A 50,483-nucleotide genomic window follows, 5' to 3' on the forward strand; every position below is an offset into this window, starting at 1 on the left:
TCGATTGCATGGAATGCCACGCACTATTATTAGTGATAGAGATGTGAAGTTCTTTAGTTATTTTTTAAAATCTTTATGGAGTACACTAGGGACTAAACTCTTGTTCTCTACTTCTAGTCACCCTCAAACTGATGGTCAAACTGAAATAGTTAATAGGACACTCTCTACTTTGTTGCATGCTATCATAAAAAAGAATCTCAAATCATTGGAAGATTATTTGTCACATATTGAATTTGCCTATAATCGCACAGTCCATAGCACCACACAATACTCATCATTTGAAGTTGTTTATGGTTTTAACCCTTTCACACCTCTAGACTTATCGCCTTTACCTATGTCTAAGAGAGTTAATATGGATGGTTTGAAACGAGCTGAACAAGTGCGTGCTTTGCATCAAAAGGTAAAAGATAACATTGATAAAAGGACATTTCAATTTATTTGCAATGCTAACAAAGGGTGTCGCAATACTAACAATGATGCAATAAACTCTTATTTAGAGGTGATGGACTTTCCAAGTGGTGCAGTGCATCAATGATAATGCTTACAAGTTGGATTTCCCAGGTGAGTATGGTGTACACGCTACTTTCAATGTGGCTGATTTAAGTCATTATCTTATAGACGATGAGATTGATTTAAGGACAAATCGCCTTCAAGAAAAGAGAAATGATGCAAGAGGGACGGCTGACCAAGGTACTTTGAGGGGAGTACAAGTTGAGCTAGGTGGTCCAATGACTGGAGTTCGTGCCAAGAAATTTAAGGAATCAATACAAACGCTAGTTTGTGCTATACATGATAGAGTTGGTCATCGAATATTATTCAAAGGCTTGAGGAGGAAGAAACAACTCATTACACTTTTATTCAAGTCTTTGAATCAAGTGAGGCAAAGTTGGAAGATTCGCTTGCAGTTTAAAACGTTCAATTTCTGGTTTAGTCTATTAGTGTTGAGTCATTTGTCTTAGTGTTGTTTGAACAAGGGTTTTAATGTTAATTACCTTGCTAAATTTAGTTGTTAATTCCTTTAATTAATTCGGCCAGATTATGTCTCAAGATGGGCTGACTTTTTGTCATTAATTTTAGCAAATAAGTGGTTCTAAATCACATTAGGTTTTGAGTCTATATAAGGCTATAATAGCTAAGCACTTCCATCGTTTCATTAGTTTTGGAATATATTAGAATTTTGTGTGTCAAACATCTTTTCTCTTGTCCAAGAGAATTTCTTTTGAATACTTGAGAATTACTTGAGAGTATTTGATGAACTTATTAATCAAATATACACCTTGGTTGTGGCGTTCTTTCTACCTTTAACATTGGTTCACTAAATTATTCAATTGTGGGTTGAGATACAATTCAAGTTTTGTAATCTTAGAGTTTAGAAGGGTCAAGTGTTATTCCGCAATCAACTTAATTTATTCGTCTAGATCTGGGCCGTGTGGGATACGAGTTCATACTTTCAGGTGGGTTCATATCAAAGGTAGATTAAATATGATAACAAAGTCACTAATGTATGTAACTGATCAATGTTTGATGATGAATTCCCTTTTAATATTGTCCATATCTCTTTCTCTATGTTCTTTCCTTCATATCCGATTGTTCATAATTTATTAGGGCTTTCTAAGATGAGAAAAGGAAGTTATGTCATTAATTGAAGAGAAAGAAATTCATGTTGAGTCAGTTAATTAACCTTCAAGGAACGTGATATAGTTAACCAACCCAATATCTATTAGTGGTTGAGTAAAAGTAGTTTGTTGGGATAATTCTCTAAAGAGGTAAGTAAATTTATTAAATTATTGTTATGCTAATTTTGTACTGTTAGTTTATCAAACAGTTTCCAGCCTTAAAAAAAGGTCAAAAATTTTGAGGCTTCACGCTACAAAGTAAATAAATACCAATATGAGGCACAATAATGATGTAAGAAAATCCGAAACTAACTAGTTAATCTTTTTTCAACAAGTATTTAAGAAACTAATTAATAGTGGAAGGCACTTTATTTATACTAATTTGTATAATGAAAGCTATCATGACTCTTTGTAGGTTGTAAAGTATATTGAACATGCTATAATACATTAATAATATTGTGTAAGTACATTCCCACAATTGATATAATTTTGCCACAATGAAATCATGTGATTATTCAAATTAATTTTTTCGTTCAACTAGTATGTGCTACTTTTTACCAATTTATATAATGAAAGTTGTCCTTGACTTGCCATGAAAATGTTGCCATTGGACTAAATAAGAAGTAATAAAGCAAATAAATAAAGCAAATAAATTTCAATAGATGAAACAATACTAGCATAGCAAAAATATTGGATTGTCCAGTCAATCAATGTCAAATATAGAAAGAAAAAAAATTTTACATTGTTTAAGCTAACTTTTCTGCTCAACTAGTATGTACTTCACTAATTAGTTAACTACAAAAAATAAGTTAGTTTCTTTAAATTTGTAAAAATTTAAAACTATCAATTTTCCAAGATATGTTGTAAAATATAATAGATAAATTATATCTTTTTAAAATAATAGAGTGAATCAATCTCAGCATTTAGTATAATGACAATAGAACAAAAATTTTGATTTTCCAAATAATTTTTACTGTCAATCAGAAGTAATGATATTTTAAAAATGGCAGCAATCACGTTAAAAGGGAGCACTAGATTTACGATAATGACTAATTTAATTGTAATATAAATATGAGTACTTGTAACTTATTAACCACAATACGCAGTCTTTTCCAACACTATTATATAATCATATTCGTATCATAATAAATTCTTCAACTGAATCAAAAAGTTTTCATCTTTAGTTCATATAGAGTGTCAATTTTATATAAAATATGGTTGAAATATATTATTGGCATGATGTTAATTTATCTTACTGATAAGAAGTCAGTAAAAAAATTGTAGAATTACTTGATCGAATATCAAATCAACCATTTCTTGAGGTAGAGAGAAACTGGGTTGTTTTGATAAATATTCATCCTAAACTAAGTATATTTTCATCACTTCTATCCTTGCAGTAGAGAAATAAATTGTATTAATTTGATAAATCTTTGCCCCTTCTAATTTTGGTTTGAAAAATCTCCCTTGTTACATGTCTGATTGTAACTTTTTCACCTAAACATATGCCTTGGGACTTTTACACGCTTGAACATATGTCTTGGGACTTGATATATTTAAATATTTTATTAATTTTACTAGGGTACCCATATGGTGGATCAAACAACTCAACAATAGGATAAGGAGAACTGATATTACAAGGATTAGGAGATTTTTATGTTGTTTGGCTAAATTGCGAGGTTCGGTTGGTAGTTTGGCCAAATTTCAAGAGATATTTGTGTGTTGATTTTGGTTTTATGTGCTAATTTTTTTTATGGGAGCTAGTTTCTCTTGTAGCAACTTGCTATGTGTTTCCAGCTATAGATTGTGTTTATGCTGCATTTTGTTTGGAGCATGAAGATTATCTAAAGGAAAAAGGGCATCAACTCACTCATCTAGCATCTCAAGAATTAATCAATTGCATCCATAACTTCTTCCCCCTCTCTAAAGAGAAAAAATTTTAATAGCAGGAGTCATATGATCCACCATACAAGTAACCTAGTACAATTAACAAAGCTTTTAACTATATCAAGCATCAGGGTATATGTACAGAAAAATATTGTCCGTATGAAGAATGGAACCAGCCATGTGTTAGACCACCTCCTAGAGTGGTAAGTATTAATTACACTATCTACTGCATTGATCTTCTTGACCTCTTCGACGGAAAATAAATCGTTTAGCGCCTCCTCACTTCACTGTTAGTTCTTAATTAAATCCTTAATAGACTTTATCTAGAGAATCTTGGGTCGCTTCATTGAGATCTTTCCATTCTTATTTTCTCCTATCTGTCTTTCCTTCCATATTTTGACAATTTCCCTATTTTCTATTCTACATCAATTGCTTGTTGAGTATGTCTGACTTGTGAATATTTTGTTAGGAAAAAGGTCTTTATCAAAAATTATAAAAAAATTGACGAGAAAGAAGAAACAACCTTTAGCTGTGTTGGTTCCACATGTGAAGAGTCCATAGCGTTATGCTGGACAAGTAAGTCTTTTATTGTGATTGTTTTCAACTAATTATTTTCGATTTGGACAATGAGTTTTTATTTTTTCAAATGTCTACTTGGATCCAATAAAGTATGAGAAGGAGAAGATAGAAGCAAAAATACAAGAAGGCAAGATGATACCCCAACATGCATTGCACGTGATTGGCTGGCGTACGAGGATGATGATGATATCAAGTTGTTTTTTACCTATGCAAAGACTCATGGAGTAGCGGCTGGGGTCACAAGGGATTCATCAAGGTGGCGAGGGATTTGGTGGAGAATGGCAGGGTTTCATATCCTTGTGATACATATATTGGCCCATCAAAGGACGAAAAGATGCAGTTCATGATAATGTTGAACTTGCATTTCTCTTTAAATGTCTTTCATGTAGAAAAATTATAGAAAAACATGGCAGAAATTATCAATTGTCAATTGTCGACATAATTTAAATTTTTTTTAACCTAACTATGTGACACATTGTGATCCAATTATTTGTATATTTTGATATGGTTTGACTAATGACCATTTGTATCCCGAATCTCCTTAATGTATGCCTTGTGACTCCAGCCATTTTTCCATGAATTCTTACATAGATAGAACAGTTAATCATCATTATCACCATACCACATGAAACGAGTGGAAGATTAAAGATAGTAGTTTGTTTGCTCCGTGCATAAGATGATATATTTTTTCCCTTCTTTTTTTTCCTTTGTGGGGTTGTTTTGGGGAGGGGTTGTACCACTGTTATTGATCTAGCACTTGTTGTTTTCAAAGGGTTTTTTGTAGAGCTGACCACCTACAAAGCATGTTTAGGTATTGTCTTACTTTTTTTTTTATTATAGTTTTATCTTCTATTTTCTCATACTCTGTTGAACCCATTAAACACTCTAAAAAAATGAAAAATTATAGTGTCATCATCCAAATCAAAAATAAATTAAATTGGTACCAGGTGAAACAAATTAAATTGGTACGAGATGAAAATCATGAAAGTGAAAGCCTAAATTACATTTCCTGCGTAACGTTGCAGGCTCTTCATGTACGGAATAGACACAGATAAGGATCGTTCCTCCAAGCACTTCATGATCTTTTGTGTAACCACTGATATAAATGTTCTGCTTCTAAAAAAATCATAGGTTGACATATTCAAACAAAAAACTTAAAGTATTTGAATATACAATATAATTACCACTCCAATAGGTGTAAAACATGGCTTTCGAGTGCATAATATTTTTCTAAACATATGCCTTGGGACTTGATATAGTTAAATGCTTTTATTAATTGTGTTAGGGTACCCGTATGTTGGATCAAACAACTCATCCCACTCAGCCTTTTTCTCTTTTGACAAGAGGTGGAAGTCATGGATGCTGTTGATTAACTCTTATCGCCCCAAAAGTGAGAGACGCAAATTCTTGGTCTTTAGTTTTAATTGCATATTACTGATCACAAACAGGGGTAATGTAACTAAAAGGATGTACAACCCAATTCAATCTCATCTAAAAAAAATCCCCAAGTTACAATTAAGCAATACCAAAAAGAAAAGAGACAAAATACAACTAGAAAACTAAATCTCTAGTTTTTGAGCCTCTTGCAAAAGTATTTAGCTACTACGTCGATCAAAAGAATTAAAAAAGCATATGGTATCAACAACACAATAATTATAACGTTTGTTATACAATTATTTGAAATCCGTTGACATATTTAAAACTAAAATACTGACAAATTCAAAGTTCAAAATTACAATATTAATCAGATCGTGAAATCTAATAAATTTTATGCTGAACAGTCATATTGACACAAAAAAACAATAATCTCATCTTCACAATGAAACGTAGTAGAAACTAATCCTTGTTAAATTAACCAAACAGTGATAACAAGCAAAAGAGTAGATGAAAGGGGCTTGAGATTAGGCCTATCAATCGGGCCTAATGAGCCGAGCTTTCATAAGTTCAAACTCAGCTCATTTTATTTGGAACATTTTCGGGTTTCAAGCTATGAGTTTCGGGTTTATAAATGTGAATGTCATACTCAGCTCACATAATATTTGGGTTGTGAGCCTTAATCGGATTTAACCCAATCTCACTTATTATTCCTTAATTTTTTTAATATAATTACTATAACTATTAAGTTGTAAAATTGATTTAACATTTACAAGACTATAATATTAAAACTAAACATGAACAAATAATAGTTCTTAAAAAGTATATAAACCAAAACTTTTTCAACAATATTTATATTTAATTCGTTCAAAATGTATGAAAAATATTAATAAAACATGCGATCATAAGCTAATACATCTATAAAAGTTATAATCTTGTGATTTGAATCCAAACATGCTTGATGATTTGTGTTTGTAGATCAAAAAGAAATCAACTAATATGCCAACACAAAAATTTATTCAATCAATAACAAAAGTTAGAGATTCAGTTATGCATCACTAATATTGGCTCTCAAGAAAACTCATGGAAGAGTCTTTAGATGTATTTTTATATTTTGTAATATATATATATTTAGTATTTAATAATAATATATTTGGATATATAATTATACATAATATCAAAATATAAATATTATATATATATATAGATAATTAAAGGGTCGGGCCTATATCGGGTTTGAGTCTAATAGGGCCCAAACTCGGCTCATATTTAATTCGAGCTTAATTTTTAGGTTCAATCTCAGACTGGCTCACTAAAATGGCAGCCTTATCGAGCTTTTTGTTGGGCCAAACGAGCCGAATTCGAGTTGACCCAGCCCCATTGACAGTCCTACTTGAGATGGAGCCGAACCGATAGAATGAAACCATGTCTAGAGAGAAATATCTCAGCAACAAAATTTCATGCAAGATTCGCCATGGCTCAAATATTTAGTGTGTTTGTTCAAAAATATAAACTCAAAACATAGATTCCTTTTTTGAGTCTTACAACAAACCCTCGCTAGCGTAGTTTTCCTCTCACCAATATTTCATAATTTTATTTCCTAACTTTTGGGAGAGGAAAATGATATCTATATGAAACATGACTCTATATGATAGAAACAAGTCAAAAGATAGTCCATCACAATTGTATTGTAGGATCATACAATCTTATGATCCCGATATTGGCCCAACGATTTACATCATTTGTAGGTTCATGAAGTGGTTTAAAACCAGTGGAACCGCTAGGACTGTGTTTTGGATCATAGAATCGTAAGATTTCATGATTCTACGGATTCTTTAAAATATTAGAAACTTAGGACTAAATTTCGATATTGGGACTAATATTTGAGGCAAGTTTCTAACTTATTAAAAAATGGGGCCCTTTATTATTATTAATATCCAACAACTGTTATCTAAAATTAAAACTTCATTTTGGACTTTAGGGAATTAGAAGTTCAGAAATGTGATAGAAAAAAATTATGGCATCATGAAAAGGAGAAAACTTCTCCTCAATATCTGTTCAAAAGAAATCTTCACAAATTTGTCCAAATCTCTCATTTTTACTTTGTATTTCTTATCTTGATTTTTAATCAAGCGCATCTTTTTATCCTTGTCTAGCTGAAATTGTGCCTGTGTCAATAACAAGTATATTGCTATATAAACTGTTATTTAGACGTTTTAGTTACAAGCAAACAATGCCCTGATTGAAATCTTTTTTCCTACTTTAAGCTTCATAGTTGCAATTAAATTGATTTGTTTCTATACTTAAGCTATTTAATGCAAGCTTAATTCTCATTCCTTAATTCTTGATTTACTTTCAATGTATAAAGAAGCTTGAATTTCTTAACAAAAAAAGATCTATTTTTTATTGTATTAATAATATGCTAGTACTAAAATTTGGCATTGGTGTTTTTTATGCAGATTAATTGCAGCTAAAAGGATTGGCATACTACAGCACACTTAAATAAGGATCCACAATGTGATTCAAAATCAAAACATTCGGACTAAAAAATGCAAAGTCAAATTTGCTGATTAATTGGGACTGAAAAATGCAATGTCAAAATTGTTGATTAATTGCTATCTTGGTGTAGACTATTAGTCATTGTTCTATTTTTGTCAGTTATAGTAAATCATCCTAAAATTAGAAACTTTAGGGACTAGATTTATTTTAGTCGAAATATTAGGAACCAATTTAATACACTGGCCAAACATTGGAAATCAAAATTGCAATTCTCCCTCTAGATTTTATGTAACATCAAATACAGGGAAATAGATTCATAAGATCAAAATAATTTCTAAACTTTATCTCAAAGGCAATTTTTTGTTAAATATTCAAAAAGAATGATTAATCAATTTATATATAGTTAAATATAAAAATAAAAATAGTATTAGGGTAGGACGGGAACACTCATGGTATAACGAGACAAAGTGAGGAACAAGGTGGAGGTGAAGGTGACGAGGGACTAGAAAGCTTTTAGGCAATGAGACGGCTTCCCATCCCTCGTTTCATCTGACAAGGTGTCAAACCACAAAATTTCACAAGTGATGGACAAAAAATGTCAAACCACAAAATTTGAGGATGTTTGATGCAATTTTCACTAAATAGCAAGAAGGCGCACTACTTTCATATAATTTTTTTTTCAAAAAAAAAAAAAAAAAGAATTGTACACAATCTTACAAAAATGATCTTCCCCCGCAAAGCCAAAAGGCAGTAAAAGTAACGTCTTTTTCGCTAAGTCGATCCAGGCGATATACCAACTCACCCCACCAAATCTACCCTTTATCACCCCTTTCCTCTTTTTCTCCTCCTTCATTCCTCTTCGATCAGCCTCAGCCTCTCCATTTTCTTCTCTGGCTTTCATTTTCTTCTCCATTTCTCCCTTTTCTTCCTCTTTCCCTATTCCCCCAGCTCGCAATCGGGAGCGGGGGAGCTCTCGATCCATTGAGCCAACCACGACATTATGCCTTTCTCAAAAACCAAATAAACTAAATGAGTAAATAGTTCAATTTAGGATCAATCAGTTACAGAAATGGATTTAGCAGCGCAGCTGAAGCGGGGAATATCGAGGCAATTCTCAACTGGGTCGTTGAGAAGAAGCGGGAAATTCAGTTTTCGGCGGCAGAATTCGATGGATCCCAGGCGGAATAATTTGCGCTTCAGTTTCGGACGCCAATCGTCGCTTGATCCGATCAGGAGAAGTCCGACGAGCGAGGACGGCTTGTCTGTGCCGGAGAATTTGGACTCCACAATGCAGCTTTTGTTCTTGGCTTGTAAAGGAGATGTCGAGGGCCTGCAGGATTTGTTGGATCAAGGGGTTGATGTTAACAGTATTGATTTGGATGGCAGGACTGCTCTGCATATTGCTGCTTGCGAAGGACATGCGGATGTTGTCAAGCTTTTGTTGAGTCGAAAGGCTAATATTGATGCCCGTGATCGATGGGGCAGCACGGTAGATAATTTACCATAGTTTGGTGCTATGCTTCCTTTTGTTTTGTTTTAGGATGGTGCATTGTTTTCTTTTTTTTTTTATTGTGCGGGAATTTTTGTTCTTGAATAAATCTTGATGTTTTGATTTGTTGATTTTCCTGATTGTTGTTGTTAATAATGTAAAGTGACGATTTTGGTACAAGCAAATGTGAGTGTTTGTGTGAATTAGGCAAAGAATTCCAAGATTTTTCTAATATTTGAGAAATGGAGGCTATTTTGTCGTTGGTTTGAGTTGGCATGTTGAATAAATGGTTGAGAGTGTAACTTTTAAAAGTAAATGGTGCATGTTGTGCTTGTTCAACACGTGCAGATTGTGCAAACATTTTCCCTGCTAAGATTGTCCTAGTTGATGCAGTTAACTTGGTAAAACAGGAAATTGAATGTTGGTAGGAAGAAGCATATGATGCATAACAAGCAAAAGCAGTGGCCTTTCTGTGGAGCAAATGAATGGATGAATGAATAATTATTTTGTTGCTATTATTCAGCTTGTCATTTTGTAAGAGTTCTGCATGGTGACAGGCCGCAGCAGATGCCAAATACTATGGGAACAATGAAGTTTACAATGTTTTGAAGGCCCGTGGAGCCAAAGCTCCGGTAAGTGCAAATTAGATCTCTTTCCGTAGAATTTCCTTTCTGATTGATTACTGATATAAGTGAACCATATTCCTAGAAAACCAGAAAGACACCAATGACTGTTTCTAATCCTCGGGAAGTTCCAGAGTATGAGCTCAATCCCATGGATATTCAAATCCGGAGAAGTGATGGTATCTCTAAGGCAAGTTTCATTTCATTTTTCTATTTGCTAATCATTCTTTGCCTGTGAGGCATAATGCTCAATGTGAGAAATTTCAAGTATGCATTAATTGTTTTACCTTGTAGTGGGTTTTTAGCAACTACTTTGTTTTGCATCACGAGGTCTGTCAGACAGCCAGAAATGCTCACTGTCGTGTCTGCATCTATCTGAGGCTTTCATGGAGAAAAACTAAATCTCATAGTGAATTAGCTTCGGAGAAGGTTATTGGAAGTGCTTTTGCTATTCAAGTAGGTGAGGTTGATATCATCTTGCATAAGTTCTTGAAAATTGATATGAGATAGCAAAAGAAAGTCAGTTTCTTACGGTTCTTTGGGTTCAAAATTCTGAATTTATGACTAATGGAGGTTTTAAGAAATATGTTGAAAAATCAAATGAGAGGATTAGGCATGCATTCGTGAAAGCTTTAAGGAAAAGAGTTGGTCACTAGTTACGTAGTATCTCTTAGTGTTCTGTGAGTGTTGAATCTGCAGAAAGAGGTAATTGAAGCTATGAAGCTTGAATGTAACTAGTTGAAATTCAAATGGTCGTCATGGTTTTGATGAATCTTATTACCAAAGTGCTTAGGTGTAGAATAGGCTTTGCTGATAATTCTCTGAACGATAGTGTAATCCTGTATGAATTGTTTTGGATCGCTCAGGAGTGAGAACTCCATATTTTCAAGCTTTCTTGAGAGTAAGCACTGTATTGCACTCCTGATACGAATGTCCCCATTCGCATCAACTCCTTTTTTTTTTTTTTTTTGGTGATGACTGTACCGCACTAATATGCTACAGAGGCTACCTTTTACAACCATTGTTCCAGAACAAGATGATTTCTAAAAGCTATTTTGGAATTTGATTTATTTTTGGGAAGCCTGGAAGTGAGATGTATGAACTTGACAGAACAAATAAGACAAATTACTTAAAAGTCTTGGCTAAAACATTTACTTAATCTGGTTTATTGAACTAATGAAGGATCTCAATACTCTAGTTCTTCAGTCAAAGGGCAGCTATTATCAATTAAATCTAGCCTGGATTACTTTTGATGTTTTAGAGAAGACAAAATTCCAGTTTCTTTGGTTGTAAAACAAACTTCTCTCCAAAGCTTAAAGAAAAACAATTGTTTGGATTACACATTATTTTCACCTTATTTACACAAACTGACTTGCTTGCATCATCAACACATTTTTCAATCACTTTTTTATCTCACATACATCGCATCAAAAAAGTGCTACAGTATTTTTTCACAAAATTATCTCAAATAATTTACTATCCAAACACACATGTTACTGAGTTCGTCAGTGCCTTCTGCAATTTCTTTCTTAATCTGATTCTTGATTTCTTAATCCTTATTTCAGCTATGTATGTGTCAAGGTAATTTTTCCCCCTCATATGCTAAAACCTCCTTTTGGAAAAGTTAAACTTCAAATTCTCATCTATAGATTGGTATGGCGTAGCAATATCCATACTTGCATGTACTTCCATTCTGTGTAGGGTAGTTTTGGTGTTAATTTTTTGTTTAACAGATGTTGTTGGATTATTCTACTTGCAAGCTATTCTTTTCAAAATTTTGCTTGTGTTAGAAACTAGGTCACGTTATAGTTTGTTGCCAAAACAATTTTTTGGCCCCTTTTTGCTGCAGTGAATTGATTGTGACTCACAACTTTGGACAGGGATCATATCAAGTAGCAAAATGGAATGGCACAAAAGTTTCAGTTAAGATACTTGACAAGGATAGCCATTCAGACCCTGAAATAATGTATGTCCTCAAATTCTACCCATCTTTCAAATTTTAGTTTTTTCTGTTCAATGCCTGACAAAACAATTGGTAGGAATGTATTTTTTTGATAGCAGTTGACTTTAATAAATAAACATGGTACTCATTCTCTTTTAGAGATGATAAAACTGTTAGGTCTGAGTTATCAGGTCAGGTGCAACCTGTTTTTCCCTTGATGATGGTATCAGATCCCATTGTAGTTCTTTGTTGGCCCTCTCTGCTCCTAAGCCGATATTGTTGTATTTCAAATTAATATCCTATCCTATTTTGGACGTAGAAGACGTGATTTGTTGTGCTTGCACTACTTATAATGGCAAATAACCTGCTAGGCTAAATTCTTTGCCTCTCTAATTGCATCATAATTATAATTGTTAATGTACCTATCCCAACTATACAATCACTCTTCCCAAACCTATACATGCCATTGGAAAAATCTTTGGTTGTTGGTCTTTGCTAATTACTGGCTCTTTCAAGAGCTAGAAATTCAGTCTTTGGCAAGTTCTGTATAACTGGCGAGTTCATAGTCTTCCTTGGCTTTGGTTGGAAGTGTTGCTAAGTATTCACTTTTCTTTACGTGTTTTTTCCCTTGAAGTCAGCTCCTGTTCTAAGAACTAATCTATCCTTTCCAAATTTTATTTGATTATTAGTATTTTTCACCTTTGCTCTTGGACATGATATATTACTGTGCTGCTGTTTGGTTATTCAGTCCATTTCGGAGTTGCAGTTTGTAATTGTTTGCTTATGTTCTAAGTTGCTTGGAGGCTATGGGTCTAGTTTTGAACTTTAAATGTTCATGTTGCAGAAATGCTTTCAGACATGAGTTGACGTTGTTAGAAAAGGTTCGGCATCCCAATGTTGTTCAGTTTGTTGGGGCTGTCACACAAGAAATACCCATGATGATACTTCTAGAGTATCACAAAGTAAGTACATGTGTCTAATGCATTTTTCTTTTCAGAAATTTGGTTGAGCCATGCATTTTCTTTTCAGAAATTCGGTTGTTGGGGCTCATGCATTTTTCTTTTCAGAAATTTGGTTGAGCCATTAGACCATATCTCCATCAACTTATTTTGGTTGTACCAGTGTACAAAATTGTTTTCCTCTGCGCTGGAATATGGAGTAGATTTGAAATGTCAACGCTGTCATTCCCAAATTACAATTATAAACTAGAGTGAATTGTGTTGCCAGTTACATTTCCTTTCTATGGATATGAGATTGACATTGATCATAAGCCATTCTTTTGACAGGGTGATTTAGGTTGCTATCTTCAAAAAAAAGGGCGATTAAGTCCATCCAAAGCTTTGAGACTTGCTCTCGATATTGCCAGGCAAGTGCAACTTTGCATCATGTACAATTGCTTTTGAACTTTAAAGGAAAAATAGTTCCCTCGCATTTCATTTACTGTCCTGTTATAGTTGCCTTTACATTTGGATCCATATCCAGTTTGTACTGTAACATCTTGCTCTGGTTTTCTTAGCAGGGGCATGAATTATCTTCATGAATGTAAACCAGACCCGATAATTCATTGCGATTTAAAGCCAAAGTAAGGCAACTAAATGCTTTAGTTAATTTTAGGGTGTGATCCTATTATCTGATTGAATTCTTTGAGAAGCACACTGGTATTAATATTTGAAACTTTTGGTAAGGTGCCAGAAATATTTTGCTGGATTGTGGAGGTCTGTTGAAGGTTGCAGGTTTTGGTTTGATCAGATTGTCAAATATTTCACCTGACAGAGCAAAATTGCTGCATCCTGAGATCATTGACCGTGCAAGTAAATTCTCAGAAAGTCTACTAGTTATATCAATGCCCTCTGTAAAGCACGAGTCCAAATGGAAATTTATTTCAAGATAAGCATACTATATAGGGAAGTTGTTTCGTCTGGAACATGATTGCACGGAGAGAAATTAATATCCAAATGTGCCTTAGAGGAAAAAGGCCCTTTTTCTCAATTAAGTATCACAATTATCCTTTCTAATTGCAGGTTTGTATACTGCGCCAGAGATTTACAAGGATGAAATATTTGATAGAACAGTGGATGTTTACTCCTATGGTGTGATGCTTTATGAGGTATACTCTCTCTCTCTCTCTCTCTCTCTCTCTCTTCTTTTTTGTTTATTTAATTTTTTTAAAAAAATCTTCATCTAAAAGTTTGAGGTCTGAATGCTTCTTAACTTTGTAAGATATCTTGTTGAAATTTATTGTTTTGCTTTATGCGTTCACTTGGTGTTTACTTGTTTCTTGTTAAAATTCCCATACTCCATTAAAGCTTTAATTTGAAAATTGGACAGTTTTGGCCTTGCTTTGTGAACCTTAAATACAGCTTTCCATGCTTCCTTTTCCTTTTCGATGAAGATTAACATAAATACAATTGATGAGACACCATTGGCACACAATTTAGAAACTTGCTCTGACCTTATAGTCTGTGAGTAAGTCTACATCTTTAAACGTAGAAAGTCAAAACTATTTCAGGGAGATGAACAATTAATTTGAGAAATAGTCCTTAAATTACTAATTATACTTGCAGTTTCAAATAGGTTCCATGTGTTACAGTGACGTTGCCAAATGATTAGCTTCTAAGTATGTTTTTTAATGGTCTCTCCTTGTGGAAAGTAGGGACAACGATCCACAGGCTAAAAGATGGACGTCTTCACCACATTTACCATCCCACATCAACCACTATTTCTGCTTCACTGAAACATAATATCTGATAGCATTCTGTGAACCACTTGTCACACGAAACAGTTGGTTCTTTGGAAGCATCTTCCCCCAAATGACTCTTCATGGGATGGCAGGCTTGGTGTTGGTACCATGTATTTGCCCCTGAGTCATATGCACTCCGAAGTCACTCAAGAACCTTTTTACTTCATTGTTATGGTGCATGAGCTTTTCATGTCTTCATGAATGACCTCTTCTATCTCAAGTTCTGATTCCTTCTTTTATTCTTAAAAAGTTTTTTTCTTTCTTTTTTTTTTGGCCCGGGGGGGGGGGGGTGCTGTGCCTTAAAGATTCCTTCACACTTTACCCATTTGAGATTATATGGTATTTAACTACATGCTAGCACTGACCTCCATTGCTTATCTCACATCTGCAGCAACCATTTTCACAATATTGCAGATACTATTACATAACAGATCTTGACATAAGAAGAGTTTTTTTTAAAAAAAAAAAATTCTGACACCTGAAAAGTTTACAGTGTTATAGATATTTTTCATGTGTGCTCTGATTCTGTGCATCTTTTGATGGATTGTCCCAAGTGCAAATATGATTTTGGAGCGTCAAGTCTTCATTGCGTTCTGTTTCATCCCTTCTCTTCCTCCTATAAGTTTCTGCCATTTAACTTTGACATTTATTGAAAGTCTGGCTTTTAGATTGACATTTCCTTTAGAAATGATTAATAATTTGTAATTGGTTTGTTTCTGTTTCTGAATTCATGACAGATGTTGGAGGGAGTGCCACCTTTTCATCCTAAGCCTGCTGAAGAGGTGGCTAAAATGATGTGTTTAGAAGGAAAGAGACCAACTTTCAAGACAAAAAGAAATTATCCTTCAGAGCTAAGAGAGTGAGTCTTAATTATGTATTTGTATAATGAACATCTTGAATTGGCATTATAGAATATGTGGTAATTGTCAATAAGCTGGTATTATAGGTACTGTTTACCGCTGTAATGATCTTTTCATGATCAATAAGATGATTAAAAAAAAAAAGTTTAGCAGTCTGTGCCTTTGTGCTATAATAGAAGAATGAGGTGTTAGCTACAACTTTGATATTCTTGTATATCTTTTTGCAACCTGAATTGCATTATCACTTATGGTTGAGGAGTGGATGTAGGGAATCTGTTAAACTGCTTACGAAGATCCACATATTCTTTTTTTTTTTTTAAGGTTGATTGAAAAATGTTGGAGTCCAGAATCTGTGATGAGACCAACTTTCTCAGAGGTCATTGCGTGCATGGATAGAATTGTTGCCAACTGCTCAAAAAATGGATGGTGGAAGGACACGTTTAAGCTTCCTTGGTATGGTTTTACTGCTAATTGTTTTTTCCATCCCAAACAGCCCTGCTCAAAAAATGAAAAAATGAAAGGAGAAATTGTGGGCTGCTCTTAGCTTTATATATCTGCTTCTGGAAATTTACCGTAATTAGTAACACAGCATGTATTGTGTAATTATGTTGAATTCGTAAAATGAATTTTGAGGACATTTCATCCGCCTTGTCGTTACCTTCCCCTTTTATGGTTTTGGGCCTTCAAAGCTGTAAGAAACATGTACTAGTCTACTTGCCCCTATTCATGCTTTGCTGAATAGCACTGATAAGCAAAAGAGTTGAAGAGTGAAGAGGTCAAAAGAGTTGCATGTGCATTAAACTGGAGATTTCTTGGTGTCAAGCATATTAAATCAAGTGCTTGCTTAGAACATGTGTGGAGATTCCAGATATTTGACTATAATGAATGCATGCTTTTTATTTTTAGTTTTTACCTCTTTTGTTTTTCGACGTTCTGCTTGCAGGATTTAAGCAAACCTGAGGAAAGCAGCAGCTTTATTGCCTGCAAATCCAAGTATCTTCAGAGCATAACTTGGCTGGCGCTCGGCCGTAAATGATGGTAAAATTTGGCAGCAACAGTTGGGTTAAATAAGGTGATAACATACTGCTACATCTCAAGAGATGAAATACAGAGAAGTGAGTTGTAGAAACGGTTGTAGTGAATGAAAATGTAATAAGTTTGTACCTAATAAAGAAGAAGAGAAGAAAATGTAATAAGGTTTCTTTTTCTTCTTCTTCTTTCTTCATTTAACAAGAAACTAGAACAACATCCGAGTCTACTATTGTTCAGTAGTTCTTTCTGGTAACCACTAAATTGCTTTTTTGTATCTTCAAACTGAAGGAGGAGCTGTAAAATCATGTAATGTTTAACGAGTTGAACTCTGTTAACTCTCATGTATTATTCTTTTCTTGTTTTATCTTCAATCAGTGAGCAGCTAACGTGGTAAATTGACAATGGTAAAATTTTGTATGCAATTGGAAGATGTTCTGAGCAGGTTGAAATGTGCTGAGTGGAACATTTTCTGCACTGCCAAAATGTTAAATTGCAAAATGATGGTGCCATTTGTGTCAAATAAGTCTTGGAATTAGTAGAGATTTTGAGTTTAATAAAAGGAAATTGTTTCTCAAAAATCCCATTTGTCGTTTGCTGTCAAATAAACTTGTGATTTACTTCCCTTTCTATGTACAAGAATTTTCAAGAAACAGTTGACAAAAATGGAGAAAAATGAATTGACTAGACAAAATTTTCGCGAGTAAAACACTTGAAATTTCTTTTTTTTTTTTTTTGAGAAAAATTTCAACTGTATTTTACACGTTTGACTGCTCAATATTTTTCGAGAAATTACCTATTTTATTTCTTTTGATTTAGCAAAAAAAAAAAATTACGCATGAGAAAAACTAAAACCTTCTCTTTTTTAACCTTCATAGCTAGATATCAAGAACTCAAAGAATTAGGAAGTAAAAAAAAAAAATCTCCTTGCATGTATGCAACATTTGATTAGTAAACTTCCGAACTTTCTATTAAATTTGTTCTTTTTTCGTCTATATATTCCTGCCAAATAATAGAAAAAAAAGGGGAAGAAGATTCCAATTTGTGTAGTCCAAACTGAAATTTCATTGGTAATTGGGCTCAATAGTCCACTCGCCCTTAAAGGCCCAAATCCAAGAGAAAGCAAAATGTCTCCAATCTTAAAGGAGACAAATATTTCAGTTTCATTATCAATAAAAAAGAAAAAAAGCAGACAAATATTTAGATTAAATCGAACGGTGTCAAACTGTCAATAGTACAGCTGTGTACCGAAACACCAATACAATTACCACACCTAATAATTTCCCATCTGCGGACCCCACTCGGTCACTTTTTTCCAAAAAACTCAGCTTTCTTTTTTTTATTCTTCCTTTTCGTCCTCGTACTAGTTATTAATACTAATAACCGGTACTCAAAAACCTCAAACAGCTCCCAAAAACCTCAAACCCCTTCTCCAAGTTTTACACACTTCCACACACAGGCACCAAATAAATACCAGAACAAAACCTGCATTTCTACCAAAAATTCTTCGCATTCTAACGAGAAAAATTTCTGCTGAAAGCTCGGTACAATTCCTTAAGCGCAAGGTACTGTAGGTTGAATTCCTCCCTGTGGTTGACATTTTCTTCAGTATTGGAGTCAACTTTCCCTTTTTTTTTGTTTTATCCGATTAATGTTTGTTATGTGAAAAATTATATCACGATCGGAGTTGTTTCTGTAGTATTTGCGGTTTTTTTTTTTGTTTTTCTGAATTTTGTTGTTTTCTGATTTTGTTTAATTTCCAGAATTGCTTTACATTTTTGCGGACCTTTTTTTTGTTGTAGTTTTTGGATTTTTTTTTTGTGATTATTTCGCGTTTTCTTTCAGCTGGTTCTATTTGGGAAGCGCAAGGTACTGTAAGTGAAGAAAATGTCTTTTCGTATTACGTCGATATTTTAGTGTTTTTTTCTTAAATTTTGATTGATTGTTTTTTGAAGGTAAAATTTTGTTGTTCGGAGTGATTTTGGTTCAGTTGCGATAATTATTTCGCATTTCTTGGGCGACAATTTCGTTTTATTTGTCAGAAATTTCGCTTTTCCTCTGTGACTTTTTGTCTCTCTCTTCATATGTTTTTCCTTTTTTTTTTTTGGTTACTTGATAAAAGTTTTTTTTTTTTTTTTTTTAAATTCTGTGGGGAAAATGAAGCATGTTTGATATGTGAAAAGTTTTGGTACAAATATGTGATTATTTGTAGTTTCTAATTTGGTGCTGTTATGCTGCGGTGAATTAGTTAAGTTTTACTAGTAGGTTTGATTTTGAGGAAAAATTTCACGAGTTTTGTTTCTCAAAATGCTCAAGGCGTGTATGATTTTTGAGAATTACTGTGTGATTTATTTGTTGTTTGTGTGCACGGCCATGTAATTTTATGAATTTTAAAATGATCTTTTGCTTAATTTTGTTGTTTATGTTAGGTGAATAAAGTTTTGGAAAATTTGTCAATTTTGGGTAAGAACAGGTCCCATTCTATATTTCTATCTATTTATCCTGTCTGGAATGAAGCTCGAATTTTAGATATGGAATCTAATGCTAGTTTTTGTTGAACATACAAATGCACTGTATATGCTATATTTCGTTTTTTTTTTTTGGTAAGGCCCATCACAGGGAGTGTATACATTGCATGTATCTGTTTGTCTGCATGATATATAAGTCATATTTGATTTTGATGAACAATGTAAGTACAATCAAGAAGGAAATGCATTCATTTTCATTTGTGTGTGCTTATTAGTTACTCTTTTGTGCTGATTTTCTTGCTTATGCCATGAATATGAATGGTACTGATACTGATTTTCATTGGTTTGATCAGGTGCTTCTGGGAGATGTGATCCAAATTGATCGTTTTGTAGAGTCAGAGACTTGAAAATGGCTTCTAGAGCAATATTGAGGCGGCAGAAGATTTTCTCTGACTATTTGAATGTTTCGGCTCGATCTATTCTAAGTTTTCAACACTTGGGTCACAGCCAATCTACTCCTACTTTGGAGTCTTGTGGTTTTAGCTCTCTAGCAAGTAGTTGTTCTCAGTTTTCAGATTGTTCAAGGGATCATAATGAAGTTAAAGTCAGTAATGAGGAATTATTAAAATTCACAGCATCAGGGAAGCTTTGGCATAGAAGTAATGGAATCTTGCTGTCTGGTTATGGAAATAGAAATTTGGAGCTTATTTCTCCTACGGGAGTGAGGTTGATGTCACATTCAATACGTTATGCTTCTACAGCTACTGCAAAGCAACCTAATTTGGGTAGTGATGATGAAGAGGATGAGGAAAGGGTTTCAAAAAAGAGAAAAGAAGCTTCACCAGAGGAATGCGATGAAGCTGTAGTTGGTTTGAGTACGGCAAAGGCTAAAGCGAAATCAAAGCGGTTGCATGAATCTCAGAAAGTTGCTAAGTCTGTTCTACAAAGAGTTTGGGCCACACTTTTGGGAATTGGCCCGGCTTTGAGAGCTGTGGCTTCAATGAGCAGGTTGAGGAGTTACCTATCTGCTTGTCTGTTTATTTGGATGAAAATAATACTGATCAAACAATGTTTCTCTTTTCATTTGTATGTTTATCTTATTCCCCGATTTATCTTTTCTTCAGGGAGGACTGGGCTCAGAAACTTGTTCACTGGAAAAATGAGTTCAAATCAACACTGCAGCATTACTGGTTGGGCACTAAGCTCCTTTGGGCTGATGTGAGGATCAGTTCAAGATTGTTGTTGAAACTTGCAGGTGGGAAGAATCTCTCTAGGAGGGAGAGGCAGCAACTTACACGGACCACTGCTGATATTTTTAGACTTGTTCCTTTTGCTGTTTTTATTATTGTGCCATTCATGGAATTCTTGCTACCTGTATTCCTGAAGCTATTCCCAAATATGTTACCATCAACATTTCAAGACAAGATGAAAGAAGAGGTAAGAGTTTTTTCTGGTGAATGCTAAAAGTTTAATGTCCTTTACCTGTAGGAGGCCCTTTTTCCTTTTCCCTATTTCCTTCTCCTCATGAAAGTTCCATGATGGTCATGATCTTGGGGAGATGTTGAAGATACTCCACCAAACAGGAGTCTAGCGAATTCAATATAAGCTTCAGAACTGATGATAATTCTTGACATGTTTTCTTGGTAAAATCACCCCTTGCTGGTGAATATCTGTTTTAGAAAATTTGCTTGTATTATTTTCATTGGAATTAGCCACTTGTAAGAAGCTTTCTGGCCTAAAAAGACATTCTAAGAAAGTGTAAGAAGCCTTCTGGGGTGGATAAAAATCATTCCTGATAGATACCACTTCATAAATTAATTTCCAAAAGTGTCTGTAGAATTAGGATAGGCATGTACACTCTGGCCTCTGTTTTTGTTTGAACTACAAGTGCAAGCGCACTTATTTTCCTGATATCCATGCATTTTGCTCTTTCTAGAAGAACATATGTATGTGGTTAAAAGAATTGTATGAGGTTAACATTGTTACTGTGTTAATTACACGTTGTTTTGTAGGAAAAATTGGTAAGAAGGCTCAATGCGAGAATAGAATATGCAAAATTTCTTCAGGATACTGCCAAAGAAATGGCGAAGGAAGTTCAGAACTCACGTAGTGGAGAAACAAGAAAGACAGCAGTAGATCTTGATGAATTTCTAAACAGGGTCAGAAACAATTAATGCTGTTTGTATAGTTACATAATTCCTCAAGACTGCTTTGTTTTATATCCACATGAAATGAAAATGCAGGTCAGAACAGGAGCTGGTGTCTCTAATGAGGAAATCTTGGGTTTTGCGAAGTTGTTCAATGATGAACTCACGTTAGACAATATAAGCAGGTTGAAGTGGCTTTGGTTGCTTTTTGGTTTTCTTTACCATCTTTGTCATGTTTATTTTGTTAAGTGAATGAGATTGATTTGTATGCCTAAATCTTCTAACTTTTTGCTGCATCAGACCTCGGCTAGTGAATATGTGCAAGTATATGGGAATCAGTCCTTTTGGGACAGATGCTTATCTGCGTTTTATGCTTCGGAAGAGACTGAAAAGGTGAAGTGGATGATCTAACTCTGTTTACTATTCTATCTTATCAAATGTTTCTACATATCTTTAGAAATTTAGTAAGAGAATGGCTTTGGAATGATGTGGGGGAGTTGCTTTTTTTTGTTAGGTGTTTGAATTGGGAAAATTGGTTTTCTTATGTTGACTTTTTAATTTGTTGAACTGTTCAGATTTTGTTGCTGCTTTGATCTTAAATATTTCCTGATAAAAGTTTTGTTGTCCACACAAATCCTCTGCATAATTTCATACCTTTATCCACATGAAACTGTTAATTTACTTTCCTCTGTATGATTAATTGAGTTCACAGTATTATCATTTCTGAAGATTTAATACATATTATTAATAGCATAAAGAATGATGATAAATTGATTCAAGCGGAAGGTGTGGAGTCTCTATCAGAGGCTGAACTCCGTGAAGACTGTAGAGAGCGTGGCATGCTAGGACTGCTTTCAGTGGAGGAAATGCGCCAACAGGTATTCTCTACTTTAACCTGTCTGAGGCTGTTTCCACTTCTTTTTTTTCCCTCCCTCTGAAAATTGATCTCAATCAACATTGGTGGATTGACCTTTCATGAGGTCAACAAAGTTAGTACTTCATATTTGGATTTTGATCATTTAGACCACATTCTTTCGGCACCATATTTGGATGTAGATCTCCCAGTATTTGATTCGTGGGTTATTTAAACTGGTGATTCACATAGGAGTTATGTACTAATTTTAATGCCCAAGGAGATGAGTAGCTTTGGTAATCTTTCATGGTACAGAATTTACATGAATGTTGTGCATGATGGAGTTCATGGTGGAGTTCACGAAAGTATAAATTTTATCCTAACCCAAGAAACATACAACACATTGTTCTTGTATGTAAATGGAAAAGTCATACAGGAGGGGTCTGCACTCTTACTTTAAAGCACAAGTCATTTCTGTATAATGAGTCTTCTTAATCTGGCACTTCTTGTTGAATTCCACCAAATGAAGTCGGTCCTTATTTTTTTCCAAGGTTGTTCAGCATAAGCCCTTTAAATATCAGACTGCATCCTGAAAATTTTACAATTGCAAAATTTTGTTGTTTTAACTTTCTTCGCATTCATGTGGCTCTAACTTGTCATATAAAGCGGAAAGTGCCCCCATCCTTTTCCTTTCCCCACTAGTGGATTGAAAAGAGAATGGGAAAAACTCAAACTTTACACATGCATACATGCAAGCATGCATTCACCATATCTTCTTATATGCACAAAAACGTTTGACTTTCAGAAGAGGACGCCTTGATTGAGGCTAGTTTTTGTCACTTCTTTGTTCTAGATTTTCTACTGAATTGTCATACTGGGAATTAAAAAAAATTACTTTGGCATATCCTTGCAGCTTCGTGACTGGTTAGATTTGTCACTCAATCACTCTGTGCCATCTTCACTTATGATCCTTTCAAGGTACACAAACAACATTGTTGTTCAGTTTCAACTCCTGTATTGGCTATTGCTGATCTAATTGTTTATATGTTGTAAATAGAGCTTTTACTGTTTCTGGGAAGGTGAAGCCTGAGGAAGCAGTACGGGCTACATTGTCTTCACTCCCTGATGAAGTTGTGGATACTGTGGGCACAGAAGACTCCGTTTCTGAGAGGAGAAGAAAACTAGAGTTCCTGGAGATGGAAGAGGAGCTCATCAAGGTAAATTTTCTAAATCTTATTTCTTTTTCTCAGTCCTATGTTTCTTGAAATCGGCTGGAAAGCTTTTTAGCCTCATAAATTCAGCTTTGATTTGATGGCTGTATTGCAATTAACTGCAGGAGGAGGAAGAAAAAGAGGAAGAAGAGCTAGCCAGAAAGAAGGAAAGTGTTGGTAGTCGAGAGGATGTGGCTTTGAAAGAGATGACTATTCCAACAGCTAGGGAAGCACAAGAACGAGCTAGAGCAAGAGCATTAGACAAGCGAGACCAGCTTTGCGAAATTAGTCGTGCATTGGCTGTTTTGGCTTCTGCTTCTGTAAGAATGGCTCATAAATTTGTTCTGTTTGACATCCGATATTTTCATGAAAAATTGGTTCTAGTTAATTCCTTTGTGTTGTATTCTTCAGTCTGTGAGCAGAGAGCGTGAAGCATTTCTGAGGCTTGTCAATAAAGAGGTATGGTTAAAGCAGTTTACCTCCTAAATTTTGGTAAAGGGAAAAAAAAACAGAGAGAGAATTTTTGTTTTCTGAATGAGCAATCAATTTCTTTACCATTCCTTTAACTGCTTTGTTGATGACTTCCTATGGAGACACGGGTTTCTGAAAAGTTGACATTTTTGTTCATGCTTTTGGGACAGTCTGATTCTTTGACCTTCAAATATCTCAGTGGGAAACTAGCTTTTATGCTTTTGCTGATTGTTACTCTGTTACAGTTGCTGCTTGTGCCATGGATTCTATGGATGTTAAATTTGCTAAGATAGCAATGAAAAAGTGAATAGGTTTAGCTCATTAAAGCAAATGAACTTGTAAATTCTGTATCTTGTTTTGGGTCTTTTGTGTTTGTTCTTTTATTTGTGTCGTATCGAAATCCTTATTAGTCAATAGTTCTAGCCTTTGTTGGACTCTGTATTTGGATAACTGAGCCTTACTGCCTGAATTTTGAACATGCTATGTTCATTGCTGTTGAAGTGTTTTGTATATTTTGTTTAACCTTTACATAATGGATAAGAGCTTAGAAGATAGGTACGTTTTGTTGTTACAATTTTATATCTTGTTATGGTTCTAGGTTGTCTTAGACTTGTTGGCATGATACTACTGTAGTTAATTGAATGCTTGTTTGGGGAAATATTCTGGCCTGAGTTTCTGGTGACAAGAATATAAACTGATCTCATAAAGCATAAAAAAAGATTTAACTTTCTCAGAGTAGAGTTTCTTCATCTTGCCAGATCGAACTTTACAACAGCATGGTAGATAAAGAAGGCACAGAGGCTGAAGTAGAGGCAATGAAGGCATATAGAGCTGCTCGTGTTGAAACTGAAGATGCTAATGAAGCTGATACAGACGAGGTTTCATCTGCACTAATTGACAGGGTAAAACTTTTATGTTCCTTGAAACAACTAAACCAGGCCTCCCCTGAGGGGAGTAGAAAAGCAAAACGAAAATAGAAGTCAAAAGAAAGAAAAGGAAAAACAGAAAAGAGAAAAAATGTTAGAAAACAAGAACAAGAGCATATAGAAACTTACCATCTATAATCATCTGAAAATGTACTTTGTTGCAACAAACAGGTTGATGCCATGCTACAGAACCTTGAGAAAGAAATTGATGATGTGGATGCACAGATTGGTGATCATTGGCGAGTGCTTGACAGGTGACTAAAGTCCCTTGTGGATTATACTTACTTTGCTTATTGTGTAGCTGGTTGTGCCTTGTTTCAAAATTCCCATTCTTACATACAGACTAATATAAAGATGCAGTTAACTGGCTGGTGGTTATGTTTTCTGACTTCATTAGAAAACTTAATAATGGTGATTCAATTTGCTTACTCACAAGATCAATACTTTGACAAATATTAGGAACATAATGCCTTTGGCAAACATTTATATTGTTAAAAGTTGAGCTTTAAGAAAACTGGTATGAATAAAATTTGTAAATCAATTAAAGATGTGGAGATAGTGAGGTAGTTTTTTTCAAATATTTTTGATCCGTTGTTGGATGTGTCCTTTGTTTTTTCTCTGGATTTTTGGTCTTTCCTTGTGTATTCTCGTCTTCTCTCATCGAAGATTCTTTTAGAGAGACTAGGCACCTATTGAGTAACAAGCATGTAACTTGAGGTTGTTTTAGTTGTTTATAAGATAAACTTAGCCATTTAACTACAATGAGCGACATCTACTCAATACAATTGGGGCTCTGGTTTAATTAACAATACTCCATTTATACAAGTCTATGATTACTGCTGCACTTTTGTAGAGATCATGATGGGAAAGTTACTCCGGAGGAGGTGGCAGCTGCAGCGATGTACTTGAAAGATACTTTAGGCAAAGAAGGGGTTCAAGAACTCATTAGCAACCTTTCAAAAGATAGAGGTAAGTGCAGATATCTCCCACTCGCCTGTGTCCATATTATGAGTTTGCTTTGTTGGTTTATGTTTTGGGTTGTATGTTGAGAGAGCTTGTGAACCCAATTAACCAACCAAGGCTTTTGTGGATAGATTTGAGTGCTAGAGAAGCTCATGAGCTCAGAGATCATTCCTTCTATACTGGACCTTCCCCCCCTCTTCCTCCTCCCTCCCTCCCCCACCCCGCCTCCAAAAAAAAAAAAAAACGGCTTCCACAGCAAGGGGCAGGGTCAAACAAATTGTGCCTAGCTAGTACAACTTCTAGACGTTTATGCGGCTTTAGCTAGTACAACTTCTATAGTGCAGTGTTTATGCTAGTTAAAATGAAGTGGGTAATGTGCTGAAGGTCCCTGCTGAACATTCGAATGTATATTATCGAAACGGCTTATCATAAAGTAGGTCTTTCTGTTTTGAACACCATTTCCCTTTAGACAAAATATATCTTGTTAGGTTCCTGCTATTGTCCTGTGAACAATCTTTGTGATGCAAAACTGGAATCTTTTTATGCCAAGACAGATTGTTGAACAAGTGACCTTTACTGATTTCAATTTGGTAGTTTTTGGATCTTCAAATTCGGTAGATTCTATGTGCTTTCAGACTCAGCTTTCTCAGTTCTTACCAAACTAATTCTGCTTGGTCCTTTTTGATATGTGGTTTTCTTGATTTTTGTGGATAACAGATGGAAAGATTCTTGTCGAAGATATAGTGAAGTTGGGCGGTCGAGCTGAGGAGGATAATACAGCTGAATCTGAAGGACTGTAGGGGATAACTCCGCCAGTTTCTAATGTGATGCTAATACTTCAGGTTTTGTATCCTTGTTAACACAGTTCAATAGTGTTAAACTTGACCGTTTTGATGGAAGGAATTTCATTCGTTAGAAGAAGTGAGTGCATTTTCTTCTTGTGGCCCTTAAAGTGGTGTATGTTCTAACTACTCTAAGACCTGCAACAAATAATGAAGAAGAGACGTTGGATGACATCCACAATAGGCAAAAATGGGACATGGATGATGAGATTTGTAGGGAACACATTCTCAATGCAATGAGTGACAGGCTTTTTGATGTCTATCATTCGGTGACAACAGTCAAGAAACTTTGGGACAAGTTAGAAGCAAGGTACATGAGGGAGGATGCAACAACTAAGAAATTTCTTGTCTCTGGTTTCTTTAACTATAAAATAGTAGACAAGAGGCCTGTTATGGATCAATTTGCTAAGCTTGAAAAGATGTTTAATCATTTTTCTCAACACAATATGTTCATGGATGAGACAATTGTTGTAGTTCTATAATTGATAAACTACTACCCTCTTGGAAGGATTTCAAAAGAGATCTCAAACACAAAAAGGAAGAGATCACTCTTGAAAGTCTTGCTAACCCTTTTCGTGTTGAGGAAGAGTTTAGAATGCAGGAGAACAACGATGTTCAACTGAAGGAGGAAGAAAAGGACGCAGATTCTACTTCCAAAGTGAACATGGTTGAAGAGGGACAAACAAACAAGTCCAAGGATAATAAAAAGTTCAATCAATCAAAGAATCAATCTAACAAGAATAAGAAAAGGAAGAAAAAAGGGAAATGCTACCATTGCAAGAAGGAAGGGCATTACAAATATGAATGCAAATTTCGCATTCTTGTGGCTATGATTTCTGCACTCAACATAGTTGAGGAAGATTTTCTTGGTGGATTGATTCTGGTACTACCTGCCATGTATGCAAGAACAAGGACTATTTCAAGTCTATGAAAGAAATGGATGATGAACAATCCATAGTATACATGGCTAATGCCGCAACTGTTCCTATTAAAGGGGTTGGGGAAGTAGATTTAAAGTTTACATCTGGACATGTTGTAATTCTTACAAATGCACTGTTTGTTTAGGAATTAAGAAAGAATCTAGTTTCGGGTAGTTTGATGAATAAGTTTGGATTTAAACTTGTGTTTGAGACTGATAAGTTTGTACTCTCCAAAAGTGGTATGTTTGTAGGCAAGGGCTATATATGTGATGGTATATTAAAACTAAATGTCATGCCTATTAATAAGATGAATAAGAATATTTCTTTTGCTTATGTACTTGAGTCTACTACTACATTAAGGCATAATAGGCTTAGACATGTTAATTATAGGAGGATACATGATATGATCAAACTTGATTTGTTACCTAAATATGTCCAAATGGAGGATGGTAAATGTAGAACATACTTGTTAACAAAAAACCTAGAAATTCATTTTCAAAGATTGAAAGGAAAACAAACAAGTTACATCTTATTCATAGTGATATTTGTGATTTGCATGGTACCATATCTTTAAGGAGAAACAAGTATTTTGCCACTTTTATTGATGATTGCACTAGCTTTTATTTTGTATATTTGTTACATTCAAAAGATGAAGTCATGCATATGTTTAAGATATACAAAGTAGAAGTAGAACTTTTATGTGACAATTTGATTAAATGTTTAAGAACTAACCATGATGGTGAGTACTATCAAAAGGAATTTTTTGAATCCAGTGGTATTAAGTATGAACTCACCGCTCCATGTGCTCCTCAACAAAATGGTATGGTTGAAAGAAAAAATAGAGTACTTATGAAAATGGTGAATGTAATGCTGTCAAATTCTGGTTTAAGTCAAGCTTTTTGGGGAGAAGCCGTACTTATAGCTTGTTACATATTAAATAGAGTTCCAAACAAAAGGAGCTCTATAACTCCTTATGAACTTTGGTACAAACAAAAGCCAAATCTCAAACATTTGAGAGTTTGGGGCTGTAGAGCCATTGTCAAAGTTCCTAAATCTAAGAAAAGAAAATTAGGTGAAAGAGGTGTTGAGTGCATTTTCTTAGGATATGTACAAAATAGCAAGGTCTATAGATTTATGATAATAGAGCTTAATAATTCAATATCAGTTAACATGATTATTGAATCAAGAGATGCTATTTTTGATAAGAAAAGATTCACCTCTATATCTAGAGAAATTGACAATGCGCTAAACCAGAATGAATCACATAAAGATAGCTTAAATAATGAAAATAAAATCATTGAACCAAGAAAGAGCAAAAGAGCTAAGAAGGCGAAGTCTTTTGGTTCATATTTTGTTACTTACCTTGTTGAAGGGACAAGGTATGAAATAAGTAATACTATTCCTTATTGCTTTAATACCGAAGCTGATCCTAAAACATTTGATGAAGCAATCAAATCATATGACGCTTCATTCTGGAAGGAGGCTATAAGTGATGAGATGGACTCAATTATGGCCAATAAAACTTGGGAGTTAGTGGATTTACCACCAAGTTCCAAACCAATTGATTGCAAATGGATCTTCAAGAAGAAATTGAAGGTGGATGGAACTATAACCAAGTTTAAGGCCAAATTAGTTACCAAGAGGTTTACTCAAAAATATGGCATTGATTATTTTGATACTTACTCGCAGCTACCATAAGGGTGCTACTCGTGATAGTTTCAATCCAAAAATGGATAATTCACCAGATGAATGTCAAAACAACATTTTTTGTTTATTGTGAATTGGATGAAGAAGTGTACATAAAACAACCCAAAGGGTTTTAGTTCCGGGGCAAGAGCACAAAGTGTGCAGACTTGTAAAGTCCTTGTATGGATTAAAACAAACTCCAAAACAATGGCATCAAAAATTTGACCAAGTAATGCTTGCTATTGGGTTTAAGATTAATGAGTCGGACAAATGTACATATAGCAAGTGTATGAGTGGTAAAGGTGTCATTATTTGCTTGTATATGAATGATATGTTAATCTTTGGTACTGACTTAGAGCAATTCAATGAAACCAAAAAGTTACTATCATGCAAGTTTGAAATGAGGGATATGGGAGAGGCCGATGTTATTCTAGGAATAAGAATTAAGAGAGAGCAAGGACAAATTTTGCTTTTACAATCTCGTTACATTGGAAAGATTCTTAGTCATTTCAATCATCAAGATTGTAATCTGCCTTAACTCCCGTTGATCCGAAAATTGACTTTGTTAAACATGTTGGTGATCTTGTGTCTCAATTGGATTACGCCAAAGTGATTGGATGTTTGATGTATGCAATAACATGTACAAGGCCAGATATAGCTTTTGTTGCAGGTGTATTAAGTAGATACACAAGCAATCCAAGCAAACAACATTGGTTTGGTGTAACTAGAGTTTTGAGGTATCTAAAACATACCAAAGTCTATGGCATTTGCTATAGTGGCTATCCTTCAGTATTAGAAGATTATTCGGATACTAGTTGGATGACAAATAAAGATGATTATTCTTCTATGAGTGGTTCAGTCTTTATATTACATGGAGGAGCAATTTCCTGGGCATCCAAGAATCAAACAAGCATAACCAACTTCACCATGGCAGCTAAAATTATAGCCTTGATTTCAGCTAGCAAAGAAGCTGATTAGTTACGAAATTTGCTACATGAAATACCAATGTGGCCAAAACCAATTTCACCAATCTCCATACATTGCGATAGTGTTGCTACGCTTGCTAAAGCTTATAGCCAACTGTACAATAGCAAATCTAGACATGTTGGATTAAGACCTAATCTAGTAAGAGATTTGATCACAAATGGTGTGATAATCATAGATTTTGTAAGATCAAAAGAGAACCTAGTAGATTCTTTAACTAAGGGATTAACAAGGAAATGATGATTTAAACATCTAAAAGGATGGGGTTGAAATCCAATCCATAAATCACTAACAATGGAACCTCAATTCAACATTATTTATAACAACTAGCCTTGAATTAAATGAGTAAAAGTACATTGATATAGTGGTTTGAATACTATAAAACATCCTAGAAGGTGTGTTGTGTTTTTTCCCGCTTGAAATTGGAAGGTTGAACTTAGAGTTCTTAACAAGTCGTGTAAAATGCTACAAATGGTGGGGCATTAAGAGCTTGCCTATATGAATGTTGAATTGGTAGCATCCACAAAGTTTTGGACTTAACTTTGAACACGTTCATGAAAGGATAGGGATACAAGACCTAATGTATCACTTGTATAAACAAATTGAAGAGAAGTAAATTTGTGTGTGCTAATTTATGTGGCTTGTTGCATATACTCTTGGCTCAAAACTTGTCTACCAAGTAGTATTAACAATTTATAATCAATTAACACTAAGATGGTAGTTTGCAAAAAAAATTAACACTAAGATAGTGGTTCAATCGAAAGATACCATTGTTTATACATAGATTATCAAAATTTTCAGTGATCCATAAAGAAATTTTCAATATGTTGAAAATGGCGGGCGATTGTTGGAATATTTTCAAATATTGAAAATCTGGATAGATTTCTAGAGGTAGTTTTCTGTGTTTCATTTGCAACCGTTCAAGTTTCAACCATCATTTGAAGAGATACAACTCTAAACATATTTCTAACGGTTAATAACTGTTTAGGGGATATGAAATTTGATTTATGTGGATCATTTGTGGTCTTTTGGCTGCAGACAAAAAAGACCTACAAACTCTAGAAAAATTTCTACTCTTCTCTTCTTTGTTTTTTGGGGGTTGTAACAACTTAGTGCAGAGTTTTGCAACCAAATTTCATCTTATTCTAGAGGATATTCATCCTTGATCTTTTTCACAATATAGTGGATGAATAAATTAAAACTTAAGAAAAGAGATATACAGTCACGATTTGAAGCCTTTTTTCTTGTTAGTTTTATAGCCATTTCATAATATTTTCTTTGTTGTTGTTCCAACAGTTAACCTATCTAGTTTGTCATTATTCCTCACAAAAATAGATATCCATTTAATGGATTATATGGAAAAGTTCACATAATTTAGTACATGCTTGTTTGTGTGAAACATGAAGATCTAGATGCTAAAATTGCTTGATAATTTTCAATTCCATCGGGAAATAATCATACTTTTCGATGCTACAATAAGGAGAGGGTTTTATTTGCACCAATCGTATTACCAAATTCAGCTACGAGGTCATCAACCCATACAACGTTTAATTTTTTCAACTTTTTTTTTTATTCAAGGTATCCATCCAAAGGATTATGTGGAAAAGTCTACATAATTTAGCACATCCTTTTTTGTGTGAAAAGTGATGATTTAGATGCTTTAACCGCCTGAAAAATCTCAATTTAACACGGATGTTATACTTCTCCGCGCTACAATAAGGAGAAAGTTTATGTGCACCGACCATATTACCAAATTTAGCGATGAGGTCATTAACCTGTACAATCGTTAATGTTTTCAATTTTTTTTTTCAGTTTAGCAAACTATTTTCTTAGAAAATCAATCATTTATGAGAAACATAATTTTACTGTTATTAATAATCTTTTATCCGATCTATGTAGATAAACGGAGAGTGAAAGAGAGATTTCACGAAGACCGTCTCACCAAACTCATGTTAGGGCCAGATCTTGGCAATTAAATTATTTATAATTTTTGGTAAAAATACTCCACAATGCAATATTGTGACGGGTGCATATGGTACGCTCAATATATGTGCAACTTAGAAATAAATAATTTCTTTTTTTTTTGTGCATGTGAATTAATTGCATCAAATTCTTTGATACTCAAAATCGTAATTTCGAAGTGTTATTCTCATGTAATATGGTTCATCCTTGTGGGGTAAAAATGAAAGTTTAAAAGTGACCACAAACTATACCAAAAGCATGTGGATGCCTTGTATGTAGCAAAGATGACAGAGACTCGAAATCTTGGCCTAATGGTAGTGTTCATTACTTGCCCATCCACTTAAAATCAAAAAACAAAGAAAGAACACATCATAAATAGAAAATTTGTCCATTTGTACAATTTCTTGCCTTTGTTTCTTGTACTATATGTGGTTGGAAGTTTAAGGCTGTTGCAGCCCATTTCTGGTTGCCGTTTTCATGTGATTCCAATTGCATTTGGACAAACAATAACGAATGAACCAAATCAACGTTGTAGATAAGTTTAAGCCGCTTCTCATTTCCTTCTAGAAAAATTTCAATAGCCTAAAAGGATAAGAAATGATAATATGTGTGGTTGGAGATCTCCAATGAATGGTCACCGATAAAGCCAGCCTTCAGAGATAAGCTGTATTTAGAAAACTAGTTGACCCATAGCGATCTGCCCTTTTTTTTTTTTTTTTTTTGTGTGTGTATAAAACATTTTATAATTTGGAGTGTAGTGATCTAGACACTGCTTCAAAGTTTTAGATGTCGGTTTAGTAATCGAAATTGAGAATTCAGAAAATAGAGGTCCTAAATTCGACTGTAACTACAAAGATTGAGTTTCTTTTCTCACTATTGCGAAATTTTTCATGTTTCTCAAAAATGGTTTAGTTACAAAAAGCAACTGAAAAAGTACGAGGTAGTATGATCTTGGAATAACCAAAAACTAGGAGGTGAGCCATTTTTTATTTTGTTTCTACGACATGGAATCATGCGTCTTATGAAATGTCATTTTCTTTTAAAAAAAAATGAAATTTCTTAATTGCAAGACAGCAATCATTCAATTCATTATAACCTTTGCTGATAATTCGTGGCCGAGAAAAGGAGACAAAGCTCTCACTGCCCCCACTGACTCTATCAAAATCTTCACATCTACGTATGAAATTGTAATTGGTGGCCTAGAGACAGAGACAAAGTGAGGGCAATTCAAAATTTCCACATCTACATATAAAATTGTAGTTTTATCCCCACACTTAAATGAAATTGTCCGCACTATTCTTCAACAAAATCAAAGTACTAGGAAATTGCCCCCAACAAAATCTTCATATATGCATATAAAATTGTAAATTTACCCACACACTTAAATGAAATTTTCCTTATTACCCTTCAACAAAATCTAAAGTAGTAGTGTGCACTTTGTTTATATGTTTTTGTATCCAAATTTAACAACACCTAAAATAGATGACACCACCTTGTCAAAAGAAAAAAGAAACTCAATTTGCATTTATTCTTCTTCTTTATCTATTTTAATGTGCTAAACCATTTTCATTACACATTGGAACTCACAAATATTAATGCAGTAGTCATACGTCTCACAAAGATGTGAAGACGACATCAGAAGAGTTTCACATCCTTTAGATAGTGGGATCCCCAATAGGCTTTTAGTTTTTGTTACGTGAGGCAACAACTGCTAATAATTGAGGCTCAATGACATTCTAGAAGCACACCCATGAGCAGATATCTTGACAATATTTGTAGACAACCAAAAACAAGTAGTGAAGCAGCATAATCTTACTTTTAGATCTTGTCTTTCACTTTTAAAGTATTATAGAGCAAAGTTCAGTTGTAGATTATAGAGCTTCTTTAATCAGCAAAAACATAGAAGGCAAAAGGTTTTCAAAGAAAAATGCCAAGTTGGTAACTTAAAAATTAGGTAGCTTAGATCGATCTTTCACTTCAATTTTAAACATTCAATTTCCCTATATTTTTAATGCGCTTGAATCGAATGTGTTTGTCGTGATCAGAACACTTGAGAATAGTTGGATCTTGTGTAATGAATCACACCTTATACATGCTCTTCTCATGGCAAAGATATATATGCATTTGAATAAAGGTTATATCAAAGGTATCATCTTGCTGTTGTGAAGGAAAATTAGCCCTAAGTTGTAACTAGAGCTGCAAACCAATCGAGTTGAATCAAGTTTTGATCTCATCAAATCGAGTTCAATTCAATTTTATCAAATTTGAACTTGATGAGCTTTTATATAAAACTCGAGTTCAAGTTCGTTCTCAAATTTGAGTCTAGTCGAGCTCAAGATTGAGCCTACTCAAGTTTTAAAAATAAAGAATAATTATTTTATTTTTTGAATGAATAAAATAGTCATTTTCCTTAGTAAATAACAAAAACATCAAGGATATATATTTAATTTTATTATAAAAATAAAAATATTATATATATATATATATATATATATATATATATATATTTGAGCCAGATTGTGAGCTAGCAAACTAAGTTTTTCTATGTTTCACTCGAGTTCAATAGCTCAATCTAGTCGGATTGAACTCGAGACGGAACTCAAGTTGTGTTTTTACCGAATTTACTCGCGAACGACTTCATTCGTTTGCAACTCCACTTGTAACAATGTCAGATAAGGATCACCGTGAAGTGTGGTGATATTATTTAAAGTCAAACATCCAGTCCAAGTAGTTGCTCCCAACTCCAGGAAAGATTGAATGTGAATTAAAAAATGCACGTGCTATTGCTTTTTTGTCTTGCACTGAATAGGAATTCTAGGTAATGGTCATTATATAAAATATAAAGGCAACGAACAAAATTTGACCCAAAAAGTTTAAAAGAGCTAGCATCTATTTTTCTTTATCCATTTTGCATCAAGTTTTTTTGGCAAATAGGTGGTAATTCGTCTCAATGATTTTATACTCATCACAATACTATCGGATGGCACATTGGATGGCTAGAAAATGTCAATTAAGACAACTGGACCAACTATTTTGAAGGACAACAACATCACGGGGCTTGTCCAGTCGAGATAAAGTCAGATGCTTGCCTAAAATGGTTGGACGAAAGAGATTTTAGCTCAGTTATGCATGAATCATTAGGTAGTGTGGCTGCATCTGGAGAAGAACAAATGGAAGAGCCTGCAAGGGACACAGCCAAGAGTGACCACCACTTCTTATGGATGGTTAGAGATTCAGAAGAGTGCAAACTTCCACCAAATTTCAAGTCTGCAATATCAATAAACGGTCTAATAGTCAACTGATGTCCTCAACTTGAGGTTTTGGCACATCAAGCCGTGTAATGTTTCATGACACACTGCTGCTGGAATGATGCTTGAAGCATTGAGTTCAGGTGTGCCAATGATAGCTACGCCACAGTTTGTTGATCAATTCACAAATGCAAAGTTTGTCGCAGATGTATGGCAAACTGGGGTTCGAGTCAAGGGCCAATGACAAGGGAATTGTTACTAGAGAAGAAATTTCAATGTCCATAAAGGCAGTTACTGAGGTCGAGAGCGCAAAGGAATTCAGAAGAAATGCTTAGACGTGGAAGGAGTTGGCACAACAGGATACATCCCAGGGTGGAAGTTCTCACAAGAACATCGAAGAGTTTCTTGCACAAGTTTTAAGCATCTAATCTAAGTTATTTCATTTAGCTACTTTGATTTAGCTACAAAATTAGGTCACATGAAAGCCTCATAAGTATTTACGGCAAACTGTAGTATTGTATTGTTGATTCAACCGATTAATGTAAACCTGCTAATACTTGTGTACGAGAACGATAAAAAAAAAATAAGAAACTTTACAGAATTAATCACGCGCATAACATAGTATACATTAGAGATGTCAATTACAGTTCAATTATGTTAATCTGCCCAAAGCCGTCCATCGATAACCCGTCCATTAATTTTGAATGGACCTAAATAGGTAACAATTAAATTTATTTAATTAGTGGATAGTAGGTTGATTTGACTCACCCATTTATATTCATTTAAAAATAACCATACATTTAATTAAATTCAATTTTTAGTGAGTGTTAAGTAAATAAATTTGAATGTCTTTTCTCGCACTTCTTCCTTTTTTTTTGTTGAGTTGTCATTTTGCACTTGTTTTCCTAAGCATCTATCATACTTTTGGTATTTATAAACAAAAAAAAAAAAAAAAGGAGTTGCACTTTTTGTTTTATACTCGATACCCTACTTTGAAAAAGGTTTAAAAAGGAAACCTTCGTGAAAACCGATCACTTCTCCAAGTTTCTTTAACACCTAGTCTTTTATTACTGTCATAAGATAATAGGTCTTCTTTTAATCTAACACCATTCCTGTTACACACAAATTTTGTTCTTGGATTAACTAAAGCAAATCGCTATTAGCCAAAACAAAAAGAAAATCCCAGTTCTTTCATTTCTCCCTTCTCCTTTTTGTCTTCTCTCCCAATTCCGCAAATCGTTCTTGTAAAAAAAGCCCCATAGCATATGGTTTCCAGATAATTCGTTGCAGCATCTTAATCTGGGTTCGCCTTGTGACTTGAATTCACATTAGTGTCTTAGACAGAACAAAGTTTGAAAATTGGAAAAGAATTCTTCTACTTTTGGTTTTCTTTATTTTTTATAATAATATTATGCACCATTGAATTTTTCCACCACGTGTATCACTTCGTTCATGGACTGATGATATGGAAATTAGTTCCTTTCCATCCTTGTCAACTAAAGATGGGAAAACTGTTATCTAGAAGAAAAATTGTTTTAATGAAAATTAAAATGCCCTTGCTTATTTACAAGGGCAAATTCCACCTTACCCCCTGTAGTTTAGCTTTTTTCTACATAACTCCTCTATGGTTTCAAAAGTTATACATAACCCCCTCATAGTTTGAATTAAAGTGTCAAAATGATGGGAATGATCATAATGGAGTCACCTAAAATGTCAAAAATACCCTTATGTAAAGTTGAAAATTATTTATTAATCAAGGGGGTTATGTGTATATTTTAAAAATCATAAGGGGGTTATATGGTAAAGTATTAAACCATAAAAGGGTTATATGGTAAAATATAAAAATTATACAGGATTAATGTATCATGTATTTATAAGGGTAATTTCGATATTTTTAGAAGTTCCTTTACGAATGACTATTTCAGTCACTTTGACACTTTAATCCAAACCATGAGGGGGTTATGTATAGTTTTTGAAACTATAGGGGGTTATGTAAAAAATGCTAAACCATGGGGGGTTAAAATGTAATTTGCCCTATTTACAATCATACTTTATGAAACCTCAATTAAGGTAAGGCATTTGCAAGTTCCTAATGCTTTGTTAACTTGAAAAGGCAATTGACTTATCAAGTCTGTAGCAGAAATCGTTGTCTACGATCCAAAGCAGAATCATCAAATACATGCAATTAATACGGCAGAAGTTTCTCCGCAGTTTGAATATGTGCCCAAGGTCATCAAAGGATTGCAAATAATTAATGCTTAGAGCAGATAGATAGTAAAAAAAAAATCAAAAGGCATAATTAATACAAACTTATATAAAGTAAAAAAACCAAAAGATTGATTGAAAGTTGCTATAGTCAGGGAAGTGAAAAAAGAAAAAGAGAATAAGTGGGTGAAAAAATGAAGATAGAATTAATTGTTACCAAAAATAAAATATTTAAAATCATTGCAAGTTACTATAGTAAAGGAAATGAAAAAGAAAAAATGAATAAGAGGTAAAAAGAATAAAGAGAGAATGGATTGTTACCAAAAAATAAAATACTTAATAGCTATTCAAATAAAAAATTAAATTTAATCGCATAGCGAAAAGATAGAATGTGCATTTAGCAAAAAGTTAAATAGCAAATTGGACAATCTATCGAAATAGAAATTGAACATTGTTGTTATACATATATATACCCTGCAGCACAATATTCCATTCAGCAGATAGATAGTAGCTAAAGAATAGGAGACATGGCGACAATTGACATTTCCCCTAGCAAAATTCATATTCTTGCTTTCCCTTTTCCTGCAAAAGGTCATATAAATCCTATGTTACACCTCTGCAACCGCCTGTCTGCGAAAGATTTCAGGGTTACACTGATTACTACAGCTTCTATATTCAAGTCTGCTAAAACCAAAGCCATCGGCTCCATCAAGATTGAGTGTATTCCAGATGACTCCGATGAACCCGTTGAAGAAGATCTCAAAGGCTTTTTGGCAAGGTTGAGAGCTGCTGCTTCCAGAGGCTTGGAAGAACTGGTTGAGAAATGTAGAAAGACTGATCCGTATCCTCCCAGAATTGTGATTTATGACTCAACTATGCCTTGGATTCTGAACTTAGCTCATCGGGTGGGACTTCACGGTGCTTCTTTCTTTACTCAATCTTGTGCTGTTTGTGCTCTTTACTACCATATGGACCAGGGAACAATACAGCTTCCTCTTGATAAGTCTGTTACTGTAAAATTGCCTTCAATGCCAGCACTAGAAAGCAATGATCTTCCTGATCTCCAGTACTTCCCTGATCCAGATAATGTTATCACGAGGACTCTTCTTGATCAGTTCTCTAACATTGACAAAGTTGATTTCATTCTGTTCAACACTTTCGAAGAATTGGAGGATGAGGTCAGTTGGAAATGCTAATTATAATCCAGTGAACATGCATTATTGATGGATTTTTTTGGCTGATAATTCATGTAACTTTGTCAAACTATGTTATACTCTTGGAGGGGCATAAGCAAAATTTTAATCATGTGGAAATTTTTTTATTTTTTTTTAAGAAAAATATTGAATTTGGATGACTCCCTAGTTTGTGCTAGTATTGTCAAATAGGGCAATTAATTAGCGTTGTACAAAACCCGGATTCGGAGATTCTTGATCGTGTTTTTGGTACCCGCAAGCACTATTCTCCGATAGGTTGCCAAATATATCAAAACTGAAAATTTAGCTAGTCTCCAAATGCCGTGCCAATTGGGAATCCTTTAATTCCTTATTTACTTCTCTTTTTCCAAAGAAATGTTGTGTGAAATCGTCCACCACTTTTCTGATTTTCAGTACTTGTTAGTCATGCTACTGCTACTTTATCTATCAGGTGGCAACATGGATGGCAGAAAGGTGGCCAATTAAGACAGTTGGACCAACAGCTCCACTACTTTTTGTAGACAAAAGACTAGAGAATGGCAATGATCAACAAGGGAACTATCTGTTTGAGACAAACGCTGAAGCTTGCTTAAAATGGTTGGACGAAAGAGAAACCTGTTCTGTTGTTTATGTATCGTTTGGGAGCATTGCAGCTCCCGGAGAAGATCAGATCGAGGAAGTGGCAGAGGCCCTCCTGAGGAGCAACTGCAAGTTCCTTTGGGTAGTCAGGGAAGAAGAAGAGAGTAAGCTGCCAAAGAATTTCAAGTCTGAGTCTTCAGAGCAAGGCCTAATCATAAACTGGTGTCCACAACTTGAGGTTTTAGCCCACCGGGCGATCGCGTGTTTCGTGACTCATTGTGGATGGAATTCAACCATTGAAGCTCTAAGTGCGGGCGTGCCAATGATAGCAGCGCCACAATGGGTTGATCAAACTACAAATGCTAAGTTTATTGCTGATGTATGGCAAACGGGGCTGAGGGTGAAGCTAAATGATAAAGGATTTGTCGGAAGAGAAGAGTTTGAGTATTGTATCAGAGAAATTACTGGGGGTGAAAGGGAGAAGGAGATCAGAAGAAATGCTAAGAAATGGAAGGAATTGGCCATACAGGCAGTAGGAGAAGGTGGAAGTTCTGATAGGAACCTTGAAGATTTTGCGACCTCACTTTTGTGCCTACCATAATGCGTTCCTGCTCTCTTGGGAGTTTGTGGATGGAAACTATCTGAACTAAGAATTCTGTACAAGTATTTTAATAATAAAGCGAGGACAAGATTTGATTTTGAATGTAAATCTGTAATTGTTTAGAAGGATTTAGAATATCTTTCTTTTGTAGGGGAAATTTTATGTTCGCCAATTGTTAGTGTGTTTGGACAGTAAATTATTTAGAATAATTTTTAAAAAAAATATTATATTGCTTTTTTAATATGACATATATTAAATAAAAAGACCGGTTCACCACACTCGTGTTAGGGACAGATTTTGGAAATTAAATTATTTATATTTTTTGGTGAAAATACTCCACAATGCAATATTTGTGATAGGTGCATATGGTACACCCAATGACGAATGGTTTTCGATAAAATACAATAACGAATGAACCAAAACATGATGCTAAATTCAACTACAACTATAAATATTGAGTTTCTTTTCTCGCTGTTGTGTAGACATTAACGAGTTTTTTCTCTTTGTTTCATTTGATTGGATAAGAAAAAGTTTAGGAGAAGAACAAAGGTTAATTTACGATAAGGCTAGGGTCGATGACAATCCCTTATGGTTAGCTGTAATTGTTTCTTTACAGATCATCTATCAGTTAAAAAAAAAAAAAAAAGACAAAGATTAATTAATGCACAAAAATGTGAAGACGACTTCAGAAAATTTAATGCAGAAAAGTTTCACATCCTTTAGACCGTGGGATCGCAAATAGTGTTTTAATATTGCTGGTTGATGCAATGACTGCTAATAATTGAGTAGATATCTTGACAATATTTGCAGACGGCCAAAACAAATAGCAAACTATTCTACAAAAACAACTACTATAAGTTGCGACGCCATGGGCACGTCGTGGTGGATGAGGGAGAAGACGCCACACAAGGCCGGTGTCCCAATCAAGGTTGCTGTTGTTTGAACGACGTCAAAAGGTGCATGAACATAAAATACTGGGTGTGGGAAGGACGGTGTGAGATTCAGGATTAGTAATTTAATTCTGATTTTTTCGTTGAAAGGAAGGACGGTGTAATAGAGAAATAGAATAATCAGGTGGTTCAACTGCTTTCACTTATAAACCCGAGATTGATTAGGTCTTCTTTTTTTTTCGCTTAACGCTCCTGATTTTTGAACATTTACTACACTCAATCGTCATGTGAACACATAATCAAGGGTTAATTCCAATTTGTACCCTTAATCTTTATCCAATTTCTCTTGTTGGTCTATAAATTTCAAAATGGGATACCTTAGTACCTAAATAACAACATTTGTAATCCTTTAGTCCCAAATGTATAGAACGTGTCCAATTTTGTTTCTAAAATTTAAATTTACTCCATCTTACTCGTTATTGTATACATACTTACGTATAAAATTCATCTCACCTCCTGACTGATGTTATTTTCTAAAACAATTTTGCCCTACTAACACATTTTTTTGTTAGTTGCTTGCCCGTTTATCTTATCCATCATTGTCTTCATAATTTTCCTACAACATTTCAACCTCCTTTCTCCACTCTAGCCTGGTAACACTTTGATGCACTTTGTTCTGAAAGCCAATCACCATCAATATGAAAAACCCATTCTCTTACTCATGCATGCACTCTTCCTTCCAACTGTTATAGCCATTACATGGCTCCCGCGCATGTGTTATTACATTTTTCATTATGTCTGTCATTCTTTCTTTCAACGTTGCAATCTAACTTTTCATAATGGTGATTCTTCTCATTAGCACAGCTTCAAATTACTTGCACATGATCTTATGCTTTATTACACTCGTCCAAGCCATTTTAACGTACCCAATACTTCACTTATTCCACCACCTTCCCTACATGCTAATGACAATAAGGGGCCTTTACAGTTGCACCCACTGTGCAATTCGTACATCGGTTGTGCTTTTTCTGCATGGTGTTATACGTTCACAATCCTTATTGCATTAAATTATTTGGTTTGTCTACAAGAAAAAAATGTAAATATACAGTCAATCATGATGTATAATGCCCAACAACCGCACAGACCATCCCGACCGTACTAACACTTCTCCAATTACAGACTACTCTCACATTTTTCGAATGCTTGTCTCTTTATACTTGTCCGGCTATCTAAGTTATCTCCAAGGTTACAAACCCTCGACTGTTCATTGAACCGAAAAATTCACCAGGTCATGAATCACTGGTTCAATCATTGGATTGGCCATTTTTGTTCTGTGACATCATAAATAAACAAAAATGAATTATATATTACTACTTTTATCACATGTAATATGCACATCCCACCATAGAGCTTTAGACACATGATCATAACTATTGTCCTTTTGCTAATAAGTGTATAATAAAGCAAACTAAAAGAAATGCATAAAATAAAAGAAAGAAAAAAAAGCTATAATTATATTAATATGACAAGCTTGACACCAAGAAAACAAGAATCTTACTATAGAAAATGAGTAAATTACAAAGTAAAACAAAAAAAATCATAGATTAGGAAATCAAACCTATGCATATGGTTTAGGCACAACATTGAACTTTGTAGGAGGAATTTGGGAGACTACTGGTGAGATGATGAAGAGAGGGGCGATTAGGAAGAGAGAAACTTGAAGAAAATTAGGTAAAAATTAGAAATAAAAGAAAGGGAGAAGATTGGAGTCTTGTGTCTTGACTTGAGTCAACTATATGTTGTGGCTATCTAATTAGTTACTAGGTTATATATTTTTTTTTTTACTTTTTGTCCTTTTTTTTATATTTTGAACAATTGAATGAACCGGACTAGTTTAAAAAAATCTATCTCAATTTGACGGTTGGTTTTCATTAAATAAAGCGCTTTTTTAGCCCCACTAGGTTTGAAGCATAACCCAACTCGAACAGCAACCCAACAACAGTTCAACTGGGCAGTTTGAGTTGGGTTTTATTTCATTACCTTACTCTCCCAATCTTCTATCTCACTATTTTGCCCACTTTTGGTCCTATTTTTAATTTTATTGGTATTACATCTTCATTACATGCAAATTTGTTTCCTATAATTCCCTTTTTGATATGAGCAAGAAAGCTAAGAGGGTCACTTGGAACTTGGTGCATGCAATTCAAGTTCAAGTTGGAACTTATCGAAGCATTGAAGGAATCGAATGTCCGATAAGTTTCATCAAAATCCTAATTCACGTATTAATTTGCTTCAAGTTGAAAATTGGGTGAGACGCGGGCACGCCTAACATGCATGAAAGCTTCTGGTTCGCATGGTTCGAAGTCAAGATATTGTCCCAAAACATATTGAAGGACTTGAGAATGGATATTGGAAGTGTGTTCATCTCATTCAAATGGTGGAAGAGTCACATTTAATGCTCGAGTTATGTTGATGTTTAGGTCTTGAGTCATCACATATTGAAGGACTTGAGAATGGATATTGGAAGTGTGTTCATCTCATTCAAATGGTGGAAGAGTCACATTTAATGCTCGAGTTATGTTGATGTTTAGGTCTTGAGTCATTATGTTATTTTCCAGTATTTTAGTGTTAATTTAGTCATTAGTTAGTAATGAAATAATCGGCCAAGTTAAGCCTCAAGTAGGACCGACTTTAGGGTTTTCTTTTCTTCCTAAATTTTGTATTTTGTTGGTCTTTTCAAAGTCAATTTAGGAATCTTGTATTATTTTCAATGGATTAGTCTTAGTAGTTAAGTTTTAGCTATAAATAGGCTTCTTCCATTCCATTGTATGACAACTTTTGGAGAGATGAATTAATAAAAGTGAGTTGTTCACCTTTTGACAGGTTGTCGAGCCTATATAATAATAAATTTCTGCTCAAAATAAATACAAATTTTGTATAAAGTGGTAAGCAGGGTCGAATCCACAGGGATTGGGTGAAATTAATTTCTTCTAGAGTTCAGGATATGGGGGATTTTATAAAAAAACTGACAATAAACTACACTACTTGAATATAATAAATAGCTAGAAGTTAAATGGCAAATTATAAAGACTCAAATAATATTGGACAAACTCTATCCAAGAAACAACTCCGGAAATGATTCTCCTAATTGATCATCGATGCAAGAATAATTCTACTTATAAATTGATAAACAAATTATAACTGCCAAACAAGCGGTGACAGTCAATTTCTCCTTATATTATCGATAGCCAAGGTACGACCGCTAGGTATTCCCTAATAGCGAAATAACCCTAAGTACGACCATAGAGTTCAATTTCCCAATCGCCTTACGAATTAGAGAAATCCTGTTCTAATTAAACAACACGCTACGAGGGTTGTTTCAAATTAGCCCGTATATTTTCCTGACACAAATCCAATCATGCCAGTTACCACTGATTTAAAACAAAATTAAACAATTACAGATTTAATTATTCTAATTGGTTTTAGGTTATTAAATTAATCTAAAATCGGGACCCAGGATAATTGAATAATACAACAACCATAAGAACATAAGGCAGGAAATATACGAATACCAGAAAATAATAGAAAAAAGTAAATCAGTTCGATCTCACAATTTAAGTTGAATTATGTCCTCCGTTGTTCCTTGATTAGAAATAAAAATTTAGTTCATCTTCGTTGAGGAAGTCCTACGTAAAATTGCAGAAATAATTGTTGAATGCATCGTCTCCGCAATTGAGATGATGAAGTCCGATGGAATAATAAGAGAACAAGACAAAAGAGCAAGTCTCCAATCATCTCTTTTTTCCCCAAAAAACTTCTGGCGGCTGACTTTTCCAAAGGCTAAGTCCTAAAAACAAAAGTCCTAGTCTTAGTTGACTTTACACTAGACTACTCAACCGCAACCAAAAAGAAAGGGAATCTACTAATTGGTAAGTTTCGCAAAACTACTATTGTTAATTCAAATCAAACAATCAACTAATGGAATAGTTGGAGCTCCACATTGCACTTCCAATTGTTAATTGGACATCACGCGTCATTCCCGAGCTTCCTGGACATGCTAAACCCTAAGTTGATGCGGGCACGCCAAACAGCAAATGTAGTGAGAAATTTGCATCTTTTTACCACTCTTTGTTCCAACTCCCTGTGATCAGCACAAATTTCCAAAAATGAATAGAATCTGCCAATTAATGCACATTTGATAAGATAATAAGAGGGAATTAATTATAAAATAAATGACAAAATTGCGACTTATCAATTCCCTCCACACCTAGACCATACTTGTCCTCAAGCATGAGAACAACAAACCAGCACCAACTACCAACAATGGTTATCACTCCATCTGCCTATTGCCAAGATATCATGAAAAACACACATCAAGCATCAACGGCCGAGATTCAAGAAACATTCCCTTAGTTAGCTTCTACCCACAGACTCCTCCAATTTATGACTAACTATTCTAAGAAGATAGAATATTTGATCACCAATTATCAGCAAACGGTCCAACTATTAATCAAAATCTAAACATTAAACCCATAGATCGGTAAGCCAGCTTTAAACACACAATTTCCATGTCATGTTTCACACACACACACACACATACACACACACTGTCTCTCTCTCTCTCTCGCTCTCTCTCTCTCTCTCTCTCTCTCTCTCTCTCTCTCTCTCTCTCTTTATTCATTTACTTTCCTTTCATGCTATAGTTTAAGATTATTGAAAACTAAACTAATCTCTTCATACGTGCAAATTTTGTTTTTGTTCCAATACAACTAAAATAAATAGTTTATGTCAAGAAATTTATACCTTATAAAAATTTAACCTTATTTTATTTTTTATTGTTGTTATAAATTTCTTAAGTAGGATAACATAAGCATAGTTTTGGAACAAAAGTTTTATCTTTCTTGTATTTCCTCTAAAGGAGTTAAAATATTACAAGAAATGTCCATCCAAGGAAGATAAACGAGATTTTAAAAACCTCAGGGGAGTTTTTTTTTTTTTTTCTAAAGCACCATATCAAACATTTTTATAACACACACACACACACACACATATTTATATTTATATTTATATTTGTGTACCATTGGTGGCAGTTTAGAACGGGCTCACCACTTTGGGCAAATTTTCTACGGGCTAAATACTGCAGAGATCTTCACCCATGTCAGGTTGAGTTGAGTCGACAGGCCTCGGGGACATGGCGGAGGATGTTCAGTGTCAGTCAGCAAGTGGAGTTGTCTTTGGTCTGGCTGATCCAGGAGGGAACTTGTCATTTTTGGTATGATAACTGGCTGGGAACTGGCACATTGTTTCTTAAAACCACAGTGCATCCAACCCTCTTTTTCAAAGATTTTATTACAAATGGGAAGTGGGATGCAAGTTTGCACTCCTGGGTCATTACTCTTGACCTTCTCCCTTCAGTTTTACATCATCCGATTCCCCAGCATGGGCGTGCGGATGAGGTCATTTGGAGCTTGTCTTCATCTAGCAAATTCTCTTTATCATCGGCGTTCGAGGAGATACGGCAAGCCAAAGCTCCTCGTTTGTTCTCTCTCACATTTGGCATTATCGCATTCCGACAAAGGTGTCCTTCTTCATGCTGCGCTTGTTGCTCGGACGACTGCCAATCCCAGACATTTTCGGTAAGATGGGATTTCATATGCTTTCCAAATGTTTCTGCTGTCATAATGGAGCAAATGAGACATTGGAGCATCTCTTCTCAGAGAGATAGATCGCGATGGAGGTATGGAACTATTTTACTGGCTTAAGTGAGCTCCAGACTGTCGTGTTAACTTTGCGGGCTCGTGTAGTGGCTTGGTGGATGGTGGGTCCAAGAGCTGAGAAAAGGCACATACTCTTCAGGATTTTGCCTTGTTATATTTGTTGGCACATATGGAAGGCAAGGAACTAAGCAATATTTGAGAGGACTCGGATATGCGCGGTCACTATCCGACAAGTCATTATGTCAGACGTTGCGGCAGAACTGGAAATTCATTTTGATTATAGGCTGGGAAGGGTCACGTTTCCCCAACTATATGACTGGTCGGGTCAACAAGCGAGCGGCGTCAGCTATCAAATTGTACGGTGACAGGCAAAGAAACAGAGAGGTTTAACGCTGAATGCGGACGGGTGTTCCAAAGGCAACGCAGGTTGGAGTGGTAGGGGAGGGATATTGCGGAATTCTTTGGGCAGCCCGGTATTCGCTTACTCTGCATTCTTTGGGAGAAGATCCAGTTTACACGCGAAAGCTCTGGCAATGCTAACAGGGCTGCAGCTATGTGTAGAGAAGGGTTTCAGCAGTGTTGACATCCAATCGGATTCTCAGGTATTGGTAGGGATTGTACAACGCCGCTTTCGATGCCCATGGCAGATTCGTCGAGAAATAGAGCAGATCTGGTAAATGGTGGGAGATGTGACGCGGGTTTCTCATTGTTTCCGAGAGGCTAATCGTGTGGCGGACATTCTGGCTAACGAGGGTGTTTATCATCAACAACATGCCTATACTGTCTATGAGCATATCCACAGTTATCCAAAACTAGCTAGGGGGAATCCTGCCTGGATAGGCTAGGCATGTCAGCGGTTAGGGGGACATCAAGGGGGAGAGATTGACCGCTGATATTCAAGGATCATCCTTCAGATTAACTGGAAGAGCTGAAGTTGAAAAGGAAAGATTTAATCTTAGTTTCAAATCTTAAATGCTTAAAATTTTCACTATGATGTAAATTTGTTGTTGAATTGTGGGTTGCTGGCAGGAAGTTTTGTCCCTTTATAAGGAGAAACGCTGCCAAAATTTTTATAAAAAAAAAAAAAAAAAAAAGTGAGCATCTAAAAAAAAAACCTCAAGGGAGTTGAGTGATATTATGAGAAATCTCGAGGGAGGTTTATGAAATTATCTCTTAAATATATTTAATGACTCACCGGTTGGACCACTCACCACTAGTTGAACCAGTAACCCGTTTACTCACCTCTTTTGCCGATTCCTCTCCGAGTCGGGTTTAATAACTATGGTATAAAGTATTAATATCTACATATATATGCAGATTAAAGAGTCGGACCTATATCAAATTTTAGTTTAATAAGGCCTAATCTCGATTCACATTTAATTGAAGTAATATTTAGACCCAAATTTAGCCCAATTCAATGGAAGGTTAGGCTCATCGGGCTTTCTCTTGATCCAAGTGGACATAACTTAGGCTGATTTGACTCCACTGACAGTCCTAATTGGGACTTCCATTGTATACTTTTTGCTGACATCACCAAAATAAACAGTCAAACATTTATTGATTAGTAGTAAATGGGTATTTGTTATAGATTTATAAGCTTTAAGGTTGGTTTCATAATTTCGCCAAATCTCAAGGATAATTTGGTAGTTTGGCTGAATCTCAAGGGAAGTAAATATAATTAACCCTAAGATTTAAAACCCCGTAGTTAACTATTACAACTGGCCACTGGCCATTTGATCCAGTGGTCATCACCCTCTGTGGTGATGCTGGAAGTCAGGGGTTCTACCCCTGTCTCCCTCAAATTTGCCACAATATGTGGCTGGTCTTAGTTGACCATCTCCCCTTACCCCTTCCCCCTAGATTAAGCTAGTTTAGGTTATAGGACATCTTCCGTTGCCACCAAAAATAAATAAATAAATACACTACTACAACTGACTGTTCCACTATATAGCGCTTAGTTATACCTTTCGATGTTTCCTCCACCGTCTAGCTGTACCCAAATCCACATTACTATATATTTGCATGGGAAATTATAATTGGGCACTCATTAACATGGATAAGAAATAATCTGCTTAATTAATGCATTAATTATTTCAGATTTTGAAAAACTATTTTTAAGGAATTCGCATTTTAAATGACATACCTAACCTTTTTCCTAAAAATAAATGTCACAAATATTTTGCTAGCACTTAGGAAAGCAATTTAGAACTATGAAAATTTTAGCTCATATTTAAAATCTTCAATGATTTGAGAAAATATATTTAAGACAAAACCAATGCAAAATCCCAGAAAGAAATTATCATTTCAATTGAAAACGTTCTTGTATTGGAAGTTCGAACCATTTTAGCTATCAATGTGGTTTCACATTAAAATCATTAATTTAGTTTTGACTAGAGTTGTCAAAAGTCTTGAGAAGTGTGTCAAGTTTATTTATCAATTAAAAGAGAAAGAATACCCAGTAAACCAAACCAATACAATTGGTTTAATTAAGAGAATTTGTTTAAAATTCACCCAAAGAGTACTTTCTTGTTTGTTGATTTTTTTTGAATTTTCCTTTTTTAACAAGTCTTAAAAAGTTTATTATTCTATGTTTTCTTCCAAAATAAATTGTATTTTTTTCCTTTCAATTTATCATGTTGTGGAGGATAAAATGTCCCAAGTTCATAATTGTTTTCCCTTTTTTTAGCCATAAAAGTCTTGATTTAGAATTTGGAAACCTACCATCTCTTTGTAGTTGAAAAGAAATAAAAATATACAAATAAGTTACTTTAGCAACCTTGACAGTGTTAAAAGCGTGGTAATTTTGTGATTTTCTCCATAAAGTATTTGGAACAAAATAACATTTTACTGGAAAAAATTTGGGAGAAGGCGGAGGAGCAAGAAATTAAATTGTGACATTTAATTTCAGAGGATTAATTTCTCAGACAGGGCAGATTCGAGAAGCAGTTAACCATAGTAGAAGATTTCAAGTTGAGAGTATGCATGTTTTCAAGCTTTGAACAAGAAAAGAGAATTATTTTACAGCCTAGACAACATTTCGCTACCCAAGGGAAGGCACATTATTTATTTACTTTTTCCCGTATTCAAGGAAGGCACCATTAATTATTGATGAAATAGAAAATTTCTTGTACAGAAATCTGGTCGGTCCGTTTTAATAACATAAGGCGGGCATGACGAAGATCATCGCATACCGCACTACTAAAACCTATGAATCAAGACTGACATTATTGCTTTTTTAATTGGAGAGAAATTAATTAACGGTGATTAAGCCACGTACGTATTTCTCGAATGAGGAAATCTTTGGCAGTTGCTTTATTATATTTTGATAATAAACTGTGTAATAAGGCCTGAAACTGCAATTGAGATTCTCGGTGACATGTTTTCTATACCAATTCAATATCACCAATAGTATGGTGCCAAGTGTCATATTATTATTTACCCTTGTGTTAAATCAAGCCAAATTAAATTATTAGAAAATTAAAATGTAAATAATAACATGACACTTGGCACAACATTATTGGTGGCACTGGGTTGGCATAGAAAACATGTCATCGAGGATCTCAAGTGCTGAAACTGCAGCTAAAACTAGATCTCAAACCATTATGTCCAGTCTAAAGTGTATATAAAAAATAAAATGGTAAAAATTAATAAGCAATTAATCAAATATAAACTGTATGGTAAAGTAGTGATACTTTTTTTTTTCGTTTAATCCAAAAGACAAAAAACGGAAAGGATCCATGAGAAGTGAGAATATGTAATCTGCAATATTACATATCAAAGTGATAGGATCATCAAAAAAAAAATTTTTTTGACTTAGTAATGCCTTGTCTTTTGCTTTTCTTTTATTTCTCTTTCATGGTGAAATAGAAGGAGGAAAAATTAAATCCAAGAAAAGGGTCGAAAGTCCGAGACGTTACAATAGGTTTTCGAAAACTTGCGGAATAGCAAATGGATCTGCATTCAAGAAAATGAGTGCAAAATT

At 34.6% G+C, this 50,483-nt stretch overlaps 3 protein-coding genes across 3 annotated transcripts; all 3 read left to right on the forward strand.

Annotated features, from left to right (window-relative positions):
- Positions 1-8,708: 8,708 nt before the first annotated feature.
- On the forward strand, positions 8,709-16,979 carry LOC140037756 (integrin-linked protein kinase 1-like). The gene is made up of 12 exons (XM_072082804.1): positions 8,709-9,441; positions 9,999-10,073; positions 10,150-10,254; positions 11,945-12,030; positions 12,851-12,968; positions 13,293-13,372; positions 13,526-13,588; positions 13,699-13,817; positions 14,028-14,113; positions 15,484-15,605; positions 15,928-16,059; positions 16,550-16,979. The coding sequence occupies exons 1-12, from the start codon at positions 9,022-9,024 to the stop codon at positions 16,554-16,556; spliced, it is 1,413 nt and encodes a 470-aa protein (XP_071938905.1). The 5' UTR covers positions 8,709-9,021; the 3' UTR covers positions 16,557-16,979.
- Positions 16,980-18,007: 1,028 nt separating this feature from the next.
- LOC140037757 (uncharacterized) lies at positions 18,008-26,533 on the forward strand. Its single transcript, XM_072082805.1, has 15 exons — positions 18,008-18,200; positions 19,457-20,111; positions 20,228-20,540; positions 21,116-21,262; positions 21,347-21,435; positions 21,551-21,643; positions 22,002-22,128; positions 23,017-23,081; positions 23,161-23,320; positions 23,440-23,634; positions 23,726-23,773; positions 24,544-24,687; positions 24,883-24,965; positions 25,565-25,680; positions 26,392-26,533. Exons 2-15 carry the CDS (start codon positions 19,513-19,515, stop codon positions 26,472-26,474), a joined length of 2,262 nt encoding a protein of 753 aa, XP_071938906.1. The 5' UTR covers positions 18,008-18,200; positions 19,457-19,512; the 3' UTR covers positions 26,475-26,533.
- An 11,476-nt stretch (positions 26,534-38,009) lies between these two features.
- Positions 38,010-40,066, forward strand: LOC140037758 (UDP glycosyltransferase 9-like). Its single transcript, XM_072082806.1, has 2 exons — positions 38,010-38,699; positions 39,166-40,066. The coding sequence occupies exons 1-2, from the start codon at positions 38,049-38,051 to the stop codon at positions 39,892-39,894; spliced, it is 1,380 nt and encodes a 459-aa protein (XP_071938907.1). The 5' UTR covers positions 38,010-38,048; the 3' UTR covers positions 39,895-40,066.
- Positions 40,067-50,483: the final 10,417 nt, after the last annotated feature.

The sequence above is a fragment of the Coffea arabica genome, chromosome 3c, assembly GCF_036785885.1.
Source record: "Coffea arabica cultivar ET-39 chromosome 3c, Coffea Arabica ET-39 HiFi, whole genome shotgun sequence".
Taxonomy (NCBI): domain Eukaryota; kingdom Viridiplantae; phylum Streptophyta; class Magnoliopsida; order Gentianales; family Rubiaceae; genus Coffea; species Coffea arabica.

What these genes read in the sequence shown, in the direction of transcription:
- LOC140037756 (XM_072082804.1), top strand. Translation starts at nt 9,022, where the DNA reads ATGGATTTAGCAGCGCAGCTGAAGCGGGGAATATCGAGGCAATTCTCA. An exon ending in CATTCAGACCCTGAAATAAT is followed by an intron (nt 12,031 to 12,850) that starts GTATGTCCTCAA and finishes TTCATGTTGCAG; the next exon opens with AAATGCTTTCAGACATGAGT. An exon ending in TATCCTTCAGAGCTAAGAGA is followed by an intron (nt 15,606 to 15,927) that starts GTGAGTCTTAAT and finishes TTTTTTTTTAAG; the next exon opens with GTTGATTGAAAAATGTTGGA.
- LOC140037757 (XM_072082805.1), top strand. Translation starts at nt 19,513, where the DNA reads ATGGCTTCTAGAGCAATATTGAGGCGGCAGAAGATTTTCTCTGACTAT. An exon ending in TGGAAGAGGAGCTCATCAAG is followed by an intron (nt 23,321 to 23,439) that starts GTAAATTTTCTA and finishes AATTAACTGCAG; the next exon opens with GAGGAGGAAGAAAAAGAGGA. An exon ending in CATTGGCGAGTGCTTGACAG is followed by an intron (nt 24,966 to 25,564) that starts GTGACTAAAGTC and finishes GCACTTTTGTAG; the next exon opens with AGATCATGATGGGAAAGTTA.
- LOC140037758 (XM_072082806.1), top strand. Translation starts at nt 38,049, where the DNA reads ATGGCGACAATTGACATTTCCCCTAGCAAAATTCATATTCTTGCTTTC. An exon ending in TCGAAGAATTGGAGGATGAG is followed by an intron (nt 38,700 to 39,165) that starts GTCAGTTGGAAA and finishes TTTATCTATCAG; the next exon opens with GTGGCAACATGGATGGCAGA.